Source organism: Python bivittatus, unplaced genomic scaffold, assembly GCF_059951505.1.
Source record: "Python bivittatus isolate LINGU-HERP-01145 unplaced genomic scaffold, Pbiv_v1 ctg000020_np1212, whole genome shotgun sequence".
Taxonomy (NCBI): domain Eukaryota; kingdom Metazoa; phylum Chordata; class Lepidosauria; order Squamata; family Pythonidae; genus Python; species Python bivittatus.
Window position 1 is genome coordinate 64,827,928 of NW_028277030.1, and position 72,089 is coordinate 64,900,016.

Sequence of the window (72,089 nt, forward strand, 5' to 3'; positions counted from 1 at the left end):
ACTTAGTACTTGGATGAAAATCATCAAGAAATCCCAGGGCCATAATAGCATTAGATTAGGAAGGGGGAAAAAATCACAGAGTTGGCAATGGCAAATCATATTACTACCAAAAATCCTATGTGGAAATGTCCATGTTGTCACCAGGAGTCCAGCTCAACTCAAGGGACCCTTTACTTTTACTAGTCACATCAACCATGGAGCTACTCCCACTTTATCAGGCTTTTCATGTTATGCACAGGACCTGCATTTTGGAGCAGAGATAGAGGATAGGATACAGAACATGTTTCGCTAACATATAAGGTCATCCCCACCAGGCACTACAAACTTGTAGCAAACTTAAAATGGCATGAATAAAACATCCAGTCCTTTTATGCAAAGCTATGAACCTGCATTGTTGCAAACAAGAGAAGATATTAGAAAGAAAACTAATGGAGAAGTATTCTTGTTGTTGTTGTTGTTGTTGTTGTTGTTACAACCAGTATTTGGGGAAAGAATCGGCTTGGGCAGAATGAAGAAATAGCTTACTAATGATAACACAGGGTTGAAAGTAGAAAAGGCATAAAACTGTAGAGGGTATAACACGCAGAAGGCAGTGGAAGCATGGAGAATGGATCTGAGGAGTTTACTGAATAATAAACACCTTTATCTCTGTTGCTCTAACTTAACTGTGTTCATATGAACCCCATCCAATGGGAAAGCAGTGAAGAGAAGTTATGACATTTTAACAAGGCTTCCAGATAAGAGACAGAAGGGTGCTACTAAAAAGAAAGAGAAAGGAATAAAGACAGAATCTGAAAATGCTGTCTGTTTCTGGTCCAAAGATGAGCAACAAGTAAGGACTCAGGGCATCTGTTCTGATTACCTGCTCATCCTAAGGAGAATTATTCCAATCCTTTAGTTTGTTTTATCAATTACAGTCATGGAAAATTCTTTTCTGTGTTGCTGGAGCCATTAATGCGTCTTTTTGCTCATAACATCTTTTTCTGCACCTCTGCAAAACCGAAACACATTTCTGAACAATCAGATAACAACATGAAAAATAAACAGGCGTTCTGTTTGCTGTTAGGAGTTTTGGATGATCTGAGGATGGCATTCTTCCGCCCTGATAATACAAGGGATATGCTTAAGATGCTTTCCTAAAGCCCCACCACTGCATGCACATAAGAGCCAGACAAAATGACTTGTCTTCTAGCTTAAATAATAATGAGGTTTGAACAACAAATACCAACCTACATGTGTACATTTTAAATACGAATGGCTGGAGATCTGGGTAGCTTATTTCCTCATCCTGGAGCAGCCATTTTCCTAGTACAAAGATCTCGGTCACATCTTGAAAAGCACACTGTACATCCAGATGATGAGGACCCACTTGTACAGGCAAGTGGAAGGGGTTGTTGTTGTTTTTCAACAGATGCTAATAAAGATGGGTGAACAGCATCAGTAGATTCTGTGCCAATTTCAAAGGGCACCATTTAGTTGAATCAACAGAGCTATATGCTTCTGCACAGCTCTGCCAGTAAGATGGGACACAGACTGGCTCATCGGAGGCTTTCAAACTTATCAATGCTATTTTTTTTCCTCTCTCTCTTTTTGTTAGATTTGTCTTGTCTTCCTTCTTAGGGCTACCATATCAAGTCTGCAAAAATGTGGACCACCACAATTTTTTGCAGCAAAGAGATATATAAACCTGGTTTATCTGTCATCTACTGGTTGTTCAGATTATTTCAACCTGGGTATTGTGGTCTATCCTCATTCGCTCTCAACAGCAGTCCTCATGGACTGGACTGGAAGAAGACTTGGATAGATTTCAAGTTGAGCTTAGCTGCAATGACCAGTATTTGCAAACTGTTTTAGTAGCTGAAAGGGCTTTGAAATGGCTATAAGAGGGGTTATATCCACCATGTTTCACTGTAAGTTTTTCATTGCACCCTTTTAACTTACTCTATTTTATACTGAAGTGAAGATAAGAAGCAAACTCAGCCTGTGCGATTAGTTTATGAGCCAATGTATCATGAAAACCAGAAAATCAGGTTGTATAAATCATGGTTTAGTTAACTATGGGTAAGCATATCATGCAAATGGCCTAAATTATTAAAATTCCACATGTTCTCAAAGTAATAATTATGCTATGCTTAATCCTGTAAGCAAGTCAAGCCATTACCTGTGCTCAAATGAGCAAATCTTGGCTTAATAAGGAACAGGTCAGACAAGCTTCACTTAATTATAATATCCTGTTATAGCCAGGATATCATTTAATATTTGGCTGTTGCTATGTTTTACGTAATAGTTAACTCTAGCTATCTGAAGACCAGCTGTTTTCTTAGCTTACTCGGAGAAAGTGACAAAATTACTATTGTTAAACAATAGTTTATTTTAACCTATTGTGACCTGGTTTGCATATAACAAAAGGCCAAAAACAGTGGTTGACAAACCACTGATAAAAAGCTCATTCATATCTTAAGGCAAAATATCATTTTCCTAATGCAACATTGTTTTTGCCTAAAACTTCAATATATAAGTTACCCAGCCACCTAGCCTTAGGTAAACAATGCTTTTCATTATGAAATATCAGTCCATCCACTTCAACAGGTTCCATAATTGACAAAATTAGTCTACATTAACACATTAGATGTACAAATTGCTCAAATGACCTTTCAGTATTCATTGACTTAATACTTCAGTTCCCATGTGATTTAGCCACACTGTTTAATTGTGACTTAATAATACTCTAAAAAATATTGGACCCAATTAGAGCTGAGAAACAAGCCCACATTTGCATAACTGCCATGCCTTCCAACTTGATTTTTAAGGCTGTAATCCAGCATGCAAGCTTAAGCCACTGAGGTATACATTAATTTCATCAGCTGCATAATCAAACATTGGAAAAATTCCTCTTCAGGAGGACTGAATGCAGACATCAAGGAAATCAGTCTAGAAGCACTTTCTAATGCTTTCAACCCAAGGGGTAGATATTCACAGGGAGATGCACAGGCTACTAGTTGCAGCTGGACTTTGGCTTGGGACCCAATTTTTAAGGATTTGTAACTATAAATGTAGCACTGGCTCTTAATTAGCTAAGTTTTAGGTGTGGGGCACTCCATTTGGAATGACTCTATTTTGAAAGCATTGTAACTACTTTTTATTTTATAACAAATCCCACTGTCTGGTTCAAAATTAAACATGTAAACATGTATTTGAGAATTTAAATTAATCACTTTAGGCATTACTGCATTTAAATGAAAATTGTAAACTGAACTGCCATGGAAAACTGTTATTATAACTACTATTGTTTATTAGATTTTATATAGCCATCAACTCCAGTGGACTCTGGGTGGCTTACAAAATACAGCATAAAATTAAAACAATTAAAAACATAAAATTAAACAAGACAGCCCAGAGTAAAAACAACCATTAAAATAAAGCACAACAGCCCACCCCCACTACCACAACAAACACATTAACCCCAGGCCTGTGACCAAAACTGGAAGATTAACATCACCCTTGAACAGAAATAAATGAACATGAAAGATCATGGTGCCCTTGAATTTCAAGCCAAGATTCCAAACTGCATACTTGGGAGGTCCTCTGGGATTCATGGCTTCTGCTCAAGCAGCAGGTGAAGCTGTAGCTGGGAGAACCATTGGCCAGCTTCAGCTGCTGCACCGGTTGCAGTCCTTTCTGGCAACTGTAACAACTCATGCCCTCATCACACGATTAGAGTACTGCAATGCATTCTACTTGGATCTGCCTTTGAAGATTATTCAGAAACTATAGTTGGTCCAAAATGCAGCAGCCTGGCTACAGTGCTGCCCAGAATCCGTTAGAGTTGGATAGCTAATAACTGTAAAATAAAATAATAATAATAATAATAATAATAATAATAATAATAATAATAATACAGGAGGTCCTTGCTTAACAACCATTCATTTGGCAACTGTTCGAAGTCACAACGGCACTGAAAAAAGCTACTTACAACCAGTCCTTGCACTTGCAACCATCACAGCATCCTCAAGGGCATGTTATCTGGGTGCTTGGCAACCAGCTCACACTTATGATGGTTTCAGAATCCGAGGTCATGTGATTGCCATTTCTTATCTTCCCAGCTGGCTTCTGGCAAGCAATGGGGAACCACTTAACGACTGCCTGATTCACTTAACGACCACTGCAAAATGTCATAAAATTGGGTGCAGTCACATGATGCCTTGCTTAACAACTGCTCCACTTAACAGCATATTTTCCTGTCCCTATTGTTGCTAAGCAAGAACTACCAATAATAACAACAACAACAACAACAACAACAACACTTAGTTTGGTGTAGTGGTTATGGCATCAAGCTAGAAACCAAGAGACCATGAGTTCTGGTCCTGCCTTAGGTACAAGCCAGCTGGGTGATTTTGGGCCAGTCACTCTCTCTCAGCTCTGTGAAACAGGCAAGGGCAAACCACTTCTGAAATATTGCCAAGAAAACTGCAGGAACTTGTCCAGGCAGTTGCCAGGAGTCAACACTGACTCAAAGGCGATGATGATGATAATAAATACTAACAGATGTGAACCATGTTAACAGCCTAATACCAGTGCTATGGTTGCTTCAGTAGTTGCCAAAGGTTTCCAAGTCCAGTTCAAAATGCTGGTTTCAACCTATATAGAGTTTTATGGCTTTGTTCATAGACAACTTTGAGGCCCTTTCCTTCAGAGTGATTCTACCCACCTGGTGTGTCCTTTTAGAGAGAGGATGTTGAAGGGCCTGACTCTGTGAGAATTAAAAGGATCAGGAATCTGGAGAGCAATCTTTTCTGTTGTTGCCCAGAAATGGTGGAACACTTTATCCCCTGAAATGATGGACCCCCATTGTCTTAACCTTTTAGAAACCCACAACAGACATTTTACTTAGATGAGCATTGGACAGTAATGGCAAGGATGGGCACCTGTTTTAATGGATTTCTAATTCTTGGTGGCTTTAATGGAACCTTGTATTGTTCATGGTTGGTGAACTTTGTGATTTTACTTTTTGTTTGTTTTACTGTTGTTAACCATCTTAAGCAAAATATAAGCAACTCTAATAAATGTAAATAGCCTGAACCAGACAAAATCTTCTTTCTTCAGATCTTGAGTCCAGCAAACTAACTACAAGTTTGGTTAGCCTGAACTGCTAGAATATGTGCAAGAAATACCAGACATGGATGGTCATACTGATATATGCCACTAATCACAGTTTAGCTGGAGGTATCACTTAAAGAATCTTTGCTGGGTTCAGAATCCAAGCAGAATTGGGTGTAGTTGGTGTATGGATGGGAATTTTCCAGAGAGTATACTGGCTGGGAATCAAAAAAAAAAAAAAAATGCCAGAAGGCAATGATGAACCACTTCTGTCCTGTTGTCAAGAAAACTGCATGGGCTGTGTCCATGAAGTCACCAGAGGCAAGCTCTGGTTTACCTTCTGGGATTTGCTGACTGAACTTAAGCCATAAACTAAGCCATAGTCTTGAACCAAAATGGCTGGGGTAACATTTCACACTAAGTCACAAGTGGAAGAACCTGTCCCTGAGCACGGCTCCAGCAATTACCTTCAGTAATGAAAGGAGCTGTTTGTTGTACTCTCTGTTGTTAGTTTCAGGCAAAGCCTGTATTTTCTGAGTAACCAATCTGAACTTTCTACTGGCATTTAAATGAAGTTTGCAGTCTGACAATTTTTTTTAATGAACAGTTTACTTCTTCATTAAGTTAATGGCACAGTTGGCTCCGCTGTGGCTCTCTCCTTCAGAAAAAGTTCAGAAAACGTTTCATTTTCCATTTAAAACGCTGCACAAGTTTCTGCTTCTGGAGGAATGGTATTCCTTTGTTGTTGCTATTTAAAGAATAATTTCTCCATTTCTATACCATTTGTAAATTTGCATCTAGTTAAAATAATGTTACTGTGGTTGAGTATTGCAGCTTAAGCACTTCCATATGTACACTATTTTATTTTTTTTTCAAGTCATCTGTATTGACTTTCATTGTCCAGACTGTGTGCAAAAGCCTTTCTTGCAGGGGCAAATATCTGTATACAAGAAACTAGACAGAAATTTCTCATGCTGTGGTAAATCTGATATTAATTCATTTTTATATTTGTAATTAAAAATAACTCTGCATGCAAGTTGCAAACCCTGTTAAAAATGCAAGTGGAACGTTCACATGCAAATACATTTAAGGCTTTTAGGTGCAAATAGCAATGTCAATATTGAGAGTATATTGAGAGAGCACATTGATTGACATTTCACTGATTGGGCCTAGGAAAAAAATATTTTAAATTAGAATTTTATTACAAATTTCATTGGTTCTGTCAGCTAGTGGCAACACCAAACCAACCTTGACTGATCTCAAAAAGCATAGCAAGTTAGTACTCGAGTGAGAAATACCCAGAAACTCAGGACTGCAGACTAGACTGAGAAGTTGAGGGAAAAAATGTCATGGAGTTCTGGATTGTTGCCAAGAAAACGACATGGATGTGTCCATGAAGTAACCAGGCATCAATCCTGATCCGAAGAAGATTTTACCTTGTGTTTGTCCTAAGGGTTTGGAAACTATATGGTAGTCCTGCCACGTTTTACTGACAGGAGTATTATCTACTACCCCAACTATTTCAAGACCAAACAAGAATTTTATAGTAAAGATGCCAGAACAAAGAGAATGTTTCAGATTTCAGGGAGAGTGAAGCTAGAAAAATATGTCTCCTTTGTAAAATGAGAAGATTTTATAGAATCAAGGAAAAATAAATACTGACGCCCATAAGGATTTTTTTCTTTATAGAAATGGCAATTTCACTAATGTAAACATTTATCACCAAGCTATGAAAATAAATATCTCCTTGGCTCTTGGAGGAAAGAAAAGCCTATCCTACGGTAGACACTGTAACTAGTCTACTCAATATAGAAGAAAAGAAAAGAAAAGAAAAGAAAAGAAAAGAAAAGAAAAGAAAAGAAAAGAAAAGAGGGAGTACAATGTGTTTAAGTTTAACAATAATAAAGTTGATATTGCTGCGTGTGAAGAATCAATTTAGGCATTCCTTTCTTCTAAAAAGAAAGTGGAAAATTCTTCCCTGGTGTCTTTTTCACTCTGAAGTCAGAGCAATGAAAACCTTCCTCTCTGCAAGTTATCTGTCAGTGCTAAGGATCACTAGAAAGGCACAGTGTGTCATGGAGATTAAACATACATCTGGGTGAATCCATAATAGGAGTGGTTTCTTTGTTTTTTCAAAAAATGCTTCAGCCCATCTTTTAAGATGTAACTCTTCCAAAGTGGCAAAGGGAATAAAAAATAGGAACGATGTATTTCAAAATAAAGAACTAATGATAATAAAATTAGCCACTGATTAAAGTAACTATATAGGCCATTGGGTTCAACCCCATGTTTAGTGAAGTATCCATATTAAAGCGTCCTGGTTATCTGACAGAAAGCCATCCAATCTTTGCTTCAACACATCCAGCGACAGGAAGCCCACCATCTCTAGATCAGTGTTTCTCAACCTTGGCAACATTAAGCTGTATAGACTTCAGTTCCCAGAATTCCCCACCTGGCACACTGGCTAGGGAATTCTGGGAGTTGAAGTCCACACAGCTTAAAGTTGTCAAGGTTGAAAAACACTGCTCTAGCTAATTAGTTTCTTTATTAATCAGCCCTTACTGTTTAGGACCTTTTCCCCTTGATATTTAATCAGAATTGTCTGCCTGTAATTTAAATCCATTGTTCCATGTCCTCCACTCTGAAATAACTAAGAGTAGGTTTTGATCTGTCTTCTATGATTCCTTACAGATGAGTGAAGAAAAATAGGTATCTGAAGCCCCCCACCAAGTTTTCTCTCTTCATGGCTAAACAGTCCCAATTCCTTCAATTTCTCTTCAGAGGTCTTTGTTTCTAGTGCCCTGATTATTCTTGCTACCATCCTCTGAACATGTTCCAGTTTGTCTGAATCTGTCTTCAACTGAGTCTCCCTGAAGTGAACACAACAACTGAGGTGGAGTCTAACCAGTGCAGAATGTGATTAATTATTTCTGACTATTACTTCTGATGACTGAGACATTAATTTCCACCGATGCAGCCTAAAACTGCAATTGATTCAATATTCAGTTGATCATGGGTTAATTTTCCAAGATCTTTTCATAAATCCTGTTGTTAGTTCAGTTATCCCTAATGCTATACCTATGCATTTGATTATTTGTTTCTAAGTGAAGAACTTTGCATTTGACTCTATTATATTTCAGTCTGTTATTCTCATTTTCTATCAAGATCATTTGAATGTTATGTCTTCTATGACTTTAGCCAACCAAATTTGTGTCATCTGCAAATATGATAAATATTCCTCCTCCCTCCTTATCTAAGTCACCAATGTTGAAAAATAAATGGTTTAGGGATGAAATCAACCCACTTCCTACTCCCCCACACAGATATCCCATCCCAATTTGATAAGGAAGTGTTCGTGAGCACACTTTGGGTATGCTTTTTTGAACCCGCTATCTATCTCCTTAACTGTAATGTCACCAGCTCCAGCTATTTCTTTTGCTTATCAGAATATTCTTGGGACACTTTGTCAAATGTTTGCTGAAATTCCATACTGTAACAAAGGATCGTCTCCAATCTACCAGTATTCCCATAATCTACCAGAATCAGAAAATGAGATAAGGTTTGTCAGACAAGACTTGTTCTTGATAATTCCATGTTGACTTCCAATAATTTCTACATATAAGGTGCCTACAGATGAATTACTTAATGATCTGCTCTAGAATCTTCCCAAGTATCAATGTCAGAATAATGGGTCTGGATCCTCCTTTCTCCACTTCCTGAAGATAGAGATAATAGTTTTCTGGCATTTCTCCAGAAGTTCTCAAAGACAGATAGCTCTGAAGGTCTAAGCTTATTTAAAGTAAATAGGTATTCTTTGATGTGCTGTATCAATAACAAGCTTGACTTACTCAGTGAACATATTCCCTCATCTTAGAGAAGAATAAACCAAACTAAAAACTGATAATCCTGACTTTTCTTTGATATCTACTGCCATCTTTACTGAGCAGCTAGTACAATGAGTCTTTTTTCCTTTAATTTGGTACGTTTCTGAATAAGCCCTTTTTTTCCTCCTCAGCATTCCTCACCAAGCTAGCTCATTCTGAGCTTTAATTTTGTTGATGTTATCTCCATCATTTCAGGCAACGTTATGCTTTTAGTAGTCTTTTTTTTTTTTTTTAGGAAGTCCTGTGGCACGCTAAGCTGATTTTCTGATTAGCTTCTCCTTTCATGAAATCCTAGTTATCATTGCTCAGAATTCTTAAATCTCCTTTCTTGAATTACAAGGTATGGGTTCACGTCTACTCAAGACCTCCAGCATAACCCAGTCCCTTTTCCCCAGTACACCTGCTATTTGATTTCTTCACTAAATCTTCCCTATGGAATCAAATCTGTGCCATCCTATACATGCTGATGGAGAAAGTTGTCAGTGAGGCAAGTCAGGAAATTCCTAGAAGGACCATGCTTGGCTGAGATGGTTTTTGGTAATGAACATACCCATGCCTCTTTGAAAGATTTGCAGTTTGCTTTTGAAAAGCATAATCCACACCTTTTGTTTGGCTGAGTAGATGATAGCAGATACTAATACAATAACAGTGCTGATTTAATTTATTTCTCTGCCTATTTTAAGAAGCTGTCTACACTATCACTGGATTCATTTATTTGACATTTTTAGCAGTATAGATATTTTTAATATATAGTGCAATATATATTTCGGGCATCATGTCTGATCTTGGCAGTAAATCACAGGTCTCCAGGCATTTAACCCTACATTCATTTTGGCTAGACTTGGCAGAAGACTCCCAGACATGATTCGATTAGATTAATATCTTTGTTGCAGACACAAATGAAGCCTCAAAATTAACAGTTGATTGCCTACTGCAATAGAAGGGAATCAGAATCAGAGACTTTATATATACAGTGCCATCTATTGTTATTAGTTTCTAATTATTTTATCTGTGATTTAATTTTGGGAGGGAGGGGTTCTACTTTTATTGCTGCATAAATTTATTCATACCATATACTTTTTATTATTGTGATTGCAACCTGTGATGAGCTTCTCAAATTGCAGCAAGCAAAAAGAATGAATGAATGAATGAATGAATGAATGAATGAATGAATGAATGAACTTCTGTTCCAGGGTTTAAACTCTAAACCTCTTTCTTCTGATCTTTTAAACTAACCAGTGGTACCTGGTGGGTCACTTCATGGCTTTGGGAGGTGTCTGAGATATGTTTATATAACAATACCCTCTTGCCTGTCAACTGCCTCACCAGCCTCTGCCCCTACTTTTCCGTTCAATTTGTTCTGCTTCTTTTGAACAAATAGCATTCTTTAGTTGCTCTATTCCAGTCATGAGAACCCTCCCTCCAAGACCCCTTTGTATCTATTTACACACTTGTACCAGGAGCTCAACTTCATTTTGCTTATTTCCTGCACTCTGTGCATTAGTATATAGACAACAAAGGCCAAGAATCAATGCAGTTCCTGATTTTTTATTAAATGGTTTAACGGGGCTCATTACAGAAACATTCCCACTTCCTCCTACACTGCACAAATCTTTTTTTGAGTCTTTCTTTCAGGATTTTCACCAGAGGATTCAGTTCAATTGTCTCCCATTCAGGCTTGACATGCTTTGACCAAACACATTACTACCAATTTTTGTAAGGGGCAACCCATCTTGTGCCTGCAGTATATCATTCAGATAACTTATACCAAGACCCCAGAAAACAAATCTCTCCCTTCAGTACTATTTGACTATACACTGCAATATATGAATGTATTGCCTAATTGCAATAACTATGGGCTAACTTTCCATATACAGAGGTCTAAGCCACAGCTTGTTTATGCATGGTTTGTTAATAAGCCACAGTTGCTGAGTTCTCATATTATGCTAAGTGAAAACCTAACAAATCACATGCTGGCTTTGCCTGAGAATGATATGTGAACTTAGCCTGGCCGTCACTAGGATTATGAGGATCATAGATGATTTATCTTGATGAAGTGCTTTGCCCCAGGGGGATGTAGCATACTGCCTTGATGAAGAGTTGATGTGTGACAAATGTCCCTCTCCACTGAATAGAGGGAGAGCACATTGTTGCTTCACAGAGGTGATTCAAAGAACATTTTGCTTAGATACCCATCACATTTCAGACATCAACACAGGCCTAGCTAGCATAGCCTCTGGACAAACCTTTCTAAACTGCAGGTACCATCTATATACTGAAGCCTCCCAGTGCACCATTGCCAAAGGGAAGTGCTTTTCCCCAAGCTTCCCATGATTGATATGTAGCTATAAACTAGCGACATTGAAATAAATGCCCCATTGAAATAAATAAGATGTAGTCACTTTATACCTAGATGCAAGCAAGCAGCCTAACTGTAACATGGAAAAAATTACTTTGAAAGTAAATATTATTCTTCAGTTTAAGAATGCAAAGATGCATCAAGACATTGACAAACTGAATCCAGATTCTTCTCTACTTTGAGAACATTCATTCAGATATCATCCTGATTTGATTCCTACTTGGAGCCAGACATAAAAGTGATGATCTAACAGTAAATACTTTACCCGCATGCCTTTCTTACGTTTGACTACCAAACTGTCATTGAAAGATGGCAGAGAGGGAAATGGCTGCTTTGGATTTCAGCCTCAAGGTTATTTTTCTTCATGTCTTTGATTTGATAACCTGAGTAAGTGTTACCAAGAATTAAAAAGCTATGCATGCCAAAAAGATAAATTTCCCTCCTGCTGCCTTAAAAAAATGCATCTCCAAAGGAGATGCATTTGCTATTACCATCGTGAGCTATAAAATCAGAATATCTTAAGCTCACATTGACTTTTTGCTTTTGATCTCTCTCAAACAAAGTTCTAAATTTTGTTCCAATCTCCTGAAATTTCACTTTTCTCCACTGAAACTAAAACTGATCCCTTAAACTGGCTCATGCCTGCTGTTCTTTGTCTTTATGAGAAAACATGGGGATGGAATGATGAATGTGATTTTCTGGAAAGTAGCCAAAGTATCCTTTCCCCTATTTTTTCAGCAAACACAGCTGCTCCTTTTCATATAGGAATGGTTGTAGAACTGGAGATGCCTGGATTGAGATGAACTGACTTACAAAAGCAAAGAAATTCCTCTGCTTTTCAACAGCTTTGTCCAGTGCAGCTGAGCAATAATCAGGTTTTTTCCTCCAAGAGTGTCAGCAAACAGATCAGGTAGATTAACTGGCTTCAGGCTAATCTCTGCTGGAAAAAGAAAAATAATGGTTTTGTTTACAGGACATGCTTATCCATGGTCAGTTGAAATCTCATTTACCCAATTAACTTAATTTTCTAGGTCAGTGTTTGTCAAACTTGGCAACTTAAGATGTGTGGACTTAACTCCCAGAATTCTGGGAGTTGAAGTCCATTCAACTTAAAGTTGCCCAATTTGACAACGGCTGGGTTTGCACGTCTCTCTAAGCTCAAATATGACTGGGGCTTGGCTTTAATATATTGTGTGGACACAACCAATATGATGGATACATAAGTCATTTCATAACTCGCTTACCAGCATGGGTCAAGAGGTATTTGCTGCATGGTTGTAATAGTATTCTCTACACCAGTTTTATTTCTGTAACAGTTCTGTCAGATGAACTGGACTGAGAGAGCAATACATTGAAATAAGCCATAGTTCATTTAACTGTGATTTAATGAATAAACTGCAGTTGGCTAAGTTTACACAATATATTATGCCAAAACTAAACAAGATCTTAATGCAGTATGTCAGTCAGTCAAACTTTATTATAGGCCACAGACCCAGACTTCATAAAAGAAGATACAGTATATAATACAAAGTGCAATGTAGCATGCATGAGATCTGAGTGTGTTGCTTCCCTGAGTAATATAGCACAAAATCCATGTATGGGTAGTCCTCGCTTAATGTATACTTGTTCAACAACTGTTTGAAGTTACAAGGGTGCTAACTTTGTTTTTGTATATAACTGCAGTGAAATTATTGTATGCACAAAGATGGAAAGATTTGGCACAACCCACAATGGAGGAATGGTTGGTGAAGATGATGGAACTTGCTGAGATGGCCAAATTGACTTCTTTGATCAGAGAAAAGACAACATTGAGATTTATTGCTGACTGGAAACTCCTTATGGATTTTTTGTGTGAAACAGAAAAGAATGAACTTATGATTTATGATTTTGATGATTAGACAGGATAGATTATAGAAAGAAGAGAGTTGTGTTGTAACCATAGAGTAAGAAGTAAATTTATAATTATACTTATAACCCCTGTAAAGATCAGAAGCTACTTCTTTGTATCTTTTTTCCTTCTTTTCTATTTTGCTTTTTTTCTCTTTCTTGCACTTTTAGCCTTCTGTTTGATTTCTTTCTTTTTCTTACTTTATATTAGTATGTATTAGTTTTTATTTCCCTTTTTAAAAATCCCTTTATATATATAAAAAATTCGTCTCTCACCCCTATGGGTGGTATGTGTCTTCCTCAATCTCGGATCCTCTACCAGAGGCCTGGGAGTTTGAGGGTTCTGTGCAGTATCTTAGCTGTTCCTAGCACTGCACTCTTCTGGACAGAGAGCTCGGATGTTGTTCCTGGGATCTGTTGGAGCCACTCTCCCAGCTTAGGAGTCACAGTCCTGAGTGTTCCTACTACCACTGGGACCACTTTGGCCTTGACTTTTCACATCCTCTCTAGTTCCTCCTTCACGCCCTGGTACTTCTCCAGCTTCTCATACTCCTCCTTCCTGATGTTGCTGTCGCTTGGTACCGATACATTATCACAACCGCTGTGTTCTGGTCCTTGTGTACTACCACAATGTCTGGTTGATTGGTCAGTACCTGCCTGTCTGTCTGGATCTGGAAGTCCCACAGGATCTTAGCCCTGTTATACTCCACGACCTTCTGTGGAATCTCCCATCTGGACATGGGAGGGTCTAGCCCATACACTGTGCATATGTTCCTGTACACACAAACACACACACACAGATATACATACATACATACATACATACATATATATATGAAGTTACGATGGTGCTGGACGAGGAGTACTTATGACGGGTCCTTGTAGTTGGGGCCATTGCAGCGTCCCCATGGTCACATGATCAAAATTTGGGCACTCGGTGACTGCCTCACAATTACAATGTTGCAACATCCCATGGTCATGTGATTGCCATTTGTGATCATCACTGCCGACAAAGTCAGTGAGGAAGCCAGAAGAAGGTCACAAATGGCAATCACATGACCTCAGGATGCTATGACCATGCGGGATTCACTTAACAACTGCTACTGGGACTGCCGGAACTGCTGTCATAAGTCAGCACAGTCAAATGATGTTGCACCTTATGGAGTTCCCAATCCCAATTACCATCTGTAAGTGAGGACTACCTGTACCTAAAAGAAGGAACTTATTAGGTGCCCTAATTAGGTGTCCAGTTCAAAGGTCCAGTGGAATTTTTGAAGTTCCTTGCAAAAGGCATGACCTCTGTAATCTGTAATGAGTGTTCCCTTCAGTGTTGGCTCTTCTAAGACCTATAAATATAGGTATGTTAGCCAGTTTGGGGAGATGAAACTCTTCCTTGCTTAAGGCATCTACCATTGCATTAATATAGTATTTAGTGAGGTCAGAATACACCCCTGTATAACCCCTTTGCTAACTGGCACTGAGTTTAAGAGGTGCCAAGCTATTGTCCATCTCACTCTCAAACTAGCACTCTTATGAAGTGCATGATGAGTAACCATCTATCAGTTGTAGATGCTTTGAATATATTCCAAAGAGTTTCTCTAAAGGTGGAATCAGAGACCTGCTTGGGAGCTATAACCTGGGCAGAAAGGGTTATCTGAAGGGGCTGGGTATATTTTCAAGCAAATGGGAGAGTATCAGCCCTTGATCTAACACAGAGCAACCTGCCCCAAACCCTACCTGTTCCTGCAGTAGGAGGTCCTCTTCTTCCACCCAGTCTAAGACACCAATGAAAGGATCTAGCATGGATCTTATTAATTATGCAAAGCAGGCTCAATGGCCAGTAACTTGCTGGATTATCTTTCTTTCCATTCTTCCAGATAGGATAATTACAGCTATGCCCCAGTCTCTAGGAATTGGGGGGTATTATCATTGTAAATGAAAAGTGAAACCAACACTGGAGCCACCACTCAGAGTGGGTTCATATTAGTTCAGGGAGAATTAAATCCAGCCCTGGGCCTTTTCCAGGTTGTAATTATCTAATTAATGTATATACCTCAGTAGCTGAAACTGGAGGCCACTCCAACACAGTCGATTCCCCTAAATTTTTTCCCAGAATTTCTTCCTAAATTCCCAGAATTTCTTCCTAAATTTCCCCAGAATTTACAGCATCTTGTAAATTCTCCCCTCCATACAAAGCTTGAACATAAGTTTCCCAGGTGGTTCCAGGGGAGAAGGGTGAGCTTTCAGTTTTCCCACAATTAAATGCCAAAAGGCCTGCCAAATTATGTTTCCCATCTTCAGATTGGCACTGAGCCAATGGTGGCAGTAGACAATTTTCTGGAAGGTAGACTGGGACCTAATCTTGAGTTAAAATCTAGGGTGACCAGTCCATGTGTATAGTTTGCTACCAAATCAAACATGTAATCTTCTAGACCTTGCCATGTTTCTTTACATTGAAACTCTGGTAAAAACATAAGTACACACCTATCAATAAAAGGGAGCAGTGCTTAAGCCTAATCGGAACTAATATGACCACATTCCTAAATGTGTCAAGTTTAATGCAATGTTCTTTCAATTAGGTAGAAACATGATGTAAATAAGGTTATTGATTAGTCAAAGTGAGCTCCGGTGCACTTAAACTTGAGTCTTTCCAGTCTTAATCCAGTTCCTTAGCCACTACATGCAACTACTGACTGTCAGTATTATCCTAGGATGCCACACAGGGACAACTGACTTTTCCTGACTATTCCAGGAATGTTGGAAGCCTCATATTATTGGTGAAGAATCCACTACCATGCATGCTGTCAGGATAGCATTGGAAAGAAGCCTTTAAGAAGAACAGACATGTACTACTGGAGAATGAACTCTTCTTCATAGCACCTTAAATTGTTGCAGCTGTGAACTTCCAAAGATCTCTTGTCATAGCACAGTTTGCAGTTCAAACAAATATGGCCACAATAAAGTTTCCAGAGCACAGAATCTGGAAGTTGGCTTTAATACTTGCTTAAGGTAAGAGCACTGAATATACTGAAAAGATGTTTTCCATTCTGTTTGTTTGAATCACTAGTTCTGGTGAGGATCTTGACCCGTTTTTAAAAATTATTATAACAATACTTCTGCAGAGAAACTAAATGGTGCCCAGGGATATGGTTGGGAACAGAAGAACAAATTGTTCATTTAAAGTACATTTTCTGCACATCATAAAACACATAAAGGGAGAAGAAAAATCTAATATTTGGAAAGAAATGGGCAAGCCTCTTTACAGTATGCTTCAGAGAAGCACTTAGAAGTTTGGAAGCTAGAGCACTGTTCTTGAGGCTATGCTGTTAGCTCCATGGAAACAGACTTCCTGGCCAAAATTCTACTGCTGTTTTGTTTCCACTACCAAATGAAATTGAAAGCTGGAATCTTTAACCTGCTTAATCCAGTGTACTCTCCAGTGAAATCTATGCAGCACTTCCAGTGTGAGAAGTTGAAAGTCTACACTCTAAATATGAAGAGAGGCTTTTTATTTTTAAAAAAAGCATCAATTTCCCCCTTCTTCCTATTATTTTGCGGTAGGAACAGCATAATAATAATGATTTTTGTGATATATAAATGGCCTTTGATCCAAAATTTATTGCCATCAGTGGGAGATGGTGGTGCTGGTAGCAGTGAAAATGTTGTCTGAAATGTTGGCCAAACATTTTGCTTCAGTGTAGTAGTTTCTACAGGAGTGCCATAAATTGGCTGTTAAACTGAAATAAATGCCTCTGCATTTAGGGAGACATTTTAATGAACATTCAACCAACTACATATACTTCCCCTAAACATAAAGTCTGGGTTTTTAAAATGCATTTTCTAGTGTTTTCAAATATTTGCCCTACGAGCATTATAAAAAGCATGGCAGTTAAAAGTTGGTTTAATGAGCCTATCGTAGTAGTCATATTTCATTAGTTATTTAATGAGGGTCGAGTTTAGAGCTGTTTAGACTCCTTAAAGCACCAGAAAGTTTTAAAATAGATTTATTAATTCTTCATAAATTTCTTTGGCTTGTTCTCATAATGTGGCCTAGTACATTTTTTACCAGCTTTTTTCCCCTCCTTAACTTATTTACTGGGCACTTTGGAAAATTCACAACTCAGAATAGTTGACTTTTTACCCATTTGAATTGGGACCCACATGGGATAGATAATGGCGTTAACATGCCCAGGGCTGAATTCAGGGAGACTGAATTCAGGGAGACTGTAGAAGCTGCCTGTCTTGAATTAATTTGTTTTTCAGAGAAAAATTGCTCCCCGACTCTAATCCCCCAATCCATACTGAGTAATGAAAAACATGCTGCTCTGCCAGGGTTTAAAAGGGTTTGTGACTCAAGGCATGCTTTTCATAATGTTCACCCATTCAAGAGAATGTCATTTGACTCCACTGACATTAGGTTTGTTTTAATCACAGGCCCACCTTCAGTTTCTGTGTCTGATATAACTAAAGAATTTTTAGATTATTTTTCTCTTCCAGATCAAAGAATTTAAAAAAAGAAAGGTAAACCTCAAGAGATTTTAAAAGACCTGAAGATAAAAAAAGTCCAACTCTGCGGCTTCCGGTAATTAATTATCAGAAACAGCTATATACCAGCCCTTCCTCCAAATGGTGAGCTGGGAGTTTTCCCATTTTATTCATATATGAGCTCTGCCTTTGTAGCTCAACAGGGATCTGAACTTTGGGTTTTCCTATACCACAATGAGGACATTGTGCATTCATATTCTTTTTATCCCGTTTTTCAGAAAAATATTATAGCAACTCATGCCATTTAAAGAAAATGAGACTCAGCCTCATTTGACACTTGATACTAAGCTATAATGTGATTTCTTGGTTTTGGATGTCATACCATGTGCTTAGCAGGCTGTGTAACCCAGCCCTTTATGGCTTGTTCAACAATGCATGAATAAAAAAAAAAAAAAAAGAACTTAGCAACATACGTAAATCCAGCCACTGGTTCTGTCTTCAAATATACAAACTGAACAGGCAAGATGAAGAATAGAAAAACTGGTGGTGGAGATTGAATTCCAGAACATCATGGTAAAGTCCAATGGAACATTTTCATCCAGTTGAGCCTCAGCTCGTGTTTCCTTGATGATGATGTTATTTTGACAGAAGATCTGAGATCTTTGGGCTTATACTAATACTAATGTGAATTTCCCATCACTTCTAATCCAAGGAGAATTAAGCATTCTCTGATATGGTGGGGCAAGACAAGCACCTCTTCTTCTTCTGGCTGAGGGATGGTACCAGATCTTCTGCTTGCAATGATATTATTTCTGAGATATTCAGATCAATTACAAATTATGCCATCAGTTAATCACTGATTATGTCAGGACTATGAAAGAAAATATGGAATTAATTTAACTCTTTCTGTTCTTATTAGATTAGTTTTTATCCCAAAGCATTTGCACCCTGTTCAAGCATTCTAAACTTTGAATTTTTGAGTCTTTGAATTGTATAGATATCTGCATTTGGTGAATCATGCTGGCTATGTTTCTCTATATTTCAAAAATATAGAATATGAAAATATGAGTTAAAATCTTATTTTAAGCTTGAATTATCTCTTTTCTATCAAATATTCTCTTTGTTGTATTTTTTTCTACCTCAAAGAATTAATATTTACTTGAAATCCAGCCAAGGTCAAACAATTTTTCACTTAAATTCATAAAAAAACAAAAACAAGCAAACAACATAGCTCAAATAAGAGATTTGAAATAAAACTGTTTAGGGAATAATGTTAATATTTTAATCTTATGAACTAAATAATTAAGATGGAGATTAAATATTTGGAGTAATGAATAGAATTCAAAAGCAGTTTATACTTAGGTGAGTTCGAAAGAAAATAGATTAAAAAATGAAAAGAATTCAGTCAAGTATTTTGTCTTTAATCCTGGAAGAAAATCTATTATTTAGAACAGTTCAACTCATAGACCACAGCTGAGAATGTTAGTTAAATAAATAGGGATTTTTTATTGATTAACCACTGTCTGCCAACTCACTGGAAATAATCTAAACAGTAGGCATACTTGCCAGGCTCTTGATTTCTTGTCTTCTTTTAGACTCATTTAGAATTATATTGATAAAAGATTTGACCTTTTTTTGTAAAATAAAAGCTATACTTCTTTGGAAGTTTGGAAGTTTTTGAAAACTATGTTGCTTAGGTGAAAATGCGAAATGATAGCTACAACATTTTATGGTCTCGTGCCATATCTTAAACCAGTATTGATATTCTGAAGGGATTATTATTGGCTGTGTGACTGAATATGCAAAACAGCTGAGTCAGGTGGAAAACAAGAGTCCTCAGAGAACCAGTGTGGTGTAGTGGTTAAGGTGCTGGCATAAAAATCTGGAGATGCTACCATGGGTTGTACAGAATAAAGGCTTATAACATCTATTAAATAAGACAAGACTATCTTGACAGCAATTTATGATCTACAATATAATACACCAGTAAATCCTAGCCATTTGTATTTATATGTATTGGGTTAGGTATATATTGAAATGGAGGAGTTCTTGTTACTGGATTGGTCTGAAGAAACAGGATGGCCCAGAAATAAAATATTTTGGGTAAACATAATAACTTATGCAGACATACACATAAATTACAAACCATCTAAAGAAATTAAATAAGATATAAATAAGATATGAATCTTCATATCTCCTTTTATTTTCAGACCCTTTTTATCTCCTTTCTCCAGCTATCAGAAAGCGAGATTTCCTCTCCAGCTGTACCTTCATATGCAAGGTGCTCCTCAAATGTCTTTCTTGTCTCCTTTTTTTCTCAGTTTCCAAATCTAGAGAGGCATCCCAAACTCTAGAAGGCAACTGATTCAGATCCATACACAAAGAATTCTTTGATGGAGAGACCTGTAAACATTCTCACAGCCACAGTAGTTGGACATCACAGGCCACAACCCTGCTTTCCAAATGCACGGGCAAAGAACTTGCAGAACTTTATGTCCCCCTTCATGCGACATTCATGCCAGGGAAACCACTGCTCTGGTGGATCCTCTATAGAACAGGGGGGGGGGATACTCTCTGGAGAAGCTCCTTTGCCCTGTTTTGGACAGGATCCACTCTCAAACCAATCCTTCCCAGGCCTTATGAAAGCCTTTGGTGAACATCACCTGCACAATGGGGACTGCTGCTGCTGCTGCTGCTGCTGCATGCTGTTGAGCTACAAGTCTTTTGCTTCACATAAATTGCTCCACCATGCTGAAGCAATGCAACCCAGCACAGCTACAACACCATAGAAAAGGAAGTGATAGGTCTGCTTCAACCTTATATCAAGTATCCATCAGCAGTCCGTTCCATTGCATCTGGGAGGCCCCAGTCATATAGCCCACAAAAATGGGGGATGTGGCTCCTATAGCCTGTCCCAAAGCTGTCATCAAACAGTAATTTTTAATGTGATAAAAGGGAAAATGATTAAATCCATGCAAACAAATCATATTAACTCTGATTAATTATACTTGGTTTTAATTAGCATCTTTAATCTGTGTCACTATACTTAATGAAGGGGACGCGGTGGCGCAGTGGCTTAATGATGCTGAAGGTTGCTGGCCAGAAATGGTCGACACTTCAGTGGTTCGAGCCCAGCTCCACGCGGCAGAGTGAGCTCCTGTCTCATCCCCAGCTTCTGCCAACCCAGTAGCTCGAAAGCATCTGCGAGTAGATAAATGGGGACTCTCACCCCGGTGGGAAGAAAAACGCTGGCGGTGCCTTGCACGGGAGACGGGACCAGTTGCCGATAATACGGAAGCCATGTACGCCCGAAAAAGGCATGAAGCAATGGAAACCCCACCTCTTGCGCTCGCCAGCTGGGCTCTGCTCTAGGAAGGAGGCAATGGCGAAGCACTTCCAAAACACCTTGCCATGAAAACTGCAGGGACTCGTCCAGGCAGTCACCGCAGAATCGGTCACGATTGAGTGCAGATAAAAAATATACTTAATGAACCTCCTAGTTGGTGTGATGCAAGCAATGGTATACAGTATTAATCTGTGAAGTACCCTCTGGATTACACAGAAAAGCATAAGCATGTTTAGGGAGTTGTTACTGTTCCCCTACAAAAGGAAAGGTAACAAGAGTAAATACAAAAACTACAGAGGATTGATTTGTTAAGTGTCCCTGGAAAGGTGTTTGGTAAAATTCCAATGAAAGGGTATTGAGAGGTGATAATGAGGAAAATTTGGGAAGTGCAATCTAGCTTTATGCCAGGCAGTAGATACGTACACAGACCAGATTTTTGCTCTTTAGCAGTTCACTTAGAAATGTATGAATGTGAACAAGAAAGTTTATTGTACATTTGTTAATTTAGAGTATGTATATGATAAGCTTGAATTATGGACTGACTTTTGTTGATAATGTTAAAAAACAGAACAAGTAGATGAATTTGTGCATCACAGTAGAATTTTATTAAAGATAGGGAAATGGATAGAGAAACTTCAGATGTACAAATCTAATAGAAAAGTAGTGGGTACTATGTGGTCTGTTGCAAGGATGAAAAAAGATTGAAAAAAGCTAAAAAGGCTATGCAGAAGAACATGCTTCTGCTCACTTGGTTATAAGTCAGGAAAAGAATGAATATTAAGGTGAATGCAGAAGAAATGGGATAATGACAAAGCATGTGTGGTAAAGCAAGAAGAGATAGATCAAAGATGAATAGAAGATGGATGGATCAGATGCAAACATTAGTGATCGATATAAAAGAAATGTTGAGCTGGTTTGGTCATAGAGAGAGAATGAATGAGGACTGAATTGCAAAAGAAATATATGAAGGAAGGGTGAATGGCCTGAGAGGAAAGAGAAGATTGAAGAAGTTATGGTTGGATAGAATTCATGAGATCTTCTTAAAAAGGTGAGAAGTTTTTTTTTTCCTTTTCTTTTTCTAATCTCATGCTGTAATTTATTTCGCTTATCATTTCCTACTCCTTTGCTGTGCTTTTTATAACTTTGCTGACACTGAAAAGGCATAGCACAATAAAAGGCACAGTAATTTTATTTATATATAAATGAACATGTAATTCCTTACATGTAAACAGATTTATTTATTTAGTCTATACAACTTCCCATGTAGTCATCTTGAAGCTGTGAACTATTGAACAATTCAGATAAAGCTATAAAATGCCAATATATTGTGAAGAGTTAATAAAAAAAAAATATGAATTTAAAAAGTGAGAAGAAGAGGAAGGGAAGAAAGGTATATTTCCACAAACACTGGGTGAAGAGGTATTTTTAATAGGCACTTAAACGATATCATAGTAGGCACTATTTTTGGTGATAGATATTCTATATAAAATACATACAGATCATTTGATGTTAGCAACTTTAATCATGTTAAAGTTTAATCATTTAAAGTTTAATCACTTTAATCATTTCTTTAAGGAAGAAAGTGGTTCTAGAAAATGAGAATGGTAAAGAGATCTATAAAAGACATCTACTTCCTTAAAACAAGGTGGTCATAATCAAGCAATAATGAACCAACCATTTACTCTCTCAAGAATAGCAGATGAAAGAGGAATTGTGTCGTGGAAAAAATGTTAAGAGCAATTTTCCATTGCACACAGCAGATTTCAGTATTTCAGAAATAGAAACCACCTGTAACAGATGCCCTTAGGGATTAGCAGTATACAGACTGGCCATTAATGTCTTGGGCCTCCTCCTGCTCCCAGTACATCTCAGACAATCTTTTTTTTCCTATGAGCAGTTCATGATCTCTTGCAATAATTATCTGGAATATATTTGTAATAAAGGCCTTATTTTTTTATACAAAAGCATGTACACTGATTTTTTTCAGAACCGTTAGTGTACCAGAAGCTCTACACTAAGAATTCTATTTGAGGAAAACAGTGTTTATTTTAACTTAGGCTAGGAAATAAGAAATGTTTATTATGCGAGAACTTTAGGGATTATTCGTTTCATCTTTTCCCTTGAAAAATTGATAAATTAAAAAATTGCTGTTGGAGAGATCAAAATTATCCTTGGATAAAATCTTCAGAAAGTTAAATACGAAAAGCAAAAAACATTTATTAAAATTAATATGTGTTTCACGTTAAAACTATTAATTTTGAGCTGTGCTTTATGTGTAAGCATGATTATTAAGACTTTGAATGTTAAAAAAACATCTGCCATCATTTAAATATGCCACACAAAGAGCATGCTATGTCTTTCAGCCTCCAAATAGATAACAACAACAGCAACAGCAATATAGATATCCATGAAAAGACCTTCAAAAAGATAATGGGGCTCCACTCTTTCATAAATAGTGATTTTAATGTTCTATCACTTCCAAGCCTGCAGTCCCCTTCTGAGATACCAGGCCATCCATCTAAATGTTCCCCCACATTAAGCAGCTGTTCAGTTTTTACCAGCCTGGTCCTTTCCTGATTGTAGAGCTGCAATTCCCAGAAATCCAAGCCAGCATCGTGACTGGATGGGAATGTTAGAAGTTGGGGAAGATTGACTTATGGAAGATAGAAAGTATGTAAGTGCATGTAGATATAAGCAAGCAACTATCAAAACACAGCACACTGCATTACTTCCCATGGATTGTTTTTGTCACTATTCACCCTGCATTTCTAGTCTGCAAATAAACATAGAAGCCCCATCCTAGTTGGTTTTGTTAACACAATGACAAAAAGTAAGTAATCTCCTTTAATATGGAGCTTGCTGCTGGGTTTTCTTGGCACCATTACTGAAGAAGTTTCCATTGCCTTCTTTCTGGATGTGTAGCCTGTGGCCTTGGTGGTCGTTGAGGTTCTTGCATGGAAATACTAACCAGCCTCAACTTTGCTTATCTTCAGCATCCAGATTAGTTCACGCAGGTGCTGCCACTTGCTGCCACTAATACACTGATACTACTTACATATTTTATTTTCCCAATGGGAAGAGGATAGTTCATCACATTCTGGACCCATAGCATTAGCTTCACTTAAAGGTTTGGCTGAGCCTGTGGAAACACTCTGTATCAGTTATTGACTGATTAGTTTAATCCAGCATCATTTCCTCATGCATTCTTTTCTATTCCAAGAACCACCCTACTAAAAATGACCAAGTTCTCTAAACGCTTTGCTTTAATACTTGGTTTGCCTAGAATCATTGATCTCTCACTGATGTATCTAAGAAAAGTATACCCCATTTTTCTCACTGTGGACTCAGGACAGCTCGCAAAAGGATATCTTAAAAACAAGATCATCAACATGGCTCAAAACATTTTGTCTTATTTAAGATAAATATAAACAAAAGGCATTTAAAAGAATATTATGAGGATCAAAATTCAGCTGAAGCTCTTTGTGTATCGTCATGTTTGAGTCATGGGCCCAAGGGATCTGACTTGGAAGGACATTCTGCAGGACTGTACTGATGTTGACCCCAGCCAAGAAATCTAGAACAAAGCCTTGGATGCTGAATGGAGCACATATGGAAGTTTGTATAATGTACAGACAAAAGAGGCATAATACAATCAAAGCATTGTAGACAGTCAACTGTCCAGCTGTGGCATTTCACAGCATTTGAAATACCATTTGTTATGTGTGCAGTTATGTGTATCCCTAGATCAACACATGTTACACCTCTGCTCCATGAGCTGCATCGGTTGCCAGTCTGCTTCCAGGTCCAATTCAAGGTGCTGATTTTGACCTTTAAAACCCTATATGGCATGAGGCTGGGTTATTTGAGGGACCACCTCTCCCTGATTACATCTGCCCATCCCATCAGAACTGGCAGAAGAGGCATGCTACAGGTCCTGTCTGCTAGGGAGCTACATTTGGGTGGTCCCAGGAAGCAGGCCTTCTCTGGTACCTGTCTTATGGAACTTCCTCCCCCCCAAAGTGAGGCTGGCTCCATATCTCTTGATTTTCCAGAAGCCCCTCAAAACCTGGTTATCCCATCAGGCCTGGGGGCCCCAGGGGACCAATGAGGTATGGAGGTATCTCCATTGTTATTAACATCTGCTGTTCTCTCTTAGCACTTGTGATTTTTAATAACAATTAGTTTTTATATATTAATTATTTTATAGTCTTGTAGTACGCCACCCACTTTTTTTTTCATGAGATGGGCAGCTTTATAAATTTGATGTATAAATAAAATAAAATTCTCAAGGACAGCCTTATGTAAAGTACATTGCAATAATCTCATGTAGAAGTTGCTAAGATACAGTATGAATAAGATTCACTTTCATCTTGAGGTTTCATAGTTTGTGTAATAGGTTCTATTAAAACTGTACAGGAAGCTACATCCAAGACAAAGTGATGGAATTCTATTTCTTTTTTAAATTACTATGATTATATTTTAATTAAACATTTTTTTAAAAAGGAAAGAAACAAGAACAGAAAAAGAAGAGGCAATCCTACTCCTAAAGTGAATATACAGCAGTGTTTCTCAACCTCAACGACTTTAAGATGTGTGGACTAACTCCCAGAATTCCCCCGCCAGAATATTAAGACTTTATATTAAGCAAAACCCAAATTTCAGAAGTGGTACAAACCACATATGGAATTAGAATCCAAAAATGCTTTCCAGGTTGAATTAAATTCTGTGTCAGATTCACTTTTCAAATACAAAGTTATGTTGGAGATCAAGGCCTAGTCCCAGAGATAGATTAGCCATTTTTTGCAGAAAGAATTGTATGTACTTTCCCGTAACATGTATAAAATATCCTTGTAACAGTTACTACGTACAAAGCTGGTTCAGTACACTTTGTAGAGATATAAGGTTTACTAATTTTTCATTAAAAATAGCATATTAGAAAGAAAATTCCACTTTTAGAGTTTGTTTCATTCTATTATAAATTGTTTTCCAAAAGTTTTGGCTTTGGAATATTGTCCAAATATGGAAAAATGATCCAGCCTGATAATTACATTTCCAACATTTTTTAAAAAATGAACTGTCCATTTTATCAATCAATGCTGAAGTAATATACCAGCCATGAAAAAACCAGTTTTCTTTAAGTGTAATATTTTATGTAAATTCAATTTTTTCTTCCCCTGAAATTCCTATGGCTCCATATCAGTTATAGAGTCTAAATTCTGTACCAATTTAATCATACAGTCTTTACCTTCTACAGTTTCTGAGTCATATTCCAAAAAGCTTATAAACAAGGTCCAGCAAATGCTCTGAATCTGGTGTTACAACGTTTTAGAAGTCCGTCAAGTCTCTGAATGTTCCCCCTTGTTTTTGCAATTCTTTTAAACTATCCTGCTAATCTGGAGATATTGAAACCAGTCAGGTGGTTCTGGCCATTGCAAAGAAAGAGTCTCAAAAGATTTCACCCGCCTTATTAATTAGCTCCTGCAGTCTACACAATTTGTTATCTCTTCACTGAATGAATTTCTTTGTACTTTCCTCTGCATGAAAATAAATGTTTAATAACGAGGTAAGAGGTGATAAATCTGGACTGTTTATCCTTAACTTTTAATATGCTGCTTATTATTACATAATCTCTTATAAACTGTCTATTTCTGTTTGTATAAATCCAAAGATATTTATGCAAACTATCTGGGAGTCCTCTCCCTTGATAAAGGTAGCTTGACCATAAGGAATTTATCTGTAATCTAAGTTAAGGATCAACCTGATAATACAATTTGAAGTTTGGAACTGCCAGACCACCTCATTCTTTCAGATTCTGCAGTACCTTAAGTTTAATTCTCAGTCTTTTATTGGATGATATAACATTTGCTACTCACCTCTGCCAATCATTTAATACCTTATTTTTAATTTTTACTGCAATCATTTGGAACAGAAAATTGAGCCTTGGTAACATATTCATTTTAATGACTGCAATTCTTCCTAACCAAGACAGTTTTAACTGTCTTCAATTTAAAGTATCTGCCATTATATTTTTCCAGATCTGTTAACAATTATTTTAAAATAAATATTTAGTGTTTTTTGTGAAATAAATTCCCGAAAAGCTATTTAAACTTTTTAGCAGTAATATTAGGTCTTGCTATTTGCTGCAAGTATTGCTCTTTTTCAGTTAAGTTTCATGTCAATATTTGAGTTTTATCCTTATTAATCTGATATTCTGACACAAAACCACACTGCTGTATATATTTCAATATCAGTTCTAAAGAGTCCTTTGGCTGAGTAACTATAAGTACTACAACACTGCCATCATATAGCTTCAGTTTATGTTCTTGAATTGTTAATTTAACTCCTGAAACTTTGTTTTCTTGGTACATCTTCTCTGCCAATGGCTCTGATGCCAATTAAAATAAAGAGAAAGGGGAAACCTTCTCTTGTCCATTATGGTACATTTTTGTGATAGAAAACATTTGTTATTATCTTGGCTTCTTGGCTTTGTAAATGTGTGATATTCATGTGTAAAGGTTTGAGCCATAATTCACCTTCTTCAGATTTGTAAGCATGAAGGAACATTCCAAATGATCAAAAGCTTTGTTTGCATCAAGAAAAATCATAGCCACCTTATTTTTCTGATTTATATTGTCAATAACATTCAAGATATACCCTGCTAAGGACATAGGATTTACATACCTCCTTTCTTAATCACCTTTGGAGATTGTTTGTAACTGCTTTTTGGATATTAGGAACCCTCATAACGGCAAGTTTTATTACACTGGGTGAGTTTCCTGCAATCCCTAGCGAAAGAAGTTTTATATAAGTTTAAGGACTTTAAAAAAAAGTTGTTCTTTTTTTTAATAAACAGCAAAAGAATGATTAGAGTGTTGATTTTGGAAAATTATAAATGGACTAAGGGTCCATCTGGATTTGAATAAGATTTTGAAACTAATTATAAGAATCTTCCCCATGGGAAAATGCTGATGTTTTCAGTTCTTAATATATATATATATATATATATATATATATATATATATGATTATGGGATTTTGGACACTAGAGGGAACCAGACAGAATTAAAAGCATTTAAACTTACCAATACAGAATACTTTAATATTAGACATATTGAAGGATATTTGTGAACAATGGACCCAGAAGCTAATTTTAAAAATGTATGACATTATAGACAGATTGTATTTGGAAGATGATATGGAAAAGAAACAAGCTTTACCAGATAAGACAGTCTGATTTCAAAGTGGATCTAAAAATGATGGGATATGGGAATGACATGGAAGGAGATGCTACACTGTATATACAAATGAAACTGGTTGATATTCTATCAAACCAAAAGAGTGATCTGGATAACTTTCTTAAACCGGATTTACAAAAGAGACTTTTTAAAATTTTGAAGAATTTTGTGAGAAGGGACAAGGAAAAAAAATGAGAAGAAATCAAGTTCCAGGACTTTATCTGAGGGGATTAAGGATTAAGATTGTTAAAAGTAAAAGGAAGAAATCTAAAGTTTATTTGATCAAAGCTAAAATAGATATGTTGTAACCCTTAATGGAATTTTGCTGACCAGGACTGAACATCAAGCCTTTTAAGATTTGTTTATAGATAAGAGATGAGATATGGGAAGAAGAGATAATGTGATGTATTTTAAGAGAAGGTGATAAGTTACTAAAATTGTTTATACTTGTTGTTATGAAGCAGATGTAATTTATTTTGATAGATCATTTCTTTCTCTTTTCTGGACTTTCTATTTTTCTCTTTATTCCTTTATTCTTTTTAGTTTGTATTAGTTCTTATCTTTTTAATTGTAATGCTCAATAAAATTACTATAAAAAAAGAATGCAGCCCCCTCTAATGGCCTTATAAATGTGTAACATTTTTGAAATGGCCTAGGCTGTTTCCTGAGACTTAAATAATCAAGCTTTAAAAAAAAAAAATTCTGGAGAAGTTGATGTGCTCTTGCTTTGATCTGTTCAGTCTTAGCTACTGTCTTACAGTGAGTGTTCAGGGTCTTTGAGTTAGCTTTTCATCCTGTTTATCTCCAGGAATATAATAGGCAACCTCACTATCAAGTTGTGATAGTTGTTAAAACACTTTTTTTGTCTTTCACTTCATTCTCCAAGAGTATGATACAGGTAAAGGTGCAGCCCTTGTAGTCCTAAGTTTTCAATGCAGAAGTTGTGAAAAGTCTTCGAACTAGCCTTTCTGAATAAATGTGATGACTAGCTTAAAATATATATATATATATATATATATATATATATATATATACACACACACACACACACACACACACACACACCCTGATAACTCTGTAATTCTGAAATAAATAAGGAAACACTGACAATGCAAGAACTCAGTGAACATATTAGTCTCATAATAATCTGATTTAAGGAGTAGCAATTTTCTCAATTTCAAGTAATTGAAGTCATTTGTGTTACCTGGACTGCCATAAATATTTAGTTTGGTATCTCTTGGGCCATATTTCTCTAGCCAGATGCCCTCCAGTTGATCAGATGGATGCATTTCAGTTGTTAGCACCTTTTTCTAGATTTATCCGTGATGTTGGACTTTAAAAATAAAGAATCATAAGCAAATAGCCAGAATAAAATATTTGTAGCAAATAGGCACCTTCCTTCCTCTTTTATTACCAGTTTATAATAACTAAATTTAAGAATAGCATCCAAAAAACTATAGTCTTGACATAACTTACAGTGTAATTCTATTCATTCTTTTCCAAAATAAGTCCCATTAAGTTTAAGGCATATTATTCTGTGGTGTGCCTATACAAAATGGTAAGTTAAATGGTAAGTGACTCTTCTTGATGATTAATTTAAAAGAATTAGCACATCTATTTTCCAGCATATTATGGTGAACCCAATAAAATAGATAGAATTTATGGATTTTCCTTTACATTAAACATTTCTTACCTGGAAATTTCAGGTACAAGAAAAAGCTATGAAAATCAAGCAGGCTTAGTTTACTAAAAAGGAATATGTTTCAAAGGAAAATTTGCAGTACTGGGAAAAATGAAAAATACTGAAAAATGTAATTGATTTTATGGCAAATCTTGATAATTATATAACTACTTATACTCCTGCCAAGAAAACTGCAGAACTGATGTGAATTACATACCTTTCCACTCTAACCATTTGTTCTAAGTATTTTAGTGTCATTTGAACATTTGTAGACATAGGATACCAGCCAATGTGGATGCAGAAATGAAAATTATATAACCACCTGCAAAATATGGACCTAAACAATAATAGCTTTCTTAAATAATAGATAACATGAGACCCCCAGTTTAAATGAAAAACCATTAACATACCATTGACCTATGGGGTAAGAGGAAAAAAGCCACCACTTCATTCACATGCTAGAAAGGAAAATTTGTCCTTTTTAACTATAGGAAGGAAGGAAGGAAGGAAGGAAGGAAGGAAGGAAGGAAGGAAGGAAGGAAGGAAGGAAGGAAGGAAGGAAGGGAGGGAGGGAGGGAGGGAGGGAGGGAGGGAGGGAGGGAGGGAAGGAAGGAAGGAAGGAAGGAAGGAAGGAAGGAAGGAAGGAAGGAAGGAAGGAAGGAAGGAAGGAAGGAAGGAAGGAAGGAAACCCAAGATTTCTTTTCTGTGGTTGTATACATGCAAGAAATGTACTTGAAGAATGGGATGTTAGCATCAGTTGACTGTAGATAATGCATAGAACAAACAAGATGTGCTATAGGACAGGGATAGAGCAGTCTTACTGTCTAGATGGAGGACCTCAAGGTCAGAATACTTCAACAAATATGGTGGTCTTCAACAAATAGTGGTCTTCCAGGCATAGACCACTAAGCTGGAAACACAGTACGGAACAGCATTTGTTGTTCTTCATACTAGTTTGCTATTTCTATTGTTCTTGCCCTCCCATTGTGAGAACTACCTAAATTAGTGGCCAGAGGGCCATTAGATCCAATTAATTCATACCCCTCCTGGCACACTGTACTCATCTCTCTCTCTCTCTCTCTCTCTCTCTCTCTCTCTCTCTCTCTCTCTCTCTCATATACATATACATATACATACATAGAGACACATCTACCTCTGCTTGTGCTTTTCTGACATTGGAAAGAGTCATGCTCAGCAACCATCAGGAAAGCTGACCTTGGGGCCCTTCCTGTAATTTCAGAGAATGCCATCCCAATTTTCCTATTGCCTCTGGAATGCCCTTCATTTAGAGATAATAGGATTCCAATCTTAACTATGCATTCAGATCTTTCATACTGAAACAAAAGTGTTTGGTAAATTATACTGAGAATTCATAACTTTTACAAACATATATACGTACATACTGTACATTCTACTTCAGAGTAATCAGCATTATGCAAAGCACAGAAAAAGAGTAAGAAATAGTAAGCTAGAGAAATGATAGGCATGAAATAAGAAAACATTGTTCAACCCACACTAACCAAGTGTTCCATTACCAAAGCAACAACCCAACCTCCCACAAGAGGAGCTGTGTAAGAACATTAGTCAGATGAGCACAAATATACTGCAGCAATCCAGAACACCAGAAAAAGGAAACAGACCACCTATACAACATTTTCCAACAAAATACTGCAGTGAGATGGGTGGTGAAAATTTGAAATATAAATAAATAAATAATAGATACCCATGCAACTTTATCAAAAAGTGCCTGACCACTCAACCCGCTATAGCACAACCAACACAAGCTATGAAAACATCTTGGAAACACCCAATAGATTGTTATAACCACACCACATCACTGTAGCACACAAACCAACTAAAGCCCTCCAAAACATCTTAATTAAATCAAAAGACCCAGAATCCCAAGAAAAAACTGGAGTCATCTACAACATACAGTGTAAGGACTGTAACAGCCACTATGTCGGACAGACAGGCAGAAGACTAGCAGAGCACATCCGTGAACACCAACTAGCAGTCAGAAGACACGATGAAAACTCAATCTCACAACACATGGACAAACTCAACCATAGTTTCAACTAAGAAACTGCAAGCATCCTAAACCAAGCTAAATCCAAAAACATTAGGGAATTCCTGGAAGCTTGGAATTCAGACAAATCAGCCATCTGTAGACCCATAGACATGACCACATTTATACACCATTCAAAGGAGACAATAAAAAAGCTAAAAAGGAAACAAAAAGACCAGAACACATCATGTCCAGCAACCAACATCCAGATAAGCAGGGATTAACATCAGACAAACAATCAAGCAGAAAACAATACCCTAATCATGGAGAAAACCATACCCCCACCAACATTGGCAGGGCAAGCTACTATATATAAACAGAAAGCAAATCCCCACGCTCAACAACACTGATAATGTTAACTAGTTGGGTAATGAAATGTCTGCAAGCAAACAACCAAGCTCAGAGAGCACCAAGGAACTTTTTCATTTCTTTCAACAAACTTTCATGCAAAAGGCCTAGATTCCTTGCAATAGACCACATAATACTGATTACTTTTTTTTAACAGCATTTGCACATCTAAACATTTCTCCATACATTTTTATGGAAGATTACATTATTTTGGATGGTAGAGATCAATATAACTTCTAAGAATTTCTTTGAGAACCTCTCCTACTTATGTGCATGAATTTGAAACACAGATATTATTTTGGTACTGGACTATTTTTAGACTTTCAACAGAAATTCATCAATCATTCCGATGAATTAATTAAGGATAAAAGCCTATGAATGCACACGTAAGCCATATTAAACAGTTTGATGTTTACTTCTGAGTAAACATGAATAGAATTATACTCTCAAAAGTTCTGTTTAGTCACCACAAAACTAAAGTTAGGACTTGTAGATAAATGACAAATATTCTACATTTATTCATACAGTAAATGCCTACACACATCGTTTGTTTGCTTCTTCATCCCAACAGCCCTAAAAGCTGCCACGAATAAAGACACTGTATCACTAGGTAAAGCCTAATTTTAACATCCTCCCGTATTCTAAACTACGGTATTATGAAACCATCAAATCACCCTTCTTTTTTTCTTTCTACTCCAACAAATATGCTTTTGAAACTTTTTGCTCAATAAGGAATTATAAATATTGTGAAAGCTTGCATATTTCAGAGTTGGCCAAATAAGGCTATTGTTTTAAGATGCACAATTCAATGTTCTTAACCAGCCAGTCCTACCATCCAGATGGAATTCTCCAATGCTGAAGTCACTAAGAAACCCAGTGTGCTCTGCCAAAGACCCATTGGCTACGCAGAAGTTATCTTCTCTCCACTTCAATCCACCTTAATTTACTTTACTGGTATATAGTGATATCTTACCAAATTAGCAGAATAGAGACATTTAGAAGAATGCAATAATGGGCATCATCAGGCCATTTCTCTTCTGATTAAATGACTAATGCGAATCAAATATGTATCCTTCACGCATTCCTAGGACAACCCATGCTGGATGGAAATTTCAACACTTGTAGTTTCAATACACATCCAGAGGATATGTCGAGAAAACCTATCTTAGAGCATACAGCTTTCACAGAACCCTGCCTTCATATTCAGTATTCATTTCAGAAATAATGCACATTATAGATACTTTTTTCCAAAAGGCAAAAAAATGTTTTCAGAAATACTTGTGAGCATTTACATATTGCTTTGCTTCTAAAGCTCTGCTTAGAGGAATTTTAACCATAGCTGCATAGCTGCATTTTTGCGGTGATGGTTAAAATATCTGAAAACTGATTCAATAGAAATCACCAAAGAAAGAAATGAGTATAGTCAAAGGTTCCCTATTTGTCAAAGATGATATAATGCTTCTGGGGTTGTCCAAGAACAGACTCAGCACTGATTTCCTTGAGTTTTTTGGAAAATGAACTCCAGCTACATCCCCCACAGAGGACTCTTATGTGCTAGTGATGCCTGCGTATTCCAGGGGAGATGGGATTTTACTGAGTCACCCTAGGCCTGAAAAGATATGGTAATGAATGGTAATGTCGCTGTCCCTAAATACAGCAACTGACAGGCAACTAATGTAATTCCTAGAAAGCCAGTGTGGTGTAATGGTTAGAGTATAGGATTTGGTCCAGGGAAGCTTAAGTTCAATGCCAACTTATTTATTAAGCTCATTTGTAGCTGTTGAGTTTTACATGCCTCACAGGGTTGTTATGAAGATAAACCAGTAGGGTGAACTTCATTGAGTTTCATGGAGGGAAGTCAGGATAGCCAAGTCAACACTTGTGTGAAGAGAAGACTGCCTTTAATCTGTCCTAAATCTACAGCCAGTATTCCCTTCATGTTGCTGCAACCTTTGCAAGTTTGGGGTTATGAAGTAAATATTATGAGTTAATAACATCAGGACAAATAATGTCATCGGAGTGATGAAAGGACAATTACTTGAAGATATTGAAAGGGACATCGGCAAAACAAGCTATAAGAAGTACTCTGTACTGGGCCCAATTAACTGTTCTGATTCAAATCACTTTTGCTGTAACTATCAGATTTTCTTTCCTGAAATAGTTTGTATTGATTACCTAATTATTTTAACAATCTTTTTTTTTCTTTTCTTCTCTTTTCTTTGACATGCTTTCTTTCACATGCCCCTATGGTTGTGTCTTTATGATGCTCCCTTAATAGTGAAAGTTCCCAACTGGTGTGCCTGATTCCTATCATTCTTGCACTTTATATCATTGATCTGTGTGGGTCTCTTTTTCTTTCTGCATTGATTGAAAGAGATGGCTAAGAGAGAAAGAAACAGCCATTTAGCTGAATGGAACTATGCTATTCTGAGTGATGAAAGCCTACTGAACGGTTTCTGGGAACCCATGTTCCACTTTGCTTATTAAGCATATATCCAAAACCAGGATAAACATTTCTCCCCTAGGGTGATATCTAACGATCTGTTGTATTATAAAGAAACAATTATTATATGTTGGGATAGCAACTTTCAGAGTTTCCCAGGCATTATGTTCAGTACTTGCTGCAGAATTCTCAAAGACATAACCCTAACTCATTTGGAAGTAGTTAGATTAGAGAAAAACACTACTGTGTATATTAATGGGAATTCTTTTTTCATAAAGGGAGCAGCATGGAGTACATTGAAAGAAAGCATGGCTTGACGGCCAATAGCACCTGAACAAGTGCACTCAATGATTACAATATCAATATATTGTAATTATTTTCAGTTCCATAAAATAAGGAATTTGGAATCACTGCTGCTATTCTGTGAAACAAAACAAAAAAATCAATTTAACTTCTATATTACAGAAGTAAGATGGAATTCTTACTAATATATAAGCTTTTCCTGAGAACATCCTTTTGGACAGTGTAAACAAGGTCTAAAGGGTATCCAAGAGTTTGTACAATATTTCTATGATGTCACTTAACTTCATCTTATACCTAGAGGCAGTATTCCATTATTCTTATTTTGCCATAATCAAAAAGGATATCAATAGGGAAAATATTATATATTTTACATAGGTAAGTAGGGAGAGAGAAAAAGAAAGAGAGAGAAAAATATAGATAGCTACAAATGCAGGTACTGTAATAGATATAAACATATAAAACAAGAATATTTAACTGTAAAACTAGTTAATAATGTATATTTCAGAAAAATGTAATGAAAACAAACAGCTTCTCTGACATTTCTAAATTTACTGGTTGTTAAAACAAATGTGTGATTGTTTATACTATACTGAATAGAATATGAGCTAAAGAAAGTTTTTCCCCATTATGGTTTAAAGTAAAATGCAAAATAAGTAGCTTTCACTGCTTCCAAACTTCGCAAGTTTCCTCATTGCGTTATACTTCCCTAATCCAAAAATTAATTAGGTAGTTTAACTTATTACTTTCAATGGTGATAAAAACTGTACTTCGATAAACAATATCCTCACTCATTATAGCTCTCAACCTTTCACATTGTTAATGAGATACACATAATTAAAAAGAAATATTTGGGGTAAAATGACTATTTCAGTAGCTTACAAAAAATGTTCCAGCTTTTAAAAGAATTCCAGGAGGTTGCATCCTATAATGTCTGCTTCCTGTTGGGATTTGCACAACAAATTCCTCACTTTGGCCCCACTGCAAATTCAGATTTGGGGAGAGAAGTAGCAGGGAAGGCATCAGTGCTGCAAGATGAAAAAAAAGAATATTCTTATTGCCCAAGCTGAAGTATACTTACAGAATAATGAGTAGAAAAATGAATAAAAATTCATAGGTTTTTTTTCTGCATCTTCTTGAGCAAGTAAAACAAAAAAATATTGGAGAGGGTGTGGAATTAAAGACATTAAAAATGCTGGAAAGAGCATTGGAATGTAGTCACTTTCTTTTGGTACAATAGCTCTCCAATTTAAATGACTGCATGCATGTGCAGAGCACACGCATACACATATTTATATAAACTACACATGTGTACATACTGTACTTATTTATTTATTTGTTTGTTTATTAAATTTGTATGCCACCCATCATCCCCGAAGGGGTGACATACAGTGTATTAGAATTGCTGCATGTTATGCTTGTAAAACTACTTATCTTCAGATATATGCAACTTATTGTTCCATCATGAAATGAGCAAACAGCCTAGAGAAAAAATGAATCGGTTTGCTTTAAGGATCTCTCAATTCTAGAAGTATGTTTCTATTCCTAAAATAGATGTGCGTTAAAAGATTATTGATGAAAGATTTCCTGGTTTGAGTCCAACATCAAGTGGGCTACTTCTTCTACCTTAAAACTCTAAAGGGGTCTGTTGACTCACAACTAAAAAGGCTGAACTATAAATCAAATAATAGTGAGGGATTAACTCTACGGAATATAACAGGGCTTTGGAATACACACTGGTTTGTCTTTATAGAGCAAAGTTAGCCAAAACTTAAAGCTTTTAAGCTGCAAATCTATTCCCATTTACCAGAGAACTCTGGAGTATACTTTTGTAAGATGGCACTGACAGTCTCCTACCTTTCAGTAGGAAATTTAAGCAAATGCTTACACCTCTTTCTTGAGGTTAACAGGTCTGAAAAATGCCAAAAGAGACTGGCTGGATTTTGCCATAAGAGTATTTTCTTTCAAGTGAAGTAAGGTTATCTTCAGGCTTAGGTGTTCGGTGGTCTGTTGAATGAGGACTAAAAAAGTGAATGGAAAAAAATATTACTATTAATAATTTTAATAATAATAACCTTCATTACAAGACTGTGGTAATAATAATATTGATTCCAATTATGAGAAGGCTTTAAAGTTTATATATAGATCAACCGCCTTGAATGCACAGAAGTCACAGTTTTATTGCTAAGTATTCTTCTTATGAAATGCTTCTTTGTAATATTAACTTAATAAAGCACATTCCAAAACAGCTAGCATAAAGGGCCTATATTTCTTCTATCGTATGTAAGGGCAAGCACTGCAAGTCAGTTGATATCATCAGCCATTAATAATATAAATATACCCATGGACATTTACATCATCAAATGAGTCAAATGCGACTGAAAGATTGCTATTGTTTTAGAAGCCATTTGACTTCTCTATTCTTAGCTCATGGTTTATTTTGCCAGCCAGAAACTCTATGAACCATTTCTTAAATAGGCAGAGCCTAATTTGACTTCCTTGACATCAGAATACTCCAATTTTGTTTAATTTTTTTTAAATCTAAAATAAATAAATCTTCCCCGCTTCCATGATGACTTCAAGACAAGAAAAAACTCAGAGAATGAGATTTGGAGCAATGGGAGGGAATATATTTAGACCAACTTGCAGCTGGCCCAAACATATTTCAGATTTGGTAGCAGGACATAAAACTGGAAGCACTGAGAATCCCTTGGATTTCTAGTACTTCTTACCTATTTTTCCTTTTGGAACTTTGCAAGGTTGAACTTTCCTAATTTTGGAAAGCACCAGCCGTGGAGGTAGAAGGGGATGCAAAACGGGGGATCCAAAGCAAGACTTTTTACTATGAGGTTGGGAGGGAGAGGATGACAGGAAGATCATATAGGACTAGAATATGTGCCTCAGGAATTATAATCCTCAAATGGTATTGATTGATAGCATGTTAAAGGTCTTGCAAAACATGAAAAAATAAGTCTGAAATCATACTGATGATGATGATGATTGTTGATGATGATGATGATGATGATATGGTGATGGTGATGGTGATGATGACAACATCAAGGATTAATGGCCAAACAACCCACCAGAACAGAAAGAGCAAGATTCTGCAAGCCAAATTTTGGGGAGGAAAATCATGTTTTCAACCTGTCCCTCAACTTTCCCCCAACTTTCAGCAGCTAAAGGTTTAATCCTTGAGAAAGGGATCACATATAAAGGTATAAGAAAAGACACTAGGTATTCTATTAAGATTCAACAATATGAATTTTATGGGCCCCTAATTTTGATCAGCTAAACCTGAATAGCACAACTGATAGAAAAATAAAAGAGACAATGAACCTATTGTCCACAGCCGGATCAGGAAACATCCTAATTTGCTCTTGAATGCCTCAGGAACAAGTACCATTAATGTAGGCTTGCCAATCATTTGAATATATTTTCAAGTAATTTAACTGGAGCACCTTGAAAAGTAGATGGTTGAAAATGAGCTGGTGCAGTTACATCAATTTTCTGACTATATATTACAGAAGGAAGCACAGAAAATCACAGTGGGCTCAGTATTCACAGTAAGCATGCTGTACAAGGGGGATGTGGTGGCGCAGCGGCTTAATGATGCTGAAAGTTGCCGGCCAGAAATGGCTGACGCTTCCGTGGTTCGAGTCCAGCCTTCGCATTAAACAGGGTGAGCTCCTGTTTCTTCCCCAGTTCCTGTCAACCCAACAGGTCGAAAACTCACGTGAGTAGATAAATGGGTACTCTCACTCTGGTGGGAGGAAAAATGCTGGCGGTGCCTTGGAAAGGAGTCGGGAGCAGTTGCCGGTAAAAACGCGAAAACCACGCTCACCCGAAAATGGCGCAAAGCAACGGAAACCCCGCCTCCTGCGTGTGCCAGCTGAGCTCTGCTCTAGGAAGGAGGCTCTGGCAAACCACTTCCGAAACACTTGCCTTGAAAACTGCAAGGACTCGTCCAAGCAGTCACTGCAGAGTCAGTAATGACTGAGCGCAGATTAAAAAAATAAAAAAATAAAAAAATGCTGTACGGACTCAAGAGGAGGAAGTTTGGAGGGTAGAAATGTGACTTTACCAGCCTACTGTAAGAGTTAGGCAAAAGTTTGTTTTGTATTGTTCATTTATGCAGAGGTAAATTCACTTTGTTTATTATGATCAACCTGGACCAAACTTAATATATTGCAAGGAACAGACCATTACTCCCCTAACATAAGTAACTCAATTATTGATAAATACCAACCACCCCACACATTTTGGCTTGGCCTAATTTAATTGGATTGCATACATGGCTTCCATTATGCCCTTCACTGCCTGTTACTCTGCCCTGTCCCTCATCCTATCTTTTCCTTGGAAATGACATCTCTGGGAAGCAGAAAGAAGAATTTTTATTCCCTCGTTTTTGTTTATAATTTTTGGAATTAAAAAAAAAAAGATACGTCAGAGCCTTCTGAATTTCTAAAATACACATGTATCTTACTTCCTGCTGTCTGTAAAAGAAGTAGAAAATTACACCACCTTTCTTTGATTATTCACTGCTTAATTTCAGCAGCATGACCTTGTGAGATTTGGAAGTCCACAAAAAAGAGGGGCTGAGGAGCCACTTGCGACCCATGGCTATAGATTGTCCTACCATGGTTTATTCAGAAATCTTTGTCATTGACTTACAGTCAGCAGGTATTAAGTGCTCCCATATTTAATGTATGTGCTCAACCAAGAATTGCAAATTTAGCTTTAAAACACATAATGTTTGTTTTTATTCCATTCATATATCACTTTCATCTACCCTTTTCTTTAAAAAGGACACTTATTTTTAATTTTTAAAAACAATAACTTTTTAGCCACCCTGAATGTGTTATTTTTCCATTTCATATACCACAACCATCACGTCCTAAAGAGTGATGGTGTATTAGTTCTGGCCACTATCAAATTTCTAGAACATTTAAATATTTTTTTAAAAAATATTTGTCCACACTGATTGCAGGATTCACTCACAATTGTCCTTACTATTGGGCATGCATTCAGAACCTATCCTTTCATATGTTTGTACAGTGAAATCCTACCCGAGAATGGAATTTTTCCTCAGTTCCTTGAGCTCTAAGTCAGCTACTCAGCTGATGTAGAAGACCAATGAAAAGACACATTATTTCAAGGTTTACATTCAAGACTTAACAATACCTCTCAGTTAATATCTCATAACAGCCATCATCTTCAGCCCCAGCCACCTCTGATCATTTAGTTAAAAGAAACATTGAAAGGGGTATGCCAGATTTTGGATTGAAGTGATTCTAGTAATTGGCAATGTTTTTATTCCATTCTTCAGCCAAAAAAGTTGTTAGAGTTATATTCTCCTAATAAATAAAAGCAAGACATTTGCTGCCTACTGACAATCCAAATCACAGAAAGAAAAGAGACTGAGGAGGGTAAAGAAAAAAGGCAAACCTAACTTTTAAGATGATCATTATGACCATCTGGAAGTAGCTCAGAGAAGTGGAAAGCTGGGCTAAGCTGATCTTTCTGGAGGGTTCTTGGAATGCTTCCCATCTCATCTTCCCCTGCTGTAATCTGCAGAAATAGCAATCAACTTTTGAGAACTAAGCCCCTGCTTAATCACTGCTTAATCACAGAACCAGTCTTCATTTGACAGAACATCTAAACTGGTCCTTAGAACTGGTGTAGGTGTTCAAAGATATCTCTTATAGTCTGACATTTCCATTCAGCTGTGGGGGGGGGGGGGGAAAGCAACCATCATTTCAAACATCCTTAAGTCCTCCACATCTGTCCACCATGACTTTGCACTTCGTTCATTGCTCCAGTGAAATAATTCATCCCTTTCCTCCTTTCCCCTCACTGCACGTTTGCTCCGCTGGTGAATGCCTAGCACAGCTCTGTAAGTGAGCTTGCATTATTCGCTCTCCCCAACCTTCAGCTTAGCAACTGCTTTGTTGCAGCGCAAGTGATTCAGCCGACATTCTCCTGATGAATTATTCAGGAGGGACTGGGAGTACCAGGGCTCGGCCTCTTGCCAGTCATGGATGCTAAGTTACATAAGACAAAAAGCATGAGGCTGCCTATTGCTGTAAACAGCTATTCTATTTGTGAGCATTCTCAAATGCTTCCTTCTTTCCTCCCCGCAGTAAAGGAAGTTTCATTGGGGCTGTAAAAATAAATCAGCCCAGTCAAAAGCTCTCGCCTCAGCTTGTCAAGTTATTCAAGGGCAGAACGGTGACATCTCATCCACAGGGAACAGTTGAGCCCAGCTTTCCCCCAGTCTTTGAATAACTTGACTCTTTAATGGCAGCTGGGTACATTTGCTAGCAGTTGCATGACAGTGACCCCTAACGGAAGGATTTGTATTTCTGGATTTCCTTCAGTAATTGGCTGTTGCTTTTGTAAGGAAAATATTAATCGAAACAAGCCAATCTCAGTGGCTCTACAGAATTTGCAGTAAGAAAAATGGAAGACTGTGGTTGTGATTAAATCAGTTCTTGAAGGTATCATTATTAGCTATCTGAGCACAATAGCAAAGTTTCTTTAGCACAGAAATTCCGGGAGCAGAAAAGGAACATCACAGCTGTTGAAAACAGGTTTCCAGTACCAGGGCCACCAAGACTGAATTCAAAGCCCAGAAAACCATCAAGTGATAAGACAGGCTGGCACAACTAACATCCATCAAGTCAATCAATTTTATCATCCAAGAATGGAGCTCTTTGTCAGCCCCACAGTAGTTCAATTATCTGCTTCTGCTGCATTCCAGAGATTGCAAAACCAGTTCTCAGGCAAGCCACTCAAGGAGTTGCATTCACATTGCCAGATCATACATTATACCCAGTTGTGCAAAGTAGGCAATAAGAAAAGGATTTATGGATGAAACTGTAGCTTGACTTTCAGAGGAATGCTCCTGAGACCCAAGCCTTGTTGAAAGCAACAGGCCATAAATGAAACTACTTCATACTGTCTAGGAATTCTGGAAGTTGTAGTCCTAAAATATCTGGAAGATAGCAGATGCTGTAGACCTTATCCGAACATGCAGGCCCACTGGCTATAGTTATTCAGTGGGGACAGAGTAACTGATATTTCTACATCTTCACATTCAAGATGCATCCCAAAACTGTGTGTCATCTTAAGCTGAGGGTGGAGGGACTCCTTACAGTGGCCATTCCTTAGAGGTTCACATATTCTCAAAATAGTCTGATCTCCATCAAGCCACTCTTGTTGCGTTAGGATGCCTTCAAGTATGTACAGTATATCCAGTATCTCTAGTTGTGGCTTTCTACATTTTCTTGAGCCATTGCTGCCATTTAATGGCTTGAGATGTAGACTGTCAAAACAATTCTCCCAGCCTCACAATGGAAGAGAAAAAAAAATGCCACATCTGGAAATTCCATTCCTTAGAGAAATAAGATAAATTTAAATCAATAATTATTCATCTCATGTATTCATCTCATTTCACAAATAAGACAAGGTCCTTATTGTATAATTTAAATCTACAAGGATGTGTTTCTCTTTTCATTTCTGATATCATCCTCCCTAAAAAGCCAGAAGTCTTTGCTTTTCCTGGCAATTTCACAATTCATATTGAACTTTTCCACAAGAGGAATCTTCTCTTCTCTCTTCCACAGCCTTCCACATTTTCAGTTTAACTCTGATTTTCAGCCAGGAAGGATGATCATAAATTGTGTCCACTCAGTTGACGGTTTAAATATGAAATGTCTCTGTGCCATATTTCCAGACTTCTATTTCCTCCTTTTGGAAAATAAGCTATGGCATGTCCTACTTTTGACTTCTGTGGTTTTAGAGGAGCTGTTGTTATTTATAGAATAATTTCTAGATTTGGCACTCTGTCTATGAATATAGAACTGATTGCTGACACTATGAAAAACAGATTTTTACTGAAGAGTAAGGCCTAATAAAAAGAAACAGATGAATGTCTGAAGAAAATGGCAAGTCTCATTTTTAATAGAGCTGTTCAGCTTTCCATTGCTCTGACATTTATGATATTCTTCAGAAAAATCCACATTCAAGATCATATGAGGAACACAGACATACGTAACATAACAAAAGATTTTTTTTTAAATCCAGAATTAATGGTTCATTCTCAAATCAGCCATGGCCACCAAAAGGTTATCCAAAATACTCAAGATTACAATATTTGCTTCAAAGTACAATGATCAGATAAAAATCCATGGATGTTTTCAGTAGTGATATGCATTTTTTAATTTTTTAAACATTTATTATAGCTGGTATGCCATTCAATTCAAAAAAAGCCCTGAGCAGTTTCCATTAAGAAATGAAAATATTAAAAATGATAATAATCTAAACAACGTTCCCTCATGGCACCATCTAATGTCTCTGTGTGCATTTGAGTCGCTATTGACTCCTGGAGACTACCTGGACTAGTCCCTGAAGCTTTCTTGGCAAGATTTTGGAAGTGGCTTGCCCTTGCCTGCTTCCTAGGGCTGAGAGAGAATGAATGGCCCAAGGTCACCCAACTGGCTTCATGCCTAAGGGGAGACTAGACTTCATGGTCTCCCACTTTCTAGCCTAGTGCCTTAAGCACTACTCAAAACTGGCTCTACCACCTAATGGGGGTAGGTCAATTCTCATTGTCCCCAAGTACTTTTCTGAAGAGCCATGCCTTCAAAGTTCTTGAGAAACCTAAAAAGATCCAGATATCAGGATGCAAGCTATTCCCCCAAATGCAGACCATCACTCCAAAGCCTCACGTTAGGGATCCCTGTAGGGCCTTCTCTCCCAGATCTTATTAACTCATTGTTTATATTAGAGGAGATGAAAAACTGAACCAGTGGAGCCTGTTAAGTGTCTTGCTTTAGATCTGAGACAAAATTCATCAGAAAAAGAAATTCAACAATGTTTAAACGTTTAAGTTTCTCCTCAATAAAATTATTGATATCAAAAATCAATCATAATTAATTAAATAAATAGATGGTTAAACAAGTAATTGAAAAATAATAAAAGTTATAGAGTTTCAGTAATTCCTCCTGCCCAAGGACATCCATTGGGTTAAGTTTAGGTTAGGGTCAACAGCATCAAAATATCAGGCATGACCCAACAACTGAAGCCCAGCCTCTTTTTAACGTGTGTTGCACATACCACATGCACCTAAAAAGAGGGGGCTGAGATCACCCAGTCATGATCCCCATTTTGACACTGTTGATCCCCTCTGTGGATGCCACTGCTTCTGTCATTTAGGAGAATATTGGGCAAAATGGCTTTCCTGTTTTACCACCCATAAATGGCATGGTGAATTTTAATCACAACTTTGGCTCCAGCTTTGTTCCGTTTTCCTAAAATGTGTAGAGATAGGAACAAGCAAGGCCAAATGGAAATCCAATTTTCTGCAACATACTTCATCAGAGCCACTAACTGTCTGTGCCTTTTTTCTTTATGATGTTTTCAAAGGCCAGCTTTTGAATCATGAGGTATCACAACTGACAAATACTTCCAAAAATTATTTTGACACTTTTTTTTTGTGCTGAAAAATAGTGACAGAAAAAGGAGGGAGGACCTATAATTTTTTTTGCTAAGAAGCAGAAAAATTATTTTGTTTTGAAAATGCTAGAAGAAAAGTGAGATGAGTCATTCAGTATTACGCAAAGGAGATCAAGTACAACTAATAAAAGCAACCCCTTTCTTCCCGTTTTGAAAATTAATCTAGCACCACAAGAAGAAGGTTCAGCTTCTTTCTGGATTTAGTATAAACAAACTAAAGTTCATGTCCTATTGTTTTTTAAAATGACACCTGGTCAACATCTCCCTGAAAGAAGGAAGTACCTACAACCAATCAAAGTTTGCATGTATTCTTATATGTATTCCAGTGGGTCTATCAGGATAAATAATATTGGAATAAATTCATCTTACTTTCAGGTAAATACTGTACAGTAAACCTTACCATAGAGCCATCCAGGAATAGACTCTGAGAAAGGGATAGTTAAGTGACTATTACCAGGACAATTAAGATATCATTCAGTTCCTCTGAAGCACTCAGCAGTATTCAGTATTACAAACAAGGGTCTGCAAACATGAAATTGTAATCAATATTGTAAAGGTTGCTGAAGGATAGAGGACTTTGACAATGGGGAAAGGAGTTGTTGGATAATATTATCTATACAGCATGATATTAAATATTGTATGAAACCTTCCATTTTGCTGTATTTCTGTGTAACAGTATAAAAGCAATGTCTCACCGCACTTGATGGATTCCAGCATGGAAGCTACCTTTACAAACAGCTCTGCCTGTGGTCAATGTTTGAGATAAAGCTTTTCATTTCAGTAAGATAAGCATGAAGGGTTTAAAAAAATACACACAATTCGTTAAAGAAAAAATCCAGAGAAATCAAATGAGAAGGTCTTTACAGAATAAAGAATAGCTGAAAAAGAGGTAGGATTTTTTTCCCCAGACATATGGATCTCATTACAAACCAACAAAGAACTACATGAATTAGGAAAAGGGAAATGAACCCACATAGGTCTTTGATTGATTCAACTCATCCTAAATCTAGAGTTTTTGGCTGCTTCTAACAGCCAAAGGTTTATATGAATGAAAGCACACAAAGTTTAATTAAGAAAGTGCTGCATTCTTTTAGGGCATTGCCACGGCTGGATTTCTATACAAGATACAGATGAAGCAAACAAAAGGTTTTCACAAGCCCATGTAACTAGTTTGCTTTGCTGGACAGTGTAGAAACTCTTCGTGAAGAAAGCTTTAGAAGATTATAATGAAAACAGATAGTTAGATTCACTATTATTGCTTTTTTAAGCCTTTATTATTGCACTGTGTCCACCGTTACACAGAAATGTCCATATAATAAATACTCAGAAATTGCATGTTCTGCAGATTATGAAGTGGTAATTGCATCTGAAATCACCAAAAGACATAGGCAGTGATTAGTGGGATGCCATAAATTTTGAATCACGAGCTTTCTCTTTAGGAAGAGCCCCTTAATTATCTGACTCTTATGTGGTTCATGGGTATCTTGCAATTATTGGCACTTTAGTGTAGCCTTACTGAAAGGGTAAGTTCGTTGAGTAAGATGGGAACTCTTCAAACCCATTTGACCTTTGGATGTGCATTTGTTAAAATTCATGCAAAAAAAGGCCATATTATTGATTCTCCAAAGAACTGGGATGTTTTTAAATTTCATCAGCTGCTGAATTACTCTCAAGGGCTCTCTATTTCAAAGGGAGAAATAAACCTCACCATAAATGATAAATGGCAAAAATGGTGGCAAAAAGTATTGTGAGGAAGAGAACAAGAGTCCATTCAATGCAACCCCCACAAAGGGGGGAGGGGGGGAAGGACATTAAAAGATGAATTCTTTTCTTTTCAAAGACAAATGTACAATATTTTGTATTGTATATATAGGTAAGTAATTAAATATATTATGTAATTAATTAATGTATTAATTACTTTAATACATTATTTCATATACATGAACCTAAAAATAAGACCAAATATCCCCAGGCAGAGTAATATAATCTATCCTTCCCCTTACAAAATTAACCTCATATTAATGACTATCATACTAAAAATAGACACTTATCTTTTATGCTACAATCTTCATTTCTCAGGCAATGGCCCCAGTATTTAAATATCATGAGGTTAAAAATTGTAGAAACTGGTTTCTCTAGGGCATTAATAGTCAATGGTTTCCCTTTTAACTTGCTTTAAACCGATGTTGCTGCTTCTATGGTTGAATATTAAATCTGAATTGTCTTTATGCTTTAATCCTTTATTTCTTATTGCTATATCTTTTGGTAACTCTCCCTGGATATTGAGTGTACAAATTCTGACCAATACAAGACTGCTGACACAGGTACCAATTTTTCTTAGAATATCTCCTCTTGCTTTTCCTTAAGGGTGCCTAACCCTTACTACCCAATTGCAGCAGTGCAGATGAGGTTCAAGGGAGGTTTCTATGAAGCCTGGTCTGGATTCTAAAGAAGCCATCAGATAGCTGCTTCTCCATCAACAAAATTCCCATCACTGAATCCCCCTGTGCGCTCCCAGTTCTCCTATAGAAAGATGCTGCTCTGTGTTATTTCTCTTGATATATGAGATCCATGTTCCATGGTGGAAACTTTTATTGCCCTGGTGAGGTGCTGGAATGTAAAGCAGATTAGCTGCTTCCTTTGGTGGCCATCATAGTAGAGGGAAGGAAAGTTGTCTGTATTTCTATACTCACTTTAAAAAACTGCCTTATGTCACATCATTGGTTTATCTAGTTTAGGTCAGTGCATTCCAGGCATGGACAATGATCCAAGGGCTGTGCTTTTAAGAGTGGCCAGGAAAAGTGGGTGAAGTTTAAATGGGACTACTTTCTGACATACTTATTTTCCCCTTTATCTACTGACACACTTACTCTGAGAGCCATCTTCCCCTTCCTCTGTTCTTCTCTTGAAAAACAAAAACGCTTATATCATGCAGGGATTGGGAGGCTTCTCTGACCCCACGCATCCCAACTTTTATTATGGGCCCTGTATCTCCAATATACATACGCAGTGTTTTTTGTTTGTTTTTATCAAGCAATGTAAGAGAAAAGGGTTTCTGATATGTGTCTGATTCAGAATCAGGTAGATAAATCTCAGTAGAGAGCAAAAATCTATGTACATATCTTTCTTAACCACCCATGAACTGTTTGCTTAAACTCTGAAATAATAGAATCAACATTCAAGGGAAAAATGAATCTGCTTCTATTGGGAAGCTGATTATTAGTTCATATAATAATTATGAGCTCTTATCACTTGCAGCTGTACAGATATGCACGGCTCAGTTGTAAAGAGATGTAGGAGGGAAATCCAATTTTGCATCCCTAATATTGGTTTAATTTGCTCAGTTAATTGCAGAGCTGTGATTTCAAGCTGCAAATTTGAACTTGTTAGTTGCTCTTATTATCTTGTTGCCTGGGACTGACTGAATTGTCTGAATCTTTGGGAACAGAGAGAACTTTTGTGCTGGCTGCCTACAAAGTTGAAAGCAGGAACTGCATTTCTCTCCACAGACAAAGAACGGCTTTTGGTTTTCATTGTTTGAGTTAATTTAGACGTGTGTTTAACCTTATATTTGCTGACTTGTTTATACACAATGATTCTAAACAAAGAAAACGTTGTAGCTAAATCTTTACAGATTTCATTCCAGTCTTACACCATACACAGGCTAATCTTCAAACATTTGAGTGGTACAAAAGGTTTCCAGGTGTAATGGTATGTGGGAATGACCTTGGGAGACAGAGAGAAGAGACACAGCCAAGGGAATAGTCAGATAAAAGGCAACTTAGCCAGCAGCAGAAATGTGGGCGGGGTAAACATTTTAGAAGGGACCGTCCCTATTTTCTTGGGCTGTGAAGGGGACAGAGGGAGAAATGTACTTTCAGACTTTGCAAGATTCTGTTAATGTAAACTCACAATAAAGTAGAATTAGCCCATCTGGCTGTACTTCCTGTCTGGTCTACCTTGCAAGGCTGACACCAGGCACATTCAGCTGGACATGCTTTTAAGCTTCAGTGTCCTCTGGAGTGCTGCCTTATCACTAATTGACTCTGTTCTCACTATTGCTTCCCAACAGTAAGAGCAGTTCAACAGCAGAACCAATTACCTAAAAACGTGGTGGGTTTCCTTTCATTGGATAGACAGCCATCTCTCTGAGACGCTTTACTTTGGATTCCTGCACTGAGCAGAGAGCTAGACTCAATGGGCCCTTCCAACTTTGGGCTTGTATAATACTGTATGCACAGGGTTTCAAAACATTCACAGCACTTTGTGCATTTCTCCAGATCTTCATACTAATACTCTTACACACAGAGATATTGGAGCAAAGGCTTGAATGTACCCTGGGCTCCTACACCATTTTAGGCCTCCTGGATTCCCCCACCCCACTATGAAACTTGTGTGTAGACCAGACCTCTGATGAAAACCTTCAGGAATGAGATGTTTGCTTGTTCAGTCTTAATAGTGATGACTTCATTCCCAAAGCCATTTAATCAAAAAGAGACAGATGGAAGGTGGTTTTGCTGCTTTTTAAAACCTAGCTTCTTGTTATTATGTTTCTATTGATACATTTTGAATACTATTGAAAAGAATAACATAGGAAATTAAATTAAAGGAGAGGAAATTAAATTAAGCAAAAGGAAATCAAATTAAATAAATTGTTCCGGTGATCTTAAGCACTTCATTTGACTTAAGTCAGGCTTGGCATTCAAAATGTCTTAGGCACCCCTGAAATAAGTGGGGTAGTTCTCCTTTACCAAGCAGTCCTCTCAGAAGAAAACCCTACGGAGGTCAGGTGAGTGTCAATAACTTGCAGGTTTAGGAATAACTTAAATGGATTCACATGACAGTTGGATAGACAGATAGACAGACAGGCAGACAGATAATGATGAAAGAGAGAGAGAGAGAGAGATCTAGTGAGCAGAATATTAAGGAATAACAAACTATTATAGGTTAAATAGTATGTCTGCTGAGAAAGCAAATACTTAAGCAGGTCTATAAGCTTTAATTGGTTTGCCTAATAACCATTAGCTTTGAACAAAACAGATTTTGGCAAATATTAGTGATTTCTGATTAGTGTTCTGATTAGTGCTCATCCAACTACTCGTACATTACTTTGTGTTCCATTTCACCATCCTTAATGCATTTCAACCTTCTCACCCTCCTACACAACACTCAGCACAAGCCAAGTGGTGTGCTCTGCCAGCCCCATGCTCCCTGCTATTTCTCTGACCTTTCCTTCCACACCTATATTTGTAAACCACATTGCCCTTTGAGCTTGGGACACAGACAGGCAGCCATATGAAAGTGCAATCCACCATCCCTTGAGATCTGTCAGTTGGGCCAACAAGCACAGAGAAGGTATGAAGCAAGAGGAATTGATCTTTAACAAATGAGCATCATCCTTGAGTAGTGCTGCAAGAGAATCGTAGTGTTGGCAGCCGTCAATCCACCCCCCACCCTCCAAAAAACATCGTGTCCATGCAAAACTTTTGCATGAAGAAGCAGCAGCAGAAAACCTATAATGGACTCATTGGAGACAGCTTTAGCAATTCATGGCTGGCAGAACCAACTTCTTTTTCCTGGTTTAAGTCAACCTTCTGTGCAGCACAAGACTAGTGCTCAGACTTGTTTAAAAAGAGGACCTAGTGCTTTCCCCTAAAGTTTGAAGTGGCTAACAAGAGCAGGGCAGATCCCTTCCCTGACTGTCTCAACACACATCATCATTTAAGAGTGCTAAATCCTGTCCAAAAATTTGTATTGTCTGAAGAGGAGAAACACTACTTTAACTGAAAATGACTTGAAGCTGTCTCAGCTGTGGACTGGGGATGACAGGAAGGCAATGTTATGAGAATATGTCTTATGAAAATGGTCACCAGGCCAGGTTTGCAACACAGTCAAGAGTCATGAGAAATAATCTGCAGAATAGCTTCTTTTCCAGCATTGCCAGCCAGCCAGGCAACCCCCCTGCATTAGAACAATTTGGCTTTTGGCCTGCATGATCTGCTGTATTCAGAAAATTAGTTCTTTTAGTTTCTAAACGATAGTTTCCCAAGAAGCTTGTTAATATTTACTAAGATTCAGCATCTTCATTAAAAGAACGTTCAAATGAATGCATGGAATGACCTCTGCATTGTTGACAAGTGTCTTGATCCAAGAGCTTCCCCTTGGTGGTGGTAGTGGTGTGAGCTTTCACAGCTAAAAACAGCTGAACAATCTGCTTTTCTAAAGCTTTACTTTGCATTTTGTTTCTGTTCTGTGCCTGTTTGTGTGCACATATGGTTGTTTTTAAGCAGCTAAAAGAGAGGCTCTTCTAGGACCAGCTGTGGTATGCAAATCCATTTGCTGTCTCCTTCCATTTAACTCCATGGCACGAATGTGATTCTAATCACGGGAAGATCTCTCTGAACTCTACCTTTTGTGATTTCGATTAAAGAGAGACTTTTAAAAAACCCACAAGTGCAAACAAAACAAAACAAAATCTGTTGAATAACACAGGATTTTTTTCCTCCAAATGATTTTTCCACTTCTGCTGCCAAAGCAAACACATGGTCCGTGTTAGGCAGTCAGAACTGCATCAGTTCATCAGCTGAATGAACTGTGCCAGTTCAGCTGCCAAACCTGTTACACTAAATCCCACTGTTTTTAAAGACTAACTTCTAACATCTCTTTAGCCTTGCAGACAAGTCCATGTACAGTTTACATGTGCTGTATTTCTATAATTCCAAAAGGAATTCCTCTCCCTTGCTTTCTTTCTCTTGCAAAGTACCTTTCCCAAATGGTAGTCTTCTTCAGCACAGAGGACTAAAGACTAAAACTGAATTGAAGATAGTTAACAATTGAGAAATCCAAACATTTTCAGCAGTTCTGAGAAACATTTCCTCTCAACATTCCTTTCTTACATGCTTGCTCATGCATTTACATTGATGGAGGAGGAGGGAGGGTCATCTCATAGCTAGTCTGATATCATTGCCATCTTCAACTCATGAGACATGACATTAGCTAGACTAATCAGGACCCAGGGAGCTCAAATTACACCAGTGCAAAAGCCACAGCAAAATAAGGAAATACAAAGGCTCCATATTTTCTTAAAAGAAATATTCACAGAATCTGTCTTTCCCAACTGTGTTCATCTTCCATAATCTACAGCCAACATGACCACTGTTGAAGTCTAATGTATTTCAAGGACACCAGATAGGGGGAAAAAACTATATTTCTGGGGAATTTTCGACCTGTACATATGTGATGTTTTTCTAATTAAAAATAGAAATTAATTGTCTTATGGCTTGCAATCATTGTCATGGGACTATACACTGAGCCATTAAGTCCACAATTTCATGTACAGAAATGTTATTAGTAGCATAATACCATATGTTTAAAATAGATTCAGGGAGATAAGAACAGCTTGGATACACTGTATATTCACTTTCACATAGACACACAGGTTTTTCAATTCCAATATTGGCCACTAAGGAGATTAACTCTTTATTAAGGAACTGAAGGTCAGACGTTTGGAGTTGCATAGTTTTACTCAAGGAAAATATATTTTAGTTTTTGTTTTTTTTAAGAAAAGGAGAAAATATAAAATTGCATTCTAGGGAAATCCTGTAAGATTACACTGGGCATAAAACAGATTGGAGACGAACGACCTTTTTGTTTTCAGAGATGGAAGGAGAAAACAGTTTTCCTTGTCTCTGAATGCTGTCTATAATACTTACCATTATCTAACCATTCCTTCTACAATCTCTGTCCTGAAACTGATTTTGAGCTTCTTCCCCTCCCCTGCTTTTTCTAACTTCCCTGATGAAGAATTCTGGAAAACATGAATGCTTGCATATACTTTTGAACTGTATTGGTGCTTCTAATAAAGATATAACACGGTTACACATTTTGAATGATGAATTTTAAGCAGCCTGATCCATCCATTGGATAGAACTGATCCTCTGTGACTGAACTCATAGATATTTTCTGTGGAAGACTTGTATAGGAAAGCCATGCTAAAAATTGGGTGCATTTTCTGACTTGACTAAAACAGCAGTAGAACAGGTTTGAAAAATGACACTAATAGAAAAAATAGTTTCCAGCCTAATCTATTTTCTCTGAATTCTTTTTCATTTATGTTAATGGACTGTGCAGCATATTCAATGGATTTACTCCCAGACAAATCAGGACAGATTGTATCCTTAACATGCCCAAATACTGCAAATCATTCTCCTTTCTAGAATTGTTGGGTGGTCTTTAAATCTGAATGACAATCAGATAGTTCTCAATTTTTTTAAAAAAATTCCTTACATTTTTGCATGCGCCCTTGAGTATAATGTTTATACTTTTTTTCTGGTTTAATTTGACCGCAAAAGAAATTCCTTGCTAGTAAATGACAAAGTGAATTATCAATACAAAAGTTAAGTTCAACATTCAAAGTCAGAAATAAAAGCACATCTAGTCCAACAACATACAAAGGAAGCCACAAAATGAATTTGAAATGATTTTACAGAATGAAACAAATATGGGGGGAGGGCTTTGCAAATTTTACCAAAGGGTTTATAGGATCGTAATAAGACTGCATAACAGTCTTAGTGGGAATCTAGAGCCTTCCAAATGTTGCTCAACTAGAACTTTCAGCATCCCTCCCCATCAGCCACACTGGTGGAGTCTTTGAGCTAAAGGTTTCATCTAAGCCTCTGCCCTGGAACATCTGAATTAAAAGTAGACCATTCCCTGATTTATTTGCAAAGCAAATAGTATTTAACAGAAAGCATTTCTGCCAAATCTCTCTCTCTCCTCCTCCCCATCCTTTGGGGGCTAAGAAATCAAAAGATAAGCTGTAAGACAGGGCTGGGGGATTCATAGGCAGATCTGCGCTTTCTGCTTGTTGCACTGCCAGTACAGGCCACCCACCGCTCCCCAAATACAGGAATGATGTCATCCTCCTTCCACTCCTAGCCCATTGCAAATGCACCTCATGGCTGTCTTTTCCAGCTTCCACTCAAAACGGCTGTTTTCTGACCAAGCTGTTTGGAGGCCTTCAGAATGGATGGTCTCCAGAGCTTTGTTCTAATCTAGTTACAGCCATGGTTGAAGTGTCTGGCATGCCCTGTGCTGCCATTTCACCCTGGCCTGCCAGATTGCTGAGTGACAATGTTCTCTGCATTTTTCTATAATCTTGCAGTTGATCCAACTATGGTCCATTGTCTATGAAATATCCTCACCCCTAGAATATTCTCACCCCTAGAAATATTCTCACCCCTAGAATATTCTCACCCCTAGAAGCTCATGTGCCATTCAAACCTTATCTCTCCCACTGGGTTCCCTATTGGATTCTGCCCAAGCTGGGAGAAGCCTGCTCTCCTTGCTTTCTTAATCCTGCCCACAGTACTGCAAAACTCCCATTCCTTTTCTTTCTTTTTAGTTTATAATGTAGGTATATTATTATAGGTGTTCCTTGCTTTACAACCACTTGTTCAGCTACTGTTTGAACTTACAAGGGTGCTGAATGAGTGGTTGTTATGACTGGTCCTCGTACATACATCGGTCACAGTATCCCCACAATCATATGATTGTGATCTAGGTGCTCAGCACCCAGCTCGCAATTATGACATCACAGCATCCTGTGGTCACATGATCATCATTTGTAATCCTTAGTGCCGGCTTCTGACAAACAAAGTCAATGGGGAAGCTGGCAGAAAGTCACAAATGGCGACCACATGACATCCTTGTTTAACAACCTGCAGTGATTTGCTTATGACAGCAACCGGAAGTGCTGGAATTTCCATTGCTAAGTGGTGCGGTCACATGATGTTGGGCTTTACAACCACATTGCTTAGCGACAGAAATTCCAGACCCAATTACTGTTGTTAAGTGAGGGCTACCAATACTTTGTTTCTGTTAAGCTGAAGTATCAATTATTTTTTGCTATAAAATTTCCATGGTTCTACAGAGGAATGTAGGAACAAAAGAACAACCTGTTCCCTGTTGCTTTGAACATTATATGATGGTACCATAATGGAAAAAAAAGAAAAAAGAAAATTAAAGCATCTATGTGGGAAAGTAAAGGAAGGGCACAGGGACTAGTGAAAAGGGAACAGTTCCTCCAAGGAAAAGGCAGGCACTGGGAGACGGGTCCACAGAGGAGCAAGTCAGGCCAAACTTCTCTGCATGGATGTGAAGGGCAAGAATCAGCGAATGGCCAGTCAGATCCCATGGCACCTGTAGACCAGACTAAGCACCAGCCCAGTCCAGTTTGCCCACCCCACTTTCTTTCTTTGCTACTTTCCTACCTGTTACTCCTTTATAATTTTAGTTTCCATTATTTCAGAAGAAGAAAAAAACAAGTATAAAATAGGTATAGCAACTATGGGCTTATCTTCTTTAATAAGTTTCCATTTCCTCCAGGGTAGGAGGGCCAAGAGAACAAGAATGGAAACACAGTCTACATACACACACCCATGCACACACACACAAACATCTTGCAATAAAATCTCCTGTATCTGACTTCCATCTGCAACCAACGAGTCTTCCACCATCATATCTTCAAAACCCCAAATCATTCCTGAAAGATAATTCTGATGTTACATTTTATATTAAAAAATAGCCCATCCTGATGAGTGGGTAAGTAAGTAAGTAAATAAATAAATAATACCACCCTTCATGGGATTCAGAGTTAGACACTACATATTTTGAATAGTGTTTAGGTTAGCCAATGAAATTATAAAGCAAGTTTCATAACTGAAACATATCTTCTGAATGTGATAGATACACTTTTTTTGTAATTTTCTATTTGACTACGCTGCTGCTCCCCAAGATCTTTGCCATTCTAATAAGATACCAGGAAAGTTACATAATAGTCAATATGTGGTTTCTGAACTCCAAAACTCTGATCAGTACTACATAGTTCTCTAAAACATACTTTTCTGGTTTTGTTTTGGGTTTCTTGGTGGTTTTTTGGCCACCTAGTGCTCCTCTGGATTTTTTTCTACCAAGTATGATAAATTTTACATCAGATTAGAGTTGGAATTAAAACTATTTGGATGCTACTGTAGCTGTTTGGCTGAGAGGTTAAACAGTATTATGATTTTATGGTATTTGGTTTTAATTCTTTGGAGCTTAAAAAAAAGCACACCAGTAATATCTCCAAATCTGGCTTTTCTCCAGTACCAATTCAAGAAACATGAGTGAGTATGGAAGGTGAAGTGTCCTTACTGACACTTCACTCCCATATCTATAGAAGCATAGAGAGTCCTGCCTCTGTACTTTCCCATCTGATTCAAAACCGTGAGTCCACAGCATAAAGTCTGCTTTACATTTTCAGGTTTTAGATCTCATACGAAGGCACACTTAAAATGTAATGTATGATTGTGAAAAATATGTACTTGTAGACAAGTTAGCCAGCAGTATGGGTGACCCCACTGGATCTCCTTTGAAGATTGGCTAACAAGAAAACTTTTTAGATACTAAGTGGAATAAATTATCTTCCTACTTACAACCATTCTGCTTGTTCTTAGCCTACTTTCTTGCTCTTCCACCTCCTCTCCTTTAACTTCCCATGTTTCTTGAAGATTCTGTAGAAGTATAAAGTAAAATTAGATGGCCTAGGGCTCCCCATGAAAGATACACACTGTGAAATTACTCTGCGTCTGGGCATCAACCTTTCATTGGAGCAGCAGAATCTGAGCACCACTTTTGCCACTGAAGGACTCAGATGTCCTCAGTTCAGATTTGCCTTGTATTGTTGTAGCTATGTTGGCTCAAGACTGTTCTGGAAAGAGACTTGAGAAACTAAAAATAAGAGGAATGTCTTGACAGGAAAGAGATCAGAGCTGCCATGCATTGGCTGGGAATCCTTGGAGCTGTCATCCAAATACATCAAGAAAACAACAGGCTGGGGAAGGATATGGTAATGAGTAGAACCTAACAGTGATACTTATTAAACCATTTATACAGCCCCTTATGAGCACTTTGCACAGAATTCTTTTGCCAATGGTCTCATCTTCCCCAACCACCCAAAGCTGAGAAGTAACAATTAATATAAGGTGACCCGATAATTTTACAGCTATGATAAGATTTGAATTATAAATGCTTTTGCCCAGCTTCTCCCTTCCATTCTGCATTCCTTTTTGTTCAAAAAAAAAAAAAGAATAGTTCCAAATGGTTTATAAAACAGAGAGCATAAAAATATTTTTAAAAAAACTTGCAAAAAGCACCAGCCAAAACAAAAAGCATAAAACAACTGAAGGTAATAAAGAAAGCAACAGCAGAATCAAGTGCTTCTTTAAAAGAAATGTCAGCTTTGATAATCTGCCCCAACAGAAGGATAAATAAAGAACAAACAGTATACAGTAATATACAATGAGTTAAGCACAAATTTACATATAAACAATGCTTTTAAAATAAGAAAAACATATATCAAGACTACACTTTTTCTAATTAGTAATGCATTCAATAGATGATACTGGATCAACAACAAAGCTCTTTAATATAAAGCATAAGTTAGCAAAATATTCAAATCACTTACATAAAAAAAATCAAAAGATTGCTAAATTTCAGATAATTTTGAGAGAATAAAATTATCTTCAACCAAATAAACTTGGAGGAATTGTAGGATATGCATCTGTTTCAAATAAGCCAAAAGAAAACTGCAGGCAAAAACTTATCACACTTATCAGAGAAGAAGGAAAGTGCAGACTTTTTAAAGCTTTTAAAAGCTTTTTCAAGTATTGTGATGAAATATATAACAATAGGCATTGCAATTGTTTTGTGACCAGATAAGGAATATGTGGGAAGAATCCAACATGTGTTACTGATACATTGTTATGAAAAATTAATGCAAAACATCCAGACCTAACAAAGACAACATCATCATTCAACGTGAAGCCATCATCTCTGAGACAAGCTCATTTATCCTCTGCATTGAATCCAGATGGAAATTTGCCACTTGCTTCAGCCATGATAAATAGTCTGATCCTCTGACCATTCTGTTTTGAATATATGCTGCAAATGGATACACTGCATTGTTATACTGTGGAAAATGAAAACGTGGGTGTGTATACATAATTTTACGGAATTTCAAATCTGGAGGTGCTTTTAGGACTTTCATGCAAGCTCTAGTCAGACATTAGGAAAACCTGAAATGGGGAGGAACATGTGGCAAGCGATCTTTCCTTGCCTTTTCCAACCCTGAATCCCCCTATTAGTGGAACTGTAGCCCCATTTCCCGAACATAGTTACTGCGCTCCATGCAATCAACAGGTATAGCTATTTAGGTATTCCCCATCAGAACTGGGAGCTTAGGTATACAAGATGGCAGGGTCAGGAGGAGCATCCGATGCTCATTGCTTTGAATTGTATAACACGTCTATAGACGCCCATGGCTAACCACCTGAAATAACTCAAGACTGACCATTTGTGAACATGACAAGGAATCATACTTACGGTGTTTCCTTTTTTATTTATTTTCATGTTTTGATGGAAAACTTCCAAAGATTCACTGAAACAAGTTGAAGGTGTTATCCCTGGTATTGTTACCTATTGTGTTGCCTAAATGTTATAGATATACTATAGATGCCATGGTGTATGGAGCAGCAAGTTATAAGTCAACTTCTAGCAGGCACTATAGAGAATGCCTTCCATAGACTGATGCCAACTTATTCATAACGGATATCCTCCCTTGCCCCACCCACAGTATAAATCATGTTCTTTGGATTATCTCAGGATTGATTTCCTTGCAAAAAATTGTTGTATCTCTGAAGGGTGTCCTCCTTACAGGAAGCACTTGCAGCTTTATTCTATTCATATTCTTCTTCTTCTTCAAAAGACCCCATAAAGGTTATTTTTTTAAAACTCTTCAGATGGATAGAATGCATATTCCTGCTTTTTATCTTTCTCCTCAGAACAAAGGGATAATCAAGGTCCCATACAGTAAATGAAACCAGAGCTCTGTTTATTGACATGGTTCAGCTGAGACCACTTTGATGGTGAAAAAGCAAATTCTTGGTGGTGCTCGAACTTTTTCACATTAATTGAGACTGACTGATGTACTTTTATGTTTTTTAGAGCACAGAAATAAAAGACATTCAATGCGACTGTCAAATTTAGTGAAACCATAAACCTGTTCTAAATATATTAGATATTTTTTGCACCAGAAAGCTGTATTGTTATGCCTCAGTGGGTCATACAGCACTTCTACCTCAACTGTTCTTCACAAATATCCCCCCTTCCTCTGACTCAGAGAGGCCCAGAGAACCAGCATACCTGGGCTTCAAAAATTCAGAGGGCCATTAGAGGGTCACAAAGAGTTTTCTACCCCTTTTTGCTGCCATCTATGAGTTGTAGGATTTTTTGCAGACGTGATATAGTACCCCACCTCGTATGAGATGCTCCTTCAAGCCCTCCTCCTTTTTTCTCACACTGTCAGAATACAAGAGTGTGTGAGGATACACAAAATATTGAAATAACTCTGGGAGTTATATATGCTTATTTCACTACTGTGTCAAGTGAAACCCTCACTTTAACACAGATATATTCTATGAGGTGAAAGGCAAATAACAGGGCCCACAGAAAGCATGGATGCAAAGACATTTGTCTGCCTTCTCACCATTTCAACTGTAGATTTAAGGGTGTATTGTACCAAGTGTATGAAGCAAAGGTACAGATTTAGATACATTTCAAATCCTGGAGTGGGATGGTTAGAAAACAGGGATATCCACAGGGTGTGGTCAAAAAAGTCACAATGGCAGCCCCAATGGTGCAATCAAAGCTCCTGCTATTTTTTATGTGTGATGCACTTTAAAAGCAAGCAGAGCTTCAAATGCACCATTGCAGTTGCCATCATGACTTTTTTGACCATACCCTGCAGACCCCCCTGGGTGGTTAGGACCCTAACCCTTATCTGAAACAATCCCCTGAAGTAGCCTAAATTAAAAGAGCTCTGCTGTGAACTTTAGGACACATTAAGGGGGCCAGAGAGACACAGGCGCTTCTGTTAATTTTGATACATTCACTCTATAACTCTCTATTTAAGGAAAATGTCAGAGAGAGGAGAAGAAGAATGGACTATATGATTGTGTCTGGCATGGAATAACTTATCAGAATGCTTTTTATGAAAGTGCTGCTTCTTACTTCCCGCCAGGATGCAAGGAGCTCATGAAGAAGAGATCACAATTCTGTAGTACTTGGAACAGAATCTGCTACTGTATCTGACTCAGCTGAGGTCTACGCTTCTAAGAACCGTGAAACCTTTTCTTAGGTCCAGTGTTTCCCATTGCCTTATCTTTCACTGGCCGCCTCTGAAATAGTTGACTTCCTTCCCTAAGTTGCCCAGTAAAAACTCAAGATCTTGGAAGTAGTCTTCCTAAGAGGCAATTTGGAAGGTCACACTTGTGTTTTATCACTTATAACAATTGAAGAACGATGCTAATTTTCACTCAAGTAGCACGAAAAGGATCAGGCCATTCGCCACATTTTCAAACCAATGATTTTCTCATTTTATACACAAACATTGTTATGGGAAAATCCATGTGCTATTCTTTGAGGATCTCCAGCATATGAAGCATGTAATACTGAAACAACTGGTTTTTCTTTAAAGGCATTAAAGCCACAGAAAACAGCTGCATATGTTCTAAATATCAAAGCAAGACCAATCATGCTTTTAATTTTTGAATGATCTGAACACATTTGTAGTTCACTTTGATATTATTACTTTCTCAAGAGTGTATTTCTAATTTGTTTGTCTTACCATTAACTATTTTTCCACTGTTGTCGTCCATTGCTTTGTATCTTTGCCAACTTCATAAAGGCTCAGGAAGCATGCTGCTTTGTTTTGGATACTATGAAGGGAGGGCACCAAAATTTCTATCTGCATCTGAGCTGGCTTTTTTTTTAATCTTGATATGCTATTTTTAAACAACAAATTGCAATTCAGTGATATAAAGAAGTAATTTTTTCCTAACAAAGTCAAGCATTTCTCTGAGACACCTTGATTTAACAAATTGTTTTATGCTTATTTAATACTGCCCATTCATTAGAATCATAAGAAGGAACTTGCAAAGCCCAAATATGTTCCTAAATGCCTGAAGATCTAGAAGGCACCAGTGCAGAACATGATAACTTCCTTATTCCTTGTGAAGGGAATGCCTTTTCTCCATTGTGCCACTCACAAGGCCTGATATTTGTGGAATGATGACATTTTTCAGAATGAAGGATTGGGGCCTGGCCTTGAAGAAGACAGGCCTATTCCTGTCTTAGCAGTCTTGCAAGGAAATCCTAGTCTGCTGGTTACTTGGGGAGCTATTTATTAGCAGTAACATTCTACCCATCTCTCAAATTGGCTGCCACCTTGGGCCAAAAAATGATCATCCTCTGCAAATATAGAAGTTCAAAAATGTTAACTTTGTACAACAGTGAGAACAGTGGTGGGAAGCACAGTGAAGTTGAGTACCTTTAGCCATCTGGATGCTCCTCCTCCTCCTCCTCTTGAGACTTTGGTTTTGGTACAATGGCCAGGTAGTCACTGAATAGCTCATCTGAATTGCATTGATCCAGCATTCCAAATCCTCCCTCTCAAATCCAGAACCATGATGGGCTTTCTACTTGCATGTCTTGTCCTGCTCCAAATGCAAGATACCTAAGCCCCACCCCCCATCCCCCATAAGGGATTTTGCTATCTCTTTTTCCGGCCAGTCCTCATTCACACTATGACTCTGATTCTAATGTGATGCAGGGGGACTTGCTAGGAAAGGCAGGGGGAAAAAAGCAGATAATGGTGTAGGACTTCTCCTATCCCATCCCAATCCTATTCACACATAGCCATAAGTAAATCCATGGCTTTCACTGGGGGCTTTCTCCCAAGTAAAGCTACAACTTCTCCACAGTTCAAACTTATATATTTTTCAAAAATAAGTCCCACTGGCTTCCTCTGCTGTAGTTTACTCATAAGTAATCCTCAAACATATAAGGCAGGCTCATTATAGTGATATAATGAGTATTTGACACCATTTTTGTTTATTAAACAGACAACAACAAGCACCTCTGAATGTGTGTGCCTTCTGTTTGCTTTACATCATGCTGGATATTCCACAGGGATTTGGCAGTGAGTGTTTCCTATACAGAACAACCCATAATTTTGCCTGTTTTTATTATTTACCAGCTAAAGGCTGTCAAATTAAATTAGTGGGAAATATGAAGTGTTCAAGACTTCCTCTTTGGCATATGCACACAGACACACAAACACATACATGTTTGGACAAAGAAAAAAGGGTAATACAACTTGTTCTCTCCCATTACCCAGGTTTTTTTTTTCTTTGCAGTACTATAAAAAAAACCTCAGTGGCCATATTGCGTGCATTCACCAGCACAGAAACACGGTATGATGAAATAAGCCTCCAATCTGAGCCTTCAGCTGCCCTGAAACAGTTCCTAAGGGCAAAACAGTTATGAGTAAGGGAAATAAAGGATAGTGGGAGACGTGAATAAAACTATGAAGTTATGTTTCTAAAGAGATAGTTGGAAATGGAGTGAAATTTGAAGAATGGCCTGCCCCCATCTTAATAATAACAACAACAACAGTCGGCATGTGGAACAAGAAGAGCCTGCTACTCTCCATACAAAAACAACCAAGTGCTATAATTTACAGTATTGCTTTGGCACAATCTTATAAGGTTTAACTAGCCCTATTAATGTTTATTTAATAGCATAGCATCAGTCAAACTAATGAAATTTGAGACTTTCTTATAAGGACATTATCTCAGTGTATATACATATTCTGTCATAATACAACAGTGAACATTTATTAGGAATGAAAACAAACCCGCATTTGATTTCGTTTCTAGCGTTTACTCATTCTGAGGTAAGCACTGCCATTTCCTTCTGTAATTGTGATTTATATGTCCTAGGCCTTTCTATCGTTCCAGCAACACAAGACCTATTTAATGTTAATGCATAACCGCATTTAGGCTCTTGGTTATTCAAGGTTCCCTAAAATTTCCCAATTGGGAATTTTTATAAATTTATATATAAATTTGGGAAATTTTATTCTTGGGGTTTTATTCTTTATTTAGAAAGCTAGATGTCAGCTCTGCAATCCTGCAGTCAAAGCCTGCCCAGTTTTTATAGAAATCAAGATAATTGGCAAAATTAGATCAACATTTATTTATGCAGGTAATCCTTCAGCTAGAATGCAAGGAAATCATCCTAAATTATAAAAGCCATTTTTTAAAAAATGATAAAGCAAAAACCCAACATCAAGGGATGACCTAGTTACCAAAGAAGAAAAGAAAAGAAAAGAAAAGAAAAGAAAAAAGAAAAGAAAAGAAAAGAAAAGAAAAGAAAAGAAAAGAAAAGAAAAAGAAAAGAAAAGAAAAGAAAAGAAAAGAAAAGAACACTAAATCCAGAGGATTAATTATTTCCTCATGGATTGAAGTTTTGTATCCCTGGGGATGTCACTATTCTATTTATATAGTGATGGCTCACTACTATGTGCTGCTGAAAAGTACTGAAACCATCTGCCTTTTGTGAGTGGATAATTCACTCACTGCTATTAATGGGATCTAAATTTGATTAAGAAGAATAAATTGTGCCCTGCACTTATTTAAAACATAGCTTACAGAAGACCTTGGAAATTATCTTATTTTAGCAAACCTTAGAATCATACCACTATGACAAAAACTTACACATTCCAAAACCACCCAAAGATGATTTCACTATTTTCACATAATAGGAATAAGTACAATATAGATTTCTATCCTAAGCAATTTCACTTACAGTCATCCTGCTAATTGAATTATGAAATTATCCAGAATCAGAACAAATGTGGCCCACGGTCATTTCTGACACATTTTCCCATTTGTCTGTGTCTAGCCATCCATCCGTACATAACACATTTACTTCATTTCTAATGAATTCTGGAGGGCACTAATAACAATGGCAAATGACAAATATGTCAAACTCATGGAGAAACTGTCCCCGAAGAACTATGACTCTGAAAATGTTGTATTGTTCAATAAATTATTGACTCAAAGTTGTTAATTTTTTATCAGCACCAGTGGCAGTGAAGCATTGGTTTTAATTGTATAGTGGTTAGAATTGGGAATCGTATGATCTGGGCAAATGAATTTACCACTTAATCAAAAAGAACTCCAAACGATTCTCCAGCTGTCAAGACTGGGCATCCAGGCTGTTCCCACTAACTATACAGAGATCCTTTCCCTGGCCCCAGGCAGCAAAAATGTAGCATTATTGCTATCAATAAAGTATAAATTTTATTAGGCCAGACATAGAACTCTCCCTAATATTTTGGACAAGACTGCTATTGAAGTTCTGCTGACTGATTATTTTTACATTTCAAAGGATATTTTTCTCAAGTATTTCAGCCTGTAGACTGCTCCATAAAGAAACCATTATAGCAGAAGTGGAGAATTTGTTGCCCTCCAGATGTTGCTGACCTACAATGTTAAGAGGTCATTATTTCTATTACAAATAATAATTCAATCTATACTCCACCTTTCTGCCAGAAGGTACTGAAACAAAACTGGAAAAATGCCCAATTTTCTTTTTCTTCGGGGTAATTTTCATTGTTCTACTGGAAAAAAAAAAAGAAGAAGAAGGAATAATTGACACAAGTTTGTTCTATCCTCAGTAGAATAATAAAAATTGCCCTAAAGGAGGAGAAAATTATCTGAAACATAATAGGCATTGTTTCAATAACTATGTCTGATTCCTCAGTCATTCTCCACATTCATCTCTTAAATAGAAACCTGGAGCTTCTATTTAAGCTTCTTTTTGGAATCCGACCTTCATTTTTTGCAGAATTATACAAGCTACCAACTCTAACCAGCATGACCCAGGATGAGGGCTGTTAAGGACTGAATTCCCATTACTTCTTAAGAGCTACAAATTGTCCACCTTAATTCACAAAGTGAACTTTGGCCCCAAAGGATGGAGAAAGGTGACTTGAAATGCTTTCTACTCTCATACTCAGGGAACTGATATTATCTACTCTGCACATGTTCAGGGGCCTAAGTCAATTCCGAATTTAGATTAAGACCTGAAGTTAAATACAGCATTTAGGATTCAAACAGGGTATCAGCCACAGAGTAGAGTCAAAGGAATTAACTTCTGATGGCAAAAAGGCCTTACAGAGAGGGAGGGAGGGAGGGAGGGAGGGAGGGAGGGAGGGAGGGAGGGAGGGAGGGAGAGAGTTATTCTGACCACCAGGAGGCACAGTATGATCAGTTTCATCCTCCTCAGACATGGATAACTGGATGTTACTCTATGGGGGTCAACCCACTACCACAATTGAACTCCAGGTGTCCATACTTCCATTGACTTATACAATGCCTTAGCTTTAGGACCTATCCAGGTCCTGGGGCTCAGCGCTTGCAGGAATGAGTACTATATCTAGAAGCCATCAGAATGATATAGACAGTCTACCTTCCCTTAAGCTCTCAGAACAGAGAGATACTGAAGTTACATTATGTCATGCCCCCATGTACATGATTTCCACTCCTCTTCTTGCAAGGTAGATGGCCCTAACCTTGTTGGCCTTCCAGAAGGCCCTCAAAACTTGGTTTTGTCACTGGACCTGGAGATCCCATGGAAGCATGCAGCCTATTTAATAGCTGGTATAAGTTTGATTGCATTCTTCCCTGTCTTTTTTATTATAGTTTTTGTTTTTAATTGTTTTAATGGATAAATTATGATGTTTAGTTTTGTTTTAATTGTGTACGCCACCCAGAGTCACATGCAAGTGAGATGGGCAGCTATATACATTCAATAAATAAATAAATTTCTTTGAGGAGTCCCAATAAGGATGAAACTGGTCATGTGATGCCTCCTGGTGGTTGGAGTAACTGAAAATACCGCATAGGATATACATTGTGTAAAAGTAGAGAATAGTTTTTCTCTTGGATGATATAGAGGGAACAAACTATTATGTCATGCTCAATAAATTATTTTTATTTTCCTTCCCCTCATTACAAATGCATGACTTGCAATCATTATGCAGTAAATGTTGAAACAGTGGCCTATTTTGACCACTAGGGCAGGTGGGGAGAGACAGTTAAGGATCTTCATGTGCTGCCCCTGTCTCTCTTTCTCACTTGGCCTGCTGTTAGTTAGACAGTCTAAGAGACAAAGGAAACTTCCCTTCTCCTTCCCTCTACCCCCTTTCAGGATGTAGTTGATATAGAGGTGAAGCTTTTCTATCATGTATTTCTTAATAAATCTACCATTTACTTCAAATATAGTGTATTTCTATTAAAATTAACTGATTGCTGGGCTAAGCCCATACTCTAATTCCAAGACTTCGAGTATTTTTAAGTGAGACATTCTGCTACTTAATTACTCAGTAATTACTCTTTTAGCACTCTGCTTATATAAAGGAGCCATCCTCTTGAAAGGGCTCCTGCTGAATTCAGATCTGCAGCATGAGGTGGAAAGTCGTGCTGTGAACAGTGGGATTAATGGCTGGCATTCATGTCTTACTCTATCATTAGTGGATACTTTTTTCCATGTTAACATTTTCTATTCCAAATGTTTTGTTTCATTGAGGTCCTATTACTTTTCCATTTTTCAAATTATTATTTTATATTAACTGGCTTCTCAAGGTCTTTTCATTCATTTACCCAAATATATTGAGAAGCCTAATTATATCCTCCTTAATCATTATTTTGTGGGGGTTTTTTTAGTCAAGAACACATTCCTTTTACAGTTGTCATTCAAATTTGAGCAGTTAAATGCCTTGATGCACCATCTGAAAAATAGGAAGATGTCTTACTCTAAGAGTGGATAGCCTATGGCCCTTTTAGAGCCACATGGTCCCCAGAATCATTTTTCCAGCCCTTAGAGCTATTGCTAAATTCTGGTGCTATGAGAGCTGAAAATCAGTGTTATAACTTCTCACCATTTTGTGGCAAGAAACATTCAAAATAGATTTTAACCGAGTTAAAAATTCAAAGAACCTTTCTCCCAAATAGATGGGACCATTATCTCACAGAGGACACCAAGATAGGGAGGTTAGCAACCACTTTAGAACAAAGTATCATGATTGAGGAGGATCTTGACAAGCTGGAACTAAGGGTAAAAAACAGCAAAACGAATTTCAGCAAGGATAAATGCAAAATCCTACATCTGTTCAGAAAGAAATCAAAGGCATGAGTATAGGATTGTGGGAGCCCTATTGGGCAGCAGTGCTTGCAAAAACGATCTGGATGTCTTGTGGATCACAAGCTGATCCTAAGCCAAAATTGTCATGGGGTGCAAAACAAAAGCAAATGCAATTCTATGCTGCATCAACAGAAGTATACTCTCTGGATCAAGAGAAGTCCTCATTCCCCTCTGTTCTGCACTGTTTAGATGTATTACTGTTTAGTATATTACTGTTTAGTATATTACTGCATCCAGTTCTGTGCACCTCATTTTAGGAAAAAGGTTGACAAAATGGAGCATGTCCAGAAGAGAGCAATCCAGATGATAAGGGGCTTGGAAGGAAAAACCTGTGAGGAACCTCTGCAGGTATTGGATACATTTGGCCTGTAAAAGACAAAACTACAGGGAGACGTAATAGCTGTCATCAAGCAACTGAAGGGCTATCGTACAGAAGATGAGGCAGATTTGTCCAGAATTGTTCCAAAAGACAGGACAAGAATCAATGGTTTTAAGGAAGTAGTTGGACATCAGGAAAATAAATCCTAATGATAAATGCTATTCAGCAATGAAACAGACTGCCTTGAGAGCTGGTGAGCTCTCCTTCACTGGAGGTGTTTAGACAGAGGCTTGATGACCAGCTTTGCATTCTATCAAACAGGTTCTAAGCTGTTCCTGAAGTGCTGCAAACATTGGTACGGAAGTGCTGCACATACCCTAGTTATGTATTTAAAAACCACCAGGACAATCAAAATCTTCCCAGAACTAATAGCAACTCTTCCTTACATCCCAGAATGAATAGGAGCTTTGGAGAGAAAAGTGCTTTTTTCCAGGTCTTTATTGCAACATATAATGTTATTTCTCCAAATTGAGCTATTTTTAAAGTAAGAGTACAGTATGATCAATATATACTTTTTAAAGATAGTTTAACTAGTTGGCCACCTGAAAATTGATGTTCTTTTCACACAGAGCCAACATTTCAGTTAGAGACTTACTTATGGAACCATTTTGGCTGAAGGTCCTACTTTGCCCTTTACAATGTAGAAACATTGTATTACTCTAAAGGTAATTAGGCTTGCAAATGGGAAAGTAGGGACTCCAAGGTTAAAAGAACATGTGTTCTCTTAACAGTAATGTCTTCTAATAAAGGATCTATGAAAGAAATGTCACCAAAGGTGGCCCAAGTGAGCAAAATTATTTCTGAACACTTTTAATTAGTTGATAATGGTACTTGTTGGTTTGGCAGGTTCTATACTTTTCTTTAGGATTCATATTGTTTTTTCTGGGAAATCATGTGTAGGTCTCCTCATATCATGGGATCTGCCAAGAGTCACAGCATGTTGTCAATATCACCATAATAGAGCTTAGCAATTTATTTAGTAAGGATGTCTTGTAACTCTCCTGTTTTAGCTAACACTCAAAGTCCTATTTAAATAAAAGTGGCACACTGTATTTCTGTCTATACATTCACACACACATAAAAAGTGGGCAGAGTGATACCTAAACTGACTCCGACTCCTTCTCCTTCCAAATAGAGGAATTATATCGGTTCAAATTGGTGGGGAAAATGAATGTGCCAATCTTATGTCAAGTATTATATAAACCAATGAAGATAAACTGATACATTACTCTTGTTCTCACAAGACTCTCTGCCTTCAGTAACCAATTCTAGGTAAAATTCATTGGTTCACTCCTACTGAGAGAATATTTGCTGACTCAACTGGCAAGGGAAGCTATTGCAGACCCTCAAAAGAGCTTTGGAGGATCCTCCAGAGAAGATTTGGAAAGTGTACTGGGACAATTCAGCAAGCATGAGAAAAAGCCATTGTATATGCTCAGCTCTATCAGCCAAGCCTCAGCAGTAAAAAAAAAAAAAAGAGTTTTTTCTCACACAACAGCAAATTTCTTATACTGGAGGTCCACAACACTGAAATTAAAAGTAAATCTAATACTATATTTTAAGATGAAAGGTCCCATATAAATTCAGGACCTCACTTTGCAAAAGCTATTAAGCAACTAAAATGTATTTCCATTGTGAGTCATCTGCCAAAATCTTTCTGAAGGATTTTGTTTAAACCAACGTTTTTCGGTAAGGAAAAAAGAAATCTTCAATCCTGACATAAGGCAAATGGGTGCCAGCCAAGAATCCAAATATTCTCATTTCAGTTGAGGACACTTAAAGCTTAGACAGAATATTACATTCTGCTTGATTAAAAGTCCAGTTTCAGAAAATAATAATGAAATTCTTGGTCATATCGTTTATATTTACCAGGCACAGACAAAAGTGGGGTTCATTCATCATGGTAAATTATGTGATTATTTCTTCCTGGCTTACTGTGTTGTGCAAACCCTGCAATTTTATCAATGGTTTATGCCTCGTAGGCCTGCAGAGATTGCCTGAATCCACATGCTGCCTCAGTGAGATGCATTGTCTTGAAGAGGGGATGCAATCTACTTCCATGAAGCATTACAGTTGATCTACTCAATTGGTCATTTAATTTGATAAGACTCTCACCAGCCCAAAGCAAAGCAGCAGGAGTTGTCACTGCTCTGACCTTTAGAAGGGGCACCTTGATTTGTTGCATCACTTCAAAGGGGTAGTTTAATGAACCTTTGATCAAAAGGATGTATCCCTTTGAAGATTTGCACAGCAATGGCAGCTGAGCATTGCAGGGAACTCAGCCAATTATAGCTTATCCAACTAACCATGTTGAAACAAAATAAATCTTAGGATGATGTGTGAATCAGAACTCTTTCTCTCTCATACACACATACAGAATAATTCCATTGAGGATATCATGTTAGAGGGAGGAGATGGAGAAACAAGGCAGAAAACACTAATCTAAACACAATTAGCAACTGGTCCTGCTTGCTCAAAAGAGCATTATAGACATCCATCCAGCTCAACAAATGCTAGTCCTGTAATGGTAATTCCATTTATGTTTATTCTAATTAAGTCCCAGTGAAGTCAGCCTTTGAATAGATGCTGCTGATATTTTGCTAACATATTGTCATTATTTCTCAGGTTTGATCACATACTTTACATTTGCTAACTAAGACAGAACATTAAGCAATGCATTATAGAAATAAATATCTGACCTTATGAAAAAAAGAAGATATTATTCCTGTAGATTGGTTGCTCAGTGAATGCATTCCAACTCCTTTCAATACATGTTCTGCATGTAACAGTGCTCTTGGATGAGTGGATTCATATCTAATCTGCATTTTAATATTTTTGGCAATAAAGACACAATTTGGAGAAAAGTTATTTATAAGCCAGCAATAATAAGAAAACAGAAATAACCAGCTAGGAATAATTGCATATAAACAGCTAAATGACTGGAGTAGTCTTATTCAGTCTGAGGCTTTCTAGGTGTTCATGTTGGCTGACAGTTCTGCAAATTATAATCTCAACACATTTGGAGGCACTGGGTTGGGGAAAGGGGAATTAGAGAAAAAGCAAAGGTTGTTGATACTATTGGGAATCACTTAATGGCAAGCAGAACACATGTGTATAGGTAGGGAGAGTGCTTTAGTTTAATTGTTTGTAAGGGACAGAATTTATATCCAGATGTACTATAAATAGCCTTGACCCATGTATAAAAGTTTTCAAAATAATTAAAATGGGGCAAGCCATTTCAGAAATTCCATTTAATGTGAGCAGTAAATAAATCTTTCAGCTCCATAGATTATTACCAGAATGGATGTTGTTTGGCATCTCTGTTAAAACACCTTCCAGTAGAATATATTTGCAAAACTACACTTTACCAAGCTTGGTCACCCTGTGCCTTCAAAAGCATGGTGACCCTCCAACAAAACTAGATCAACATCCTTCCTGTTTTTGGAGACACTTGACCAGTATTTGCTCCCATATCACTCTTTCTCTTAATCCCTCTCACACATACAAATTAAAGTTATGCTCTATAGAAGCTGTCATTGTTCAACAGATACAAATAAGATCATTACTCCTTGGGAAAGATGCCAAGCCCATCAATTAATGATCTGTGTGTGTCACCTTGCATTTAATACTCCTGAATGTTGTGAACATGTATAGGCATACTTCTTTTTGAGACATAGCAGTGTAAAAGCATTCCTGGTGTTGACTTTATCTTCAAATAAAACATTCTATTAAGGGAGGTTAAGCTATATTGAGTAATTGGAGAAGCAATGGACCCAATTAATATACAACAGCTGTAACCCTATACCTTGCATATATGGGGAGCAGAATGGCTCCTACAGAGCTCTGGTATCATATTGCTACTCTGAAGAATATACCTGTGCTCTGTATACACAGTGTGCAAGGTCAAAAACTTACTCCTTTCTAGCCATTTATTTATTTATTTATTTATTTATTTATTTATTTATTTCAGCATGGACTAGCCCCCATAATATTGTCATTGTATTCTTTGTCATTTCCACCAATATAAGAGTAAGAAGCAGATATGACTTGAGTTATGGTATCTAATTCCCTCTGAACTGAATAACTCTAATGTAATTTAAAAATTACTCTGATTACCTTTCTTGTAAATGCACTGCTTTTACTGGAACCTACTGAAAATCTATGCAGCAAGTGAAAAATGGAAAGGAAGTTAATAAATGATATTGAGCACCTACATAAATCTTTGAGTAGTGAATAAAACATGAAACCTGTCCCGGTATTGTTCAAGTAGTCTGGCCACACTTGGATTTCAAATTCATTAAGAACTTTGCAGGTTTCTGAGGGCAGTAGGTTGCTATTCCTATATTACCTTTGGCATAAGAAATTCAAATCTTGACTGAAGAAAAGAGAAGGATTTGGTGAAATCATCCATCATGATGGGGTTCTTAGAAATGTTACGGATTCTTATATATCTTTAAATATGTGCTGAATTTCTTGTAGTTTCTTAGGTCTAGAAGAGTTTTTTTAAAAAATAATGGAGAATGAGCTGCTTTTAAGGCCAACTTTTGCCCTTGTGCAGAACTTATTTCAGCGTTGTGGTGTTGAAATGAGGCCAGGGGGCTTCCATATTCCCAGTTACATTAATAGCCAGCCGTTATTTTGGCCTATTCTTGTGGTAATGCTATACCATAATCACTGTGTATGAGAACCTAGGATTATTGCTATGGGACCGGACAAAATACCTATTTAGTACAGCACCCCCAACTAAAAGTCAGCAGGCAAAATATGAAGATGACAGCTCATTCCCTGTGTTATTCCTCAAATGACTGGTTCTTAGTGGTATGCTGCAAATGATTCTGGCAATACCACACTGATTAATAGTTACAGTATTTATTACTTTATTCTTCCAAAATCTCACATCTTAAAAGACATCTTAA